A 51,410-nucleotide genomic window follows, 5' to 3' on the forward strand; every position below is an offset into this window, starting at 1 on the left:
TTCTCAGATGCCACGGGTACTTTTTGATTCGATGTCACAATGCAAGAGTGCCAGTGAGGCCAGTCCTTGAGCCAGGAAGTCCACAATCATGAAGTGTTGAACTAGAGTTGAGGGTTTCCTTACGGAATGCTCACAGAAGGTAGCCTAGAAAATCTCACACCTCAGAGGATAGCTGTAACGTTAAAAGTGAAATCTTGAAAGCTGTGGCATGCCCAGGAGAAGTGAATGATCCCTCAAGATTCTTTAAAATATAGGGGATCTCTTGGGTGCAAGTAAAAGGGAGTGTTCTGTTGAGATTTTCAGGTTTAATGTATAAGTGATTACAAAATTGGCCTTTATAGCCACTCCAGGCGCTGCTGCACAAACAACTGACCATCTCCAGGCGCTTACCCATAGAAGACCAAGACGAAGACGATTACAAAATATAGTGTTAAGTTAGAATTGCTTGCTTTGTTAACTGTTGTACGGTAAAGGTTTTTTGTTTTAAACATGATATTTTGTGGTGTAATTCTCTCAGTTAATAACTGGGAGTTCAAATTTCTTTTTTAAAAAGTTACTGGTCTCTTTATAACACAGGCTAACAGAATGATTAGGAGAGTTTGAAATAGGCTAAGTGTATCTTCCTGGCTCCATGTTAAAAATCTGATGTTTCATTCTGTGCCTTTCAATGTATTGTGATTTACTGATAATATGCATGAAATGTAGAGATCAAAAGTAGAATTGGTATAAGGGTTATGATGAAACCATTGTATGCTGCAGTCACACTGGTTTGTGGAGTATGATGTATGTAAATTCTTAGAGTGAATCAGGAACTGAATAAAGAATCATGTAATCATACTGGAATCATGTGGTACGGTTTATCACATTGGATTGCATAACATGACCGGATTATGTGGTTGTTACAACTGATGTACTCTGTTATTTTAAAGTAACTAAACAATACTGAACAGGAAAGCAACCAACATCCCCCTCACCCCACCCACCAAAAATTTATAAAATTTTTATTTTTCAAAAGTAATGTACTACCCTACAATCACAGACATTGAATTTCAACTGCCACTCTTTGTCTACCATCCCTTCAATCTTTCTTTGTCCTCAGTATTGTTTATTACACCTATTTTAGTGTCATTTACAAATTGGTATTCCACTCTCTCTAGCCCTGTATACAAATCATTATGTATACCATGAGCAGGTCTGAGACAATGCTGTTGGACACAGTTAGCCACCTCCAACCACTGAAAAACTGCTCTTAACCCCTACTCTTTCTTCTCTGCTTAACTGTTTTTAAAAATCACATTTGCTACCCTCACTAACCCTTCGATTTTCAAAGGCTTTCTGAAAGCCCATGATTACCACACCCACTACTTCCCCCAAACTGAATAACTTTCAAAGCTTGTAAAGCACACTATTTTCTGAATTCCATGCTGTCTGCTTCTAATTATTCCCTCTTTAGAAGGTAAAATGGTGACTAAATATCTAAAGAAAAAAATTCCAAAATTTTCAGGACCACAGATGTTCAACTAACTAGCTTGTAATTACCTGGGCTGATCCTAATCGTAAAATCCAAACTGGAATTTTCTTGCTAATTAATGAGAGCTAACAAACACAACAGACTGATTAATTGTAAATTAATTTTCACTAGTTGTGATATGGTAATACTTATACTGAACTATATTTTTAGCCCTGCTTGCAATGTGCCCCAATTAGAAACAGCTGAAAGGAGACATGGCGGGAAACTACGGCCTGGGTCATCATTGACCAAGTGTTTCATTGACCCCAAATGGTCAAAAAGGTAAACTTCAGCAGAAATTCAAGCAGGGTGTGAAAACAGACTGTCGGTGGGTGTGTGCGAGAACACCAAAAGATAATACCCTGCTAGAATTCCAGAGGCCCAGATAGAGGGCAGAGAAAATCCCTTCAATCAGGTTAACACCCCGCCACAGTACCAAAACAGCTCTCATCATAGACATCTATGTGACTGTGACAAAAGGTAAACTATCCCCCTGTCTTTCTCAGCCTGTTTGCAGTCTTTGACATAGCCGATAACACCATAGTCCTCCAACACCATCCAGCTGTGTGAGATGGTATTTGCCTGGTTTCATTCTTAAATACCTAATTGTAGTCTGAGAATCGCATCAATGGTTTCTCTTTCCACTCCCACACAACTACATCTGGTGTCCCCCAAAAATCTATCCTTGGCCTTCTATTATTTCTGATCTACATTCTAACCCTCGGCAACATCATCCAAAACCACATCATCCAGTTTCCACATGCACCGACGAAACCCAACTCTACCTCCCCACCGTCTCTCTCACGGTCTCCCTCCATTGTCTAAATTATCAAACTGCTTGCCCAACATCCAGTAGTGGACAAGAAGAAATTTCTTCCAAATATTGGGGCAATTGAAGCCATTGTCTTCTGGCCCGATCACAAGCTTCACTCCCTGACCACTGACTCCATTCCTCTCCCTGCCAATTATCTGAGGCCGAACCAGAAAGTTCACAACTTCGGTGTTATATTTGAACCAGAGATGAGCCAACCACCAAACATCTGCGCCATCACTAAGACTGCCTTCACCCCTGCCTAAGCTCATCTGCACTGAAATCCTCATCAGTGCTTTTGTTACCTCCAGACTCGATTAATCCAATGAATTCCTGCCTTGCCTCCCATATTCTATCCTCTGTAAACTGGAGGTCATCCAAAACACTGCTGCCCGCCCCCTGACTTGCACCAAATCCTGGTCACCCATCACCCACATGTTCGCTGAACTACACTGGTTCCCAGTTAAGCAACACCTGAATTTTAAAATTCTCTTCCTGTTTTTCAAATTCCTCGATGGCCTCACCCCTCCCCATCTCTGCAATCTCCTCCAGTCCTAAAACTCTCCAAGATATCTGCATTCCTCCAATTCTGGCCTCGAGCATCCACAATTTTAATCGCTCCACCATGAATGCCATGCCGCCTTCAGCTGCCTAGGACCCAATCTCTGGAATTCCCTCCCTAATCTCTCCGTCTTTTTACCTCTCTTTCCTCCTGTCAGACATTGCTTTAAACCTAACTCTTTGACCAAGCTTTTGGTCATCTTCCCTAATATCTCCTCATGTGGCTCGGTGTCATATTTTGTTTTATAATGACGCCATGAAGCACTTAGAATGTTTTATGACATTACAAGCACTATATAAATACAATTAGTTGTTGCCACAGAGAAAAATAGTTCCTCACATCCTAGACAAGAGAGTTGGGTACCAAGGCCACCATGTTTTACTTGCTTCGGCCAGACACTAGCATTGAAATGTCAACGTGCTGATAAGGGTCCAAGAGAGAGTAAAAAAAAAACACATGATGATGACTGGGATTATGAGACAATGACCTGGCCTGGGTAGACAAAATGGGTAGGTGACATATTTTGTAATTGGACAGTATCTATGAGCTGAAATCAGAGCAAGACAATGATTGAGTTAAGTTGGTCTCCATAGGCTTTGCTGTGCAGCAGGGTTTAAGAAAGAGCATGCTGAGCACTTAAGTATTCACTCACAAGCTTGGGACTATTCTGCAAACAAATCCACTCAGGAGGACTGGTGGATGGCAGGACCATATGTGTGTACTGCGTTGACTAACACAACAGTACCTTGGGCACAACCACTGGATGTAGTCATGTGGAGATCACACTTCTACCCAGGGCATAATGGTAATGCTGTCAAGAAAACACGATATGCCAAATAAGAAATTTTTAATTAATTGGTGGAAGACTTACATTAAACTTTTAATGGGAAAACCTTTGCAGTTAACTGGTTTTAAAAAATTGGCAGCCAAGATGGCCACTGCAATTTGTATCTGAAACACCTCTGCATATTTAAAAGACCCACCCGGAGCCAGAGGTTTGAACAGAATGGACCCAGGACAATGGCTTAATCTAAGTGATTGAATTATCCAAAATGGCTTCATTAGCATAGCAGTCAAAGCAATCTGAAAAAACTACCTTTGAAAGAGTAAACCCCCTCTGAGTGTAAATTGGCATCCTGGAGCCTGTGGAGCCAATTCCTAACCTTGAATTTCATTAGAAGGTTCCAGAAAACCTGAAGCAGCCATGTGACTGTTTATCCATCTCGGGGTAAGTGTTTTTTTTCCCCCTTGGACAAAGAGACAAGCAGTGACTCAGACTGTGCAGCAGAAAAAGGCTGCGTGCTCCCTCTCGCCCCAGATAACATAAGTTTGAAAATCATCTCCGACTGTAAATCCCTCCAAGCCTACAGATTGCAACAGACAGAGACCAGGGGAACAGGACCAACTACAAGTCTGCCTCCAAGAAAGCCTTGGGCCAAGCAGGCCAACCACAAAATGCACTGTGACCAGCCGAGGACTTCAAGAATACAGCTTCAGCAGGAAGACTACCGGATCACAGACTGTGTATGTAAGTTCCATTTATTCTGGACTTGAGAGCGAGCGCACGATTCTCATGTGACTGTGTAGCGTACTCTTATTATTTCTAAATAAGGGTTAGATTGTTAAGTATAATAATGTTACTTGTTTAAATTCAAGAAAACCTTCACAATCACAAAAAAGATACAACACTCAGAGGTCGTAAGCACAACCACTTTTTACAAGGAATAAACCCTGTTGCAATCAAATAAGGGTAAGAGGGGCAACTGTGACCCCCTCCTCACTTGGCCGTAACAATGTTGTTATGCTTTGATACTACTGTTGGACATTAATGTGCGTCAAGTCTCACTTATACTGAACAAAAAAATGTAAACACCATCAACAATAAAGGGCCTCACTTTGAATCTTTTCGGAACTTGATAGTAAAGGGGCTAAAGGGTTATTTGACTCTGACCCCCAAATTCTAACACTGCCCCACCAAAACAGGGATCAACGCTGGCAGAGACATAGCCAGACAGACATAACAGCCCTATAAGAAATCAAAACTTCTAAAGCAACCATTGAAACAAATCCTTTCACTTTGTAATACTGATGATAGTTCATTCTCATCTGAGGATTTGAATACCACACTACATGGTCAGACCGATGACTCCCTTGAAAACATTTCATGCATACATCAAATTTTTGTTCTTCAAATTCTAAGGTTGAACTAGCTAGTCACAGCTAGCAATTCAGATAACAATTCTTATTTATCAGCAAACTAAAGTATAAAGAACAAAACAGAAAATTAACATGCCAAGGATGGTCAAATTAATGGTATTTCTAATGCAGATCAACCCTCTATACATGACTAGCATTCATTTTTAATTTCAGCTGTAAACCAATCTCAAGATAAGATATGTAAAATAAAGTACCAGAATTAACTTGTCAACATGCCAGAAGCCTTAATTTCTCCACTAGGCAGATAATGCACAAAATTAGTCTACTCCACTGCATATTTTCTGCTATAAAATCATAGCCAGATTATTTCATCTCTAAATGCTACCTACTAAATAAACAATTGTTATAACTTGTAGTTTGGCTTCACCAAAATGGGGCTCCAGTCATCACAATTCATATTTGGTTTTGTATTGTTTCAATCTAAAACACCATTTGCCACACTAGCAAATCACATCACCCATCACTTTTCTTTCTTTCTTTCTTTTGGGCCTCCTTATCTCGAGAGACAATGGATACGCGCCTGGAGGTGGTCAGTGGTTTGTGAAGCAGCGCCTGGAGTGGCTATAAAAGGCCAATTCTGGAGTGACAGGCTCTTCCACAGGTGCTGCAGAGAAATTTGTTTGTCGGGGCTGTTGCACAGTTGGCTCTCCCCTTGCGCCTCTGTCTTTTTTCCTGCCAACTACTAAGACTCTTCGACTCGCCATAATTTAGCCCTGTCTTTATGGCTGCCCGCCAGCTCTGGCGAACGCTGGCAACTGACTCCCACGACTTGTGATCAATGTCACACGATTTCATGTCGCGTTTGCAGATGTCTTTATAGCGGAGACATGGACGGCCAGTGGGTCTGATACCAGTGGCGAGCTCGCTGTACACTGTGTCTTTGGGGATCCTGCCATCTTCCATGCGGCTCACATGGCCAAGCCATCTCAAGCGCCGCTGACTCAGTAGTGTGTATAAGCTGGGGGTGTTGGCCGCTTCAAGGACTTCTGTGTTGGAGATATAGTCCTGCCACCTGATGCCAAGTATTCTCCGAAGGCAGCGAAGATGGAATGAATTGAGACGTCGCTCTTGGCTGGCATACGTTGTCCAGGCCTCGCTGCCGTAGAGCAAGGTACTGAGGACACAGGCCTGATACACTCGGACTTTTGTGTTCCGTGTCAGTGCGCCATTTTCCCACACTCTCTTGGCCAGTCTGGACATAGCAGCTTATCTAGAGACAGGTTACTGGTGATAGTTGAGCCTAGGTAGGTGAACTCTTGAACCACTTCCAGAGCGTGGTCGCCAATATTGATGGATGGAGCATTTCTGACATCTTGCCCCATGATGTTCGTTTTCTTGAGGCTGATGTTTAGGCCAAACTCATTGCAGGCAGACGCAAACCTGTCGATGAGACTCTGCAGGCATTCTTCAGTGTGAGATGTTAAAGCAGCATCGTCAGCAAAGAGGAGTTCTCTGATGAGGACTTTCCGTACTTTGGACTTCGCTCTTAGACGGGCAAGGTTGAACAACCTGCCACCTGATCTTGTGTGGAGGAAAATTCCTTCTTCAGAGGATTTGAACGCATGTGAAAGCAGCAGGGAGAAGAAAATCCCAAAAAGTGTGGGTGCGAGAACACAGCCCTGTTTCACACCACTCAGGATAGGAAAAGGCTCTGAGGAGGAGCCACCATGTTGAATTGTGCCTTTCATATTGTCATGGAATGAGGTGATGATACTTAGTAGCTTTGGTGGACATCCGATCTTTTCTAGTAGTCTGAAGAGACCACGTCTGCTGACGAGGTCAAAGGCTTTGGTGAGATCAATAAAAGCAATGTAGAGGGGCATCTGTTGTTCACGGCATTTCTCCTGTATCTGACGAAGGGAGAACAGCATGTCAATGGTCGATCTCTCTGCACGAAAGCTACACTGTGCCTCAGGGTAGACGCGCTCGGCCAGCTTCTGGAGCCTGTTTAGAGCGACTCGAGCAAAGACTTTCCCCACTATGCTGAGCAGGGAGATTCCACGGTAGTTGTTGCAGTCACCGCGGTCACCTTTGTTTTTATAGAGGGTGATGATGTTGGCATCGCACATGTCCTGGGGTACTGCTCCCTCGTCCCAGCACAGGCATAGCAGTTCATGTAGTGCTGAGAGTATAGCAGGCTTGGCACTCTTGATTATTTCAGGGGTAATGCTGTCCTTCCCAGGGGCTTTTCCGCTGGCTAGGGAATCAATGGCATCACTGAGTTCCGATTTGGTTGGCTGTATATCCAGCTCATCCATGACTTGCAGAGGCTGGGCTGCATTCATCACGTCGTTGGCACCAGCTAGACCTCATTGTCACAAGGCGAGCCGCCTTAAACATTGTTCAAATCACACGCAGCTTCCACAGTGCGGACTGCGACACCGACCACTCCCTGGTGTGCAGCAAGGTTAGACTCAGACCAAAGAAGTTGCATCATTCCAAGCAGAAGGGCCACCCGCGCATCAACACGAGCAGAATTTCTCACCCACAGCTGTTACAAAAATTTCTAAATTCACTTGTAACAGCCCTTCAAAACACTCCCACAGGGGATGCTGAGACCAAGTGGGCCCACATCAGAGACGCCATCTATGAGTCAGCTTTGACCACCTACAGCAAAAGTGTGAAGAGAAATGCAGACTGGTTTCAATCTCATAATGAAGAGCTGGAACCTATCATAGCCGCTAAGCGCATTGCATTTTTGAACTACAAGAAAGCCCCCAGCGATTTAACATCCGCAGCACTTAAAGCAGCCAGAAGTACTGCACAAAGAACAGCTAGGCGTTGCGCAAACGACTACTGGCAACACCTATGCAGTCATATTCAGCTGGCCTCAGACACCGGAAACATCAGAGGAATGTATGATGGCATGAAGAGAGCTCTTGGGCCAACCATCAAGAAGATCGCCCCCTCAAATCTAAATCGGGGGACATAATCACTGACCAACGCAAACAGATGGACCGCTGGGTTGAGCACTACCTATCACCCATCACAATGTTTACTAAAACAGAAAATGAGCTCTGTTTAGTTCAACTGCAATCTGTAACCTCAAGGCGCAGCATATCCCTCACTCTGCCATTACTATCAAGCCAGAGTACCAACGCTGGTTCAATGAGGAGTGCAGGAGAGTGGCATCAGGCACATCTAAAAATGAGGTGCCAATCTTGTTACATTACAACACAGGACTACATGCATGCTAAACAATAGAAACAGCACATCATAGACAGAGTTAAGCAATCCCACAACCAACGAATCAGATTTAAGCTCTGCAGTTCTGCCACATCCAGTTGTGAATGGTGGTAGACAATTAAACAACTAACTGGAGGAGGCGGCGCCACAAACATTGCCATCCTGAATGATGGGGGAGCCCAGCACATCCAAGCAAAAGGCAAGGCTGAAGTGTTTGCAACCATCAACCAAAAATGCCGGGTGGATGATCCATCTCGGCCTCCAACGGAGGCCCTAGCATCACAGATGCCAGTCTTCATCCAGTTCAATTCATTCCACGTGATATCAAGAAACAGCTGACAACACTGGATACAGTAAAGGCTATGGGCCCTGACAACATCCCATCTGTAGTACTGAAGACTTGTGCTTCAAAATAGCCACGTCCATAGCCAAACTGTTCCAGTGCAGCTACAATATTGGCATCTACCTGACAATATGGAAAATTGCTCAGGTGTGTCCTGTCCACAAAAAAGGTCAAATCCAATCCACCCAATTACTGCCCCATTAGTCTACTCTCAATGATCAAAGTGATGGAAGGTGTCATCGACGGTGCTATAAATTGGCACTTACTCAGCAATAACCTGCTCACCAATGCACAGTTTGGATTCCGCCATTACAGCCTTGGTCTAATTGTGGACAGAAGAGCTGAATTTCAGATGAGAGTGCCTGCCCTTGACATTAAGGCAGTATTTGACTCAGTGTGGTATCAAGGAGCCCAAACAAAATTAGAGTCAATGGGAATCAGGGAGAAAACTCTCCACTAGCACAAAAGGAAGATGGTTGTGTTGTTGGAGGCTACTCATCTCAGCCCCAGGACATCGCTGCAGGAGTTCTCCGGGTAGTGTCCTAGGCCAACCATCTTCAGCTGCTTCAATGACTTTCCCCTCCATCATAAGGTCAGAAGTGGGCATGTTTACTGATGATTGCAGTATCCAGTACCATTCACAACTCCTCAGATACTGAAGCAGTTCATGCCTGTATGCAGTAAAATCCAGGCAACATTCAGGTTTGGGCTGACAAGTGGCAAGGAACATTATCACCACACAAGTGCCAAGCAATGACCATCTCCAACAAGAGAGAATCTAATCATCTCCCCTTGGCATTGACTCGACGGGCTGAATGACCTCCTTCTGTGCCATAAACGGCTCCGACTCTACCCAATGGTTACCATTGCTGAATCCCCCACCATCATCATCCTGGGGGTTATAAATTGACTAGAAACTTAAGTGGACTTAATACTGCAGCCACAAGAGCTGGTCAGAATCTGGAAATTCTGTGGTAAGCAACTCACCTGCTCACTCCCCAAAACCTGCCCACCATCGATAAGGCTCAAGTCAGGTGTGTAATGGAATACTCTCCACCGTTTTATTCTTTCATGGGATGTGGGCGTCGCTGGCAAGGCCAGCATTTAGTGCCCATTCCTAATTGCCCTCAAGGTGGTGGTGAGCCGCCGCCCTGAACAGCTGCAGTCCAACTGGTGTACATACACCCGCAGTGCTTTTAAGGGAGTTCCAGGATTCTGACCCAGCAACAGTGAAGGAACTGCACTATAGTTCCGAGTCAGGATAGTATGTGGCTGCAGGGGAACTTGCATTGCAGGTGGTGTGTTCCCATGCATCTGCTACCCTTGTCCTTCTAGGTGGTAATGGTTACAGGTTTGGAAAGTGCTGTTGAAAGAAGAGTCCTGCTTCAACTCTGAAGATGCTGGACACCATCCAGGACAAAACAACCCCTGATCAGCATCCCATCCACCACCATCGCACAGTGGCAGCAGGATGTACCATCTACAAGATGCAATGCAACTTCAATACCACGTTCCAAACCAGTGACCTCTACCACCTAGAAGAACAAGGGCAGCAGGTGTTTGGGAAGACCACCAGCTGCAAGTTCCCATCCAGGTTATATATCATCCTGACTTGGAACTATATTTGCCATTCCTTCACTGTTGCGGAGTCAGAAATACTGGAACTCCCTCCCTAACAGCACCACCTCTGGCCTTGCCAGAGATACTCATATCCCATTAACAAATTTAAAAATAAAACATATATTTAACTTTGCTACTGCTAACAGCAATTTCCATTTTTGGTAAAAAATAAGTTTACCATTGGCAAAAGCAATTGTAGATCTACTGCCAGCTGCCTCAGTGAAAGAACATTGGGTGAACATAGCAGACCTGGATCCTGGAACTTTTAAATCCAGGTATGCACAGCACAGAGAAGTATAGGGTTATTCAATGTAAATAAACTGTTACAAAGGAATCTTGTTAAGAAAAACCATGTGCAAGATTCCAATTTGTGGAATATGGGCAAAGGAATGAAACCGGACAGACCATCCAGCATCTACCTCGGCACCGGAACGACAACGGCAAACGCAGCCCTGTCAACCTTGCAAAGTTTCCCTTATTTGTGCCAAAGTTGGGAGAGCTGTCCCACAGACTAGTCAAGCAACAGCCTAACAGTGTCTTGCTAGACTCCCACCTGCCAAGAATGAGGCACATTAATTTTGTCATGAACATTGACTTTTAAACTGTTGTTGGAGCGAGGAAATGACTTGTTAAACCGATCAGCCATGGCTGGAAAAAAACAAAACATTCATATACTAACAGACATCCAAGCTGAGGAAGCGCATTCCAGGGTCTGCTAAGGAGGATACAATACACAAGGGCCAAGACTAGTTAGACCAGCTGGTCACATCACTACCTGGCTGTTCCAGGGTTTTCTTTTGAACTGACCACAAAGTTTGAACTCAGAGTGTCTGTTTGCTCCTGGACTGAGAAGATCTCTTTCCTGTCTGCTACCATCTCTCTCACAAGCCTCTGAATCCACTGAAGACACATGAACCCCAAGAGAGAAAAGTCTCCTACAGCAAACAACGTTCAAGAATACTTGATCCCAACTAAAAGCAAGATCTACCTACAATCAAGGACTCTACAGTGAGCTTGAAAAACTAACAAAAACTCTTCAGATATTACCTCAAACTTTTCCACTTTATTTCTTCTGCTCTTTTCTGTCTTTATCTGCATGTATCGCGTATGCATGCTAGCGCGGGCATGTCTTGTATCCCTAGGTATCAACCGAATTAGGTTCAAGTTCAAGTTGAATAAATTTAAACTTTTCTTTAAATGTAAGAAAACCTGTTTGTGCTGGTTTCTTTGCCTTATAATTGGAAAACAGTGAACATGGATTCACCATGGGGGAGGAAAAAACTGTTTAAAATTAAGACAAGGTGAAGGCTGAGAGGGGCCCCTAGACATCTTTCTCACCTGGTCGTAACAATAGTCATAATCATGGAATCATACCTGACAGAGAATGTCCCAGAGACCACCATCACCATCCCTGGGTACGTACTGTCCCACCCGCAGGTCAAAACCAGCAGAGGTGGCGACAGTGGTATACAGTCGGGAGGGAGTTACCCTGGGAGTCCTCAACATCGACTCTGGACCCCATGAAGTCTCCTGGCATCAGGTCAGAGAGGCAAGGAAACCTCCTGCTGATTACCACCTACCACCCCCCCGCAGCTGATGAACCAGTATTCCTCCATGTTGACCACCACTTGGAGGAAGCATTGAGGGTGGCAAGGGTGTAGAATCTACTCTGGGTGGGGAACTTCAATGTCCATCACCAAGAGTGGCTCGGTAGCACCACTACTGACCGAGCTGGTCTAGTCCTAAAAGGACATAGATGCTGGACTGGGTCTGAGGCAGGTGTTGAGGGAACTAACAAGAGGGAAAAACATAATTGATCTCGTCCTCACCAATCTGCCTGTCACAGATGCATCTGTCCATGAAAGTATCGGTAGGAGTGACCACCGCACAGTCCTTGTGCAGATGAAGTCCCGTCTTCACATTGAGGATACCCTCAATCGTGTTGTGTGGCACCACCACTGTGTTGAATGCGATAGATTTTCAACAGATCTAGCAATGCAAAACTGGGCACCAATGAGGCGCTGTGGGCCAGCAGCAGAATTGTATTCAACCACAATCTGTAATCTCAAGCCCGGCATATCCCCCATTCTACCATCAAGCCAGGACCAACCGTAGTTCAATGAAGAGTGCAGGAGGGCATGCAGGAGCAGCACCAGGCATACCTCAAAATGAGGTGTCAACCTGGTGAAGCTACAACCCAGGACTACTTGCATGCCAAACAGTGTAAGCTGCATGCGACAGACAGAGCTAAGTGGTCCCATTGTCAACGGATCAGATCTAAGCTCTGCAGTCCTGCCACATCCAGTCGTGAATGGTGGTGGACAATTAAACAACTAACTGGAGGAGGTGGCGCCACAAATATCCCCATCCTCAATGATGGGGGAGCCCAGCACATCAGTGCAAAAGATAAGGCTGAAGGATTTGCAACAATCTTCAGCCAGAAGTGCCGAGTTGATGATCCATCTCGGCCTCCTCCCGAAGTCCCCAGCTTCATAGATGTCAGACACAGCCAATTCCATTCACTCCACATGATGTCAAAAAACAACTGAAGGCACTGGATGCTGCAAAGGCTAAGGGGCCTGACAACATTCCAACAACAAGACTGAAGACCTGTGCTCCAGAACTTGCTGCGCCCTTAGCCAAGCTATTCCAGTACAGTTACAACAGTGGCATCTACCTGGCAATGTGGAAAATTGCCCAGTTATGTCCTGTACGCAAAAAGCAGGACAAATCCAACCCGGCCAATTACGGTCCCATCAGTCTACTCTCGATCAGTAAAGTGATGGAAGGCGTCATTGACAGTGCTATCAAGGGGCACTTGCTCAGCAATAACCTGTTCAGTGACGCTCAGTTTGGGTTCCACCAGGGCCACTCAGCTCCTGACCTCATTACAGCCTTGTAAGCTTATATAGACCATACACTAGAAGATAGAATGGAAAATGTTGCCACAAAAGTATGATACAGCCAGAAGGCTTATTTCAGACAGATTATATTATAGAAAAGACAATACTACACAATTAAAAGGTTTAAGCGCAATTGAACTTAATCTAAACATGGACAAAAGAGCTGAACTCAAGGAGCTGAGGTGAAAGTGACTGCCCTTGACACCAAGGCAGCATTTGACAGAGTATGGCATCAAGGAACCCTAGCAACACTGGAGTCAAAGGGAATCGGGGGAAAACTCTCCGCTGGTTGGAATCGTACCTAGTGCAAAGGAAGATGGTTGTGATTGTTGAAGGTCAATCATCTCAACTCCAGGACATCACTGCAGGAGTTCCTCAGGGTAGTGTCCCAGGCCCAACCATCTTCAGCTGCTTCATTAATGACCTTCCTTCAATCAGAAGGTCAGAGGTGGGGGTGGTCACTGATGATTGCACAATGTTCAGCACCATTCGCGACTCCTCTAATACTGAGGCAGTCCGTGTAGAAATGCAGCAAGACCGGAACAATATCCAGGCTTGGGCGGAGAAGTGGCAAGTAGCGTTCGCACCACACATGTGCCAAGCAATGACAATCTCCAAGAGAGAATCCAAACATCTCTCCTTGACATTGAATGGCATTACGATCGCTGAATCCCCCACTATCAATATCCTGGGGGTTAACATTGACCAGAAAATGAACTGGATTAGCCATATAAATACCATGGCTACAAGAGCAGGTCAAAGGCTAGGAATCCTGCAGCACGTAACTCACTTCCTGACTCCCCAAAGCCTGTCCACCATCTACAAGGCACAAGTCAAGAGTGTGATGGAATACACTCCACTTGGCTGGATGGGTGCAGCTCCAACAACACTCAAGAAGCTCAACACCATCCAGGACAAAGTAACCCACTTGATTGTTTGTGGATGGGGTGACATTCACTCCCTCCACGACTGAAGCACAGTGGCAGCAGTGTGTACCATCTACAAGATGCACTTCAGCAACGCACCAAGGCTACTCCAACAGCACCTTCCAAACCCGCGACCTCTACCACCTAGAAGAACAAGGACAGCAGATGCATGGGAACACCACCATCTGCAAAGTTCCCCTCCAAGCCACAAACCATCCTGACTTGGAACTATATTGCCGTTCCTTCACTGTCACTGGGTCAAATTTCTGGAACTCCCTTCCTAATAGCACTGTGGGTGTACCTACCCCACTTGGACTGCAGTGGTTCAGGAAGGCAGCTCACCACCACCATGGGCAATTAGGCATGGGCAATAAATACTGGCCTGGCCAGCGACACCCACATCCCATGAAACGAATAAAAAAGATATTGTAGCTGTAAAGTGCAGAAAGTATTGCTATCAAAAAATAGTTGGAAATGAAAGCTGCAAAACAATAAAAATTTGAATAGTAAAACATGAAATCCAAAATTCTACTGCAACAGCTCTGAACAAAAGTCCAATTGATGCTCAATTACTCTGCTAACAAGCTAATAAGTGATTCCAGAAAAAAAAAATGGCCTCGCTGTGTAGTACTGTATAGCATTTTTGTACGAAAGGAAGAGCAATGAATGAAACACATTGTGTGAGAGGCAGTACTTTCAAACATGGTACAAACAAAGGCCCTGATGATACTCAGTTAATCAAATATCTTGATCTGGATGAACAGCAATGAAAGAAATGGATTATTTCATATGCCACTAGATACAGCAGACGATCAACAATGCATGGTGTTCCAAGTTATGGAATACCATAAATTTCTCCACCTCTCTCCTAATTTAAGGTAGTCCTCAAAACCTCAAGCTTTTGGTCAAGTGACCCAATCTTTATTTGACTCAGGGTCCAACTTTGTTTGATAATGCTGCTGTTTTAGCATTGGGCTCCTTGGGATGTTTTATTATATTAAAGACACTAGATAAATGAAAAATGTTGTTGCAGCACTGCTCATGAAACTGCACTGCAGTACAAGTCACCACCTTAAGAACAGTAACCATCAGGTACTAGAGGTATGGTAGCATAGGGGTTGTGTTACTGGACTAGCAATTTTTTTTTTTTTTAATTATTTCATGGGATGTGGGCATTGCTAGCAAGACCAGCATTTGTTACCCATCCCTAACTGACCTTGAACAGAATGGCTTGCCAGGCCAGAGGGAAGTTAAGAGTTAGCCACATTGCTGCGGGTCTGGAGTCACATGTAGGCCAGACCAGAGAAAGAAGGCATATTTCCTTCCTTAAAAGGGCGCTGGTGAACCAGATGGGCTTTTACAACATTTGATGATAGTAATGGTGCCATGAAACTGAGACGAGCTTTCAATTCCACATTTCTATTAATTAACTGAATGTTATTATTTAATTTATATTCCACCAATTACCATGGTGAGATTTGAACCCATGTCCCCAAGGCAATGGCCTGGGCCTCTGGATTACTAGCCCAGTGACATTACCACTACACCACCGTCTCCCCATAATCCATAGGTCTGGACTAATGATCTTAAGGTAAGAGTTCAAATCCCATGACAGTAGTTGGGGAATTTAATTTATTAAATAAATCTGAAATATAAAGCTCGTATCTGTAATGGATAGCATGTAACTAACGTATTGTTGTAAAAACCCATCTGGTTCACTCATGCCCTTAAAGGGAAAGAAATCTACCATCCTTACCTGGTCTAGTCTATAAGTGACTCCAGAACCACAGCAAAGCGGTTGACTCAAATCCCCTCCGAAATGGTCTGGCAAACCACTCAGTTGTCAAGATGGCAGCTCACTACCACCTTCACAAGGGCAATTCAGAATGGACAATAAATGCTTGCCAGCAATACCCTGTAAATGAACAAAAAATAAAACTTCACACCTGAAGTTTTTTTTTAATTCTTTCATGGGATGTGGGCATCACTGGCAGGGCCAGCATTTGTTGCCCATTCCTAATTGCACTTGAGAAGGTGGCGGAGAGCCAGCTTCTTGAACCGCTACATTCCATCTGGTGCAGGTACACCCACAGTGCTGTTAGGAAGGAAGTTCCAGGATTTTGACCCAGTGACAGTGAAGGAACGACAATATAGTTACAAGTCAGGATTGTGTGGGGCTTGGAGGGGAACTTGCAGATGGTGATGTTCCCACATGTCTACTGCCCTGGTCCTTCTAGGTGGAAGAGGTTACGGGTTTGGAAGGTGCTATCAAAGGAGGCGTGGTGAGCTGCTGCAGTGCATCTTGTAGGTGGTACATACTGCTGCCACTGTGCGTCTGTGGTGGAGGGAGCGAATGTTTAAGAGGTGGATGGAGTGCCAATTAAGCGGGATGCTTTGTCCTGGATGGTGTTGAGCTTCTTGAGTGTTGTTGGAGCCACACTCATCCTGATTTGTGCCTTGTGGATGGTGGACAGGCTTTAGCAAATCAGGAGGTGGGTTACTCGCCACAGAATTCCCAGCCTCTGACCTGCTTTTGTAGCCACAGTATTTATATGGCAGGTCCAGTTCAGTTTCTGGTCAATGGTAACCTCCAGGATGTTGATAGTGGGGGAATTCAGCGAGGTAATGCCATTGAATGTTATGGGGAGATGGTTAGTTTCTCTCGCTGCAGATGGTCATTGCCTGGCACTGTGTGGCACGAATGGTTACTTGCCACTTATAAGCCCAAACTGGAACGTTGTCCAGGTCTTGCTGCATATGGACATGGACTGCTTCCGTATCTTTTTTTAAAATATTAAAAGATCCTAAAAAAGAGCAAGATAGACAGGCAAGGAGGCTTCATCACAGAATTTTGAGCATGGCAACTGAAGGGTGCGACAAATGGTGGATTGTACTGGGGGAGGGGGTAAAATGTACAATAGACCAGAGTTGGAAAAAAAGAGCTAGAGATAAAGAAAATGACAGGAGGGGTAAAGTGAAGCAATTAATGAAGAATCAAAAGGATACATGAAAAGTTATGGGTTAAAAAAAGTGCACAGAAGCTTTCAATATTTAGGCTGGGTACTGGTTTTGTGTTGAAACCCTTGCAGAGTACCTTTCATTGACAAGGCTTTCATAAAGAAAATAGTCAACTCCTTCAAAAAGCAGGGGATACTGAAAGTGAAGTATAAATAAAAAGCACCACTTACTGAATAGGCACCAATTAAAAATGCTGCATTAGCTCGTTTTCGTTGATCAAAGCTGGTGTAGTGGACAATCTTCTTTCTTGACAAAGTAAATGACTAAGGGGAAAAAATTGTTCATGTTAAATAAAATCCCATATAGTATTACAAAAACATATCTTCACAATAAATTCCTACAAAGCCTTGAACTTGGCTATTGTACTTTCCATCGCTCTGTAGACAATTACTCTACTGTATACATTTGTCTTCTGCAGAATCAAAATTAACCTTCCCAGAGAGATCCTGCATCTGATGTAACTACTTTGGCATTTTAAACCAGATACACAGCTGCATGATTTTTAGAACAAGCTCCAACCTTAGCAATTGTCCACTAGAAGATACAACAGGTAAAATATGTGTTCACCTCACTATCTTAAGTCTTGAACATAAGAAACAGGAGCAGGAGTAGGCCATTATTCGACCCTTCAAACCTGCCCTGCCATTCAATAAGATCATGGCTGATCTGCCCCAGACCTCAACCACTCTTTCGTGCCAGCTCCTCAACTCCCTGATATTTCAAAAATCTATCTACCTCCTCTTTAAATACTTTGTGATCTAGCCTCCACAACTCTCTGGGGTAGAAAATTCCAGACCCTCAGAAGAAATTCCTTCGCAGCTCAGTTTTAAATGAGTGTCCCCTTATTCTGTAACTATGTCCCCTAGTTCGAGATTCCCCCACTAGTGGGGGCATCTTCTCAACATCTACCCTGTTAAGCCCCTTCAGAATCGTGTACGTTTCAATAAGATCTCCCCTCATTTTTCTAAACTCTAATGAATAAAGGCCTAACCGGTTTAGCCGTTCTTGATAAGTCAACCCCTTCGTCCCAGAAATCAGCCTAGTGAATCTCTTTTGAACTGCCTCCAATGTCAGTATATCCTTTCTTAAATACGAGGACCAAAACTGTACACAGTACTCCAGGTGCGGCCTCGCCAACACCCTGTTGTAACAAGACGTCCCTATTTTTAAACTCCAACCCCCTAGCAATAAAAGGCCAAAATTCCATTTGCCTTCCTAGTTACTCGCTGCACTTGCATGCTAACTTGTGTTTCATGCACAGGAACACCCAGATCCCTCTGTGCTGCACTTTTTTGAAGTCTCTCTCCATTTAAATAATAGTCTTCCTTTTGATTCTTCCTACCAAAAGGTATGACCTCACACTTTCCTACATTAAACTCCATCTGCCAAGTTTTTGCCCACTAACTCAACCTATCTATATCCCCTTTCAATTTCCTTCTGTCCTCATCACAACATGCCCTCCCACCTATTTTTGTATCGTCAGCAAATATAGAAACATTAAACTCTGCCCCCTCCAAGCCATTAATATAGATAGTAAATAATTGATGCCCCAAGACTGATCCTTGTGGCACTCCACTAGTTACGTCTTTCCAACCTGAAAAAGACCCATTAATCCCGACTCTCTGTCTTCTGTGAGTTAACCGATCCTCAATCCATGCTAATACATTACCCCCAATACTGTGAGCTCCTATCTTGTGCAATAATCTTTTATGTGACACCTTATTAAATGCCTGCTGGAAATCCAAATACACTACATCTACAGGTTCCCCTTTATCAACTCTGCTGGTTATATCCTCAAAGAACTTTAGCAAAATTTGTCAAACATGATTTCCCCTTCACAAAACTATGTTGACTCTGTTTGATTTTTCTTTTCTAAATGTCCTGCTATTTCTTCCTTTTTAATGGACTCTAGCATTTTCCTAACAACCGATATTAGGCTGACTGGCCTATAGTTTCCTGCTTTTTGTCTCCCTCCCCTCTTGAACAGGGGCGTCACATTAGCGGTTTTCCAATCCGCTGGGACCCTCCCGGAATCTAGTGAGTTCTGGAATATTTCGACCAATGCCTCCACTATCTCTGCAGCCACTTCCTTTAAACCCTTGGATGTAGGCCATCAGGTCTTGGTGACTTGACTGCCTTCAATCCCATTAGTTTGTCAAATACTTTGTCCCTCGTGATAGAGACTGTTACAAGATCTTTGCCCCCATTAACTCCTTGCTTATCTGATATCTGTGGGATGTTTATAGTGTCCTCCACCATGAAGACCGATACAAAATATTGGTTTAAATTATCTGCCATTTCCCAGTTCCCCGTTAACAATTCTTCAGTCACATCCTCCAAGGGTCCCACGTTCACTTTAGCTACTCTCTTTTTATATACCCGTAGAAGCTCTTACTGTTTGTTTTTATATTTCTTGCATAATCAATTTTCTCCCCCTATTAGCTTTTCAGTCTGGTTCCTAAAAAAATTCCCAATCCTCTGGCCTACCACTAGTTTTCGCCACTTTGTATGCATTAGTTTCTGATCGGATACTCTCCTCGACTGTCTGTGTTAACCACAGGTGGTTCATCCTTCTCATTGACTGGGATAAATTTTTGCTGAGCGTTATGAAATATCTGCTTAAATGTCTGCCACTGCTCATCCACTGACCTCCCCCCATGTCTATTTTCCCAGCCTATTTTAGACAACTCTTTCTTCATATCTCTACAATTGCCCTGGTTTAAGTTGAGGACAATGGTTTGAGACCAGAGTTGCTCGCCCTCAAACGGAATTTGAAATTCTACCATGTTGTGATCGCTACCCCCTAGAGGATCCTTAACTACGATATCTCTTACTAATCCTACTTCATTACACATTACTAGATCTAAAATAGCCTGTCCCCTGGTAGGTTCTGCAACGTATTGCTCGAAGTAACAATTTGTCTTCCACATTACCTCTGCCAATCTGATTTGTCGAGTCAATATGCAGATTAAAAGCACCCAGGATAACTGTAGCACCCTTCTTGCACGCCTCCATTATTTCCCGATTTATACTTTGTCCTACAGTGAGGCAACTCTTCGCGGACCTATAGACTACTCCCGCCCATGACATCTTCCCCTTGCTAGTCCTATTTCCACACAAACTGATTCCACATCACAATCTATTGCACCTATATCACTACTCCCCACTGCACTAATCCCTTCCGTTATTAACAAAGCTACCCCACCTCCTTTTCCTTTTTGCCTATTTTTCCGGAACGAATACCCTTGAATATGGAGTACCCAGTTTTGGTCATCCTGCAACCACGTCTGACAGCTATCAAGTCATACTCATTAATTTCTATTTGTGCCAACAACTCATCTATCTTGTTACAAATGCTTCGTGCATTCAGATAAACAACCTTGAGCTTTGACGTTTTGCCATTATTATTCATTCTGGTTCTAAATTTCTTCTGCTTATATTTTCTGCCCCTTCCCGTCAGACTTGGATTACCGCTTGCCTCTTCACTATCCTGCACCTCTGCTCTCTCGTTTCTTTTTGCTTTTTTAAAAAAGTTCCCTTCAATTGAACCCTAACCCCCCCCCCCACTAATTAGTTTAAAGTCATATCTACAACCCGAGTTATACCATTCGCCAGGACACTGGTCCCAGCATGGTTCAGATGGAGCCCGTCCCAATGGAACAGCTCTCTCCTTCCCCAGTACTGGTACCAGTGCCCCATGAATCGGAACCCATTTCTCCCACACCAATCTTTGAGCCATGCGTTCACCTCTCTAATCTTATTTACCCTATGCCAATATGCACGCAGCTCAGGTAGTAATCTGGAGATCATTATAGCGACATAGTCTTCACGTAAAACAGAGTTAGGTTGGCATCAACAATGGGCTATATAAGGGCTGGCCTCGGTGAGGAACACAAAGGATCACTGACCCTTCAACAAAAAGTTGTTTTAAAAAAAAAAATCCAAGCCTTTAATTCATCTTAGTTAGCCATGTATCTAAATGGCATTTTCATAGTAAGAAATTCAGATAAACGCAGTACTTGTGTTTCCACATAAGCACAATTAAATACTTGCACACATAAATCACATGGTTGGCAGGTCACCAGCACCTTTCTTTTTAAATACAAATGACAGTAGTGCAAAAACTGCCTTGGATGCAGGAAAATTGCAAATTTGGGGGAGGAGTTATAATTATCCATGCCCAAAATTGTTGGAAGGTAATGTCAGACTGGTGCAAGAATCCCAGGTAAATGTGGAGAGGCATAATAAAATGGTGCAAGTCACTGGTGAAAGAAAGGGGGAACAAATTGTGCATTCAAGGGTCCCTACGATGCAGATGCAAAACTACAATGATGGAAATCCACAGGAAAATCTGTGCCCATGATTATTTATTTCCTCATTTTAGATTTTGAACATGGCCTTGTAAAGACTGGTTTCCTGTTTGCCAATGACTTTTCATGACCACTTTTAGCCCTCCTAACTCCTTGCTTAAATTCCTTCCTACTGTCTTTATATTCTTCAAGTGCTTCATCTGTTCCTAGCCTTCCAGCCCTTACAAATGCTTCCTTTTTCTTTTTGACTAGGCTCACAATATCCAGTGTTATCCAAGCTTCCCGAAACTTGCCAAACTTGTCTTTCTTCCTCACAGGAACATGCTGGTCCTGGATTCTAATCAACTGACGTTTGAAAGACTCCCACATGTCAGATGTTGATTTACCCTCAAACAGCCGCCCCCAATCTAAATTCTTCAGTTCCTGCCTAATATTGTTAAAATTAGCCTTCCCCCAATTTAGCACCTTCACCCGAGGACTACTCTTATCCACAAGTACCTTAAAACTTATGGAATTATGGTCACTGCTCCCGAAATGCTCCCCCACTGAAACTTCGACCACCTGGCCGGGCTCATTCCCCAACACCAGGTCCAGAATGGCCCCATCCTCAGTTGGACTATCTACATACAGTTTCAAGAAGCCCTCCTGGATGCTCCTCACAAATTCTGCCTCATCCAAGCCCCTAGCACTAAGTGAGTCCCAGTCAATATTGGGGAAGTTAAAATCACCCCTCACCACCACCCTGTTACCTTTACATCTTTCCAAAATCTGTCTACATATCTGCTCCTCTATCTCCCGCTAGCTGTTGGGAGGCCTGTAGTAAACCCCCAACATCGTGACTGCACCCTTCCTATTCCCGAGCTCCACCCATATTGCCTCACTGCATGACCCCTCTGAGGTGTCCTCCCGCAGTGCAGCTGTGGTATTCTCCGTAATCAGTAATGCAACTCCCCCACCCCTTTTACATCCCCCTCTATCCCGCCTGAAGCTTCTAAAGCCTGGAACATTTAGCTGCCAATCCTGCCCTTCCCTCCACCAAGTCTCTGTAATAGCAACAACGTACTTCCAAGTACTAATCCAAGCTCTAAGTTCATCTGCCTTACCTGTTATACTTCTTGCATTGAAACAAATGCACTTCAGACCACCAGTCCCGCTGTGCTCAGCAATATCCTCCTGCCTGCTCTTCCTCTTAGTCCTACTGGCCTTATTTACTATGTCCTCCTCATTTATTTCACTAGCTGTCCTACTGCTCTGGTTCCCTCCCCCCGCCACACTAGTTTAAACCCTCCCGAGTGACGCTAGCAAACCTTGCAGCCAGGATATTAGTGCCCCCGTCCTTCTTGTACAGGTCCCATCTGTCCCTGAAGAGAGCCCAATGATCCAGATATCTGAAACCCTCCCTTCTACACCAGCTGCTCAGCCACGTGTTTAGCTGCACTATCTTCCTTTTTCTAGCCTCACTGGCACAGGGAGTAATCCAGAGATTACAACCCCAGAGGTCCTGTTTTTCTTAAACTTACCACCTAACTCCCTAAACTCCCTCTGCAGGACCTCATCACTCTTCCTGCCTATGTCATTGGTACCGATGTGTACCACAACATCTGGCTGTTCACCCTCCCCCTTCAGAATGCCCCCTGTCCGTTCAGAGACATCCTTGACCCTGGAACCAGGGAGGCAACATACCATCCTGGAGTCTCTTTCACGTCCACAGAAGCGCTATAGAGTCCCCTATAACGATTGCTCTTCTGCGCTTTGCCCCTCCCTGCTGAACAACAGTGCCAGCCGTGGTGCCACTGCTCTGGCTGCTGCTGTTTTCCCCTGATAGGCCATCCCCCCCAACAGTATTCAAAATGGTATACTTGTTAGAGAGAGGGATAGCCACAGGGGATTCCTGCACTGACTGCCTGCCCCTTCTAGCGGTCACCCATCTATCTGCCTGCACCTTGGGTGTAACCACGTCTCTAAAACTCCTGTCTATGACGCTTTCCGCCACCTGCATGTTCCTAAGTGCATCCAGATGCCGCTCCAACCGATCCATGCGGTCTGTGAGGAGCTGCAACTGGGTACACTTCCTGCAGATGTAGTCACCCGGAACGCTGGAACCATCAAGAATGGGTATGAATAGCTTCACAAATGAATAGTCACAAAGGGTATGAATAGCTTCAACTCACAATTTGAAAACCTGCTTCACCATCAAGCAGCAGGTTATGGAAGTTTTATGATTTGTTTTGCAGTTATGCCAGCTAATGAAATGGGAGGCAGTGGCGTAGTACTATTGTTACTGGACTCGTAACAGAGACCCAGGCTATTGCTCTGGGGACATGGGTTTGAATGCCACCATGGCAGAAGTTGGAATTGGAATTCAATCAATAAATCTGGAATTAAAAGCTAGTCTAATGGTGGCCATGAAAACATTGTTATTGTCAGAAAAACCCATCTGGTTTACTACAGTTCTTTAGGGAAGGAAATCTGCTGTCCGACATGTGGCACCAGACCCACAGCAATGTGGCTGACTCTTATTTGCCCTCTGAAATGGCCAGCAAGCCACTCAGTTGTATCAAACCGCTACAAAGTCAATAAGGAATGAAACTGGACAGACCACCCGGCATCAATGGCAAACAGAGTCCTGTCGACCCTGCAAAGTCTTCCTTACTAACACCTGGGGGGCTTGTGCCTAAGTAGGAGTGCTGTCCCACGGACTAGTCAACCAACAGCCTGACACAGTCATATTCACGGAATCATACTTTACAGACAACGTCCCAGACACCACCATCGCCATCCCTGGGCATGTCCTGTCCCACTGGCAGAACAGACTCAGCAGAGGTGGCAGCACAGTGGTATACAGTCGGGAGCGAGTTGCCCTGGGAGTCCTCAACATCAAATCTGGACACCATTAAGTCTCATGGCATCAGGTAAGAGAGAGGCAAGGAAACCTCCTGTCGATTACCATCTACCAACCCTACAGCTGAAGAATCAGTACGCCTCCAAGTTGAACACCACTTGGAGGAAGCACCAAGGGTGGCAAGTGCGCAGAATGTACTCTGGGTGGAGGACTTCAATGTCCATCACCAAGAGTGGCTCGGTAGCACCATTACTGTCCGAGACCTAAAAGGACATAGCTACTAGACTGGGTCTGCGGCAGGTGGTTACAGATGCAGCTGTCCATGACAGTATTGGTGGAAGTGACCACCGCACAGTCCTTGTGCAAAGTCCCATCTTCGCATTGAGGATACCGTCCATAATTTTGTGTAGCACTACCACCGTGCTAAATGGGATAGAGCTCAAACAGATTTAGCAACTCAAGACCGGGCATCCATGAGGTGCTGTGGGCCACCAACAGAACTGTATTCAATCACAATCTGTAATCTCATGGCCCAGCACATCCCCCACTCTACCATTACTGCCAAGCCCAGGGATCAACCCTGGTTCAATGAAGAGTGCAGGAGGACATGCCAGGAGCAGCACTAGCCATACCTCAAAATGAAGAGTCAACCTGGTGAAGCTGCAACCCAAGACTACTTGCACATCAAACAGTGAAAGCAGCTTGCGATAGACAAAGCTAAGCGATCCCACAACTAACGGATCTGATCTAAACTCTGCAGTCCTGTCACATCCAGTTGTGAATGGTGGTGGACAATTAAAGCAACTAACTGGAGGAGGTGGCTTCACAAATTTCCCCATCCTCAATGATGGGGGAGCCCAGCACATCAGTGCAAAAGATAAGGCTGAAGCATTTGCAACAATCTTCAGCTAGAAGTGCTGGTTGGATGATCCATCTCAGCCTCCTCCCGAAGTCCCCAGCATCACAGATGTCAGCCATCAGCCAATTCAATTCACCCCGCGTGGTACCAAGAAACGGCTGAAGGCACTGGACACTGCAAAGGCTATGGGCCCTGACAACATTCCGGCAATAGTACTGAAGACCTGTGCTCCAAAACTTGCCGCACCCCTAGCCAAGCTGTTCCAGTACAGCTGCAACACTGGCATCTACCTGGCAATGTGGAAAATTGCCCAGGTATGTCCTGTACACAAAAAGCAGCACAAATCGAACCCGGCCAAATACCGCCCCATCAGTCTACTCTCATTCATCAGGAAAGTGATGGACGGTGTCGTCGACATAGCTGCTATTAAGCAGCACTTGCTTAGCAATAACCTGGTCAGTGATGCTCAGTTTGGGTTCCGCCAGGGCCACTCAGCTTCCGACCTCATTACAGCCTTGGTTCAAACATGGACAAAAGAGCTGAACTCAAGAGGTGAGGTGAGGTGAGGGTGACTGCGCTTGCCATCAAGGCAGCATTTGACAGAGTATGGCAACAAGGAGCACTAGCAAAACTGGAGTCAATGGGAATCGGGGGAAAACTCTCCACAGGTTGGAATCATACCTAGCGCAAAAGGAAGATGGTTGTGGTTGTTGGAGGTCAATCATCTCAGCTCCAGGACATCACTGCAGGAATTCTTCATGTAGTGTCCCAGGCCCAACCATCTTTAGCTGCTTCATCAACGACCTTCCTTCAATCAGAAGGTCGAAAATGGGGAGGTTCGCCACCGACGACTGCATAATGTTCAGCACCATTCACGACTCCTCAGATACTGAAGCAATCCATGCAGAAATGCAGCAAGACCTGAACAATATCCAGGCTTAGGCTGATAACTGGCAAGTTAACATTTGCGCCACACAAGTGCTGGGCAATGACCATCTCCAACAAGAGAGAATCTAACCATCTTCCCTTGACATTCAAATGGCATTACCAGCGCTGAATCTCGCACTAACATTCTGGGGCTTACAATTGACCAGAAACTGAAGTGGAGTGGCCACATAAATACCATGGTTACAAGAGCAGGTCAGAGGCTAGAAATCCTGTGGCGAGTAACACTTCCTGTCTCCCCAGTGCCTGTCCACTGTGTACAAGGCATGAGTCACGAGTGTGATGGAATACTCTCCACTTGCCTGGATAGCGTTGCTCCAACAACACTCAAGAAGCTCGACACCATCCAGGACAAAAGTAGCCCACTTGATTGACACCCCATCTACAAACAAACAAAACATTCACTCCCTCCACCACTGCACAGTGGCAGCAGTGTACACCAACTACAAGATACACTGCAGCAACGCACCAAGGCTCCTTAGACAGCACCTTCCAAACCCACAGCCTCTACCACCTGGAAGGACAAGGACAGCAGTTGCAAGGAAACACCACTACTTGCAAGTTCCCCTCCTAACCACACACCATCCTGACTTGGAACTATATCACCATTCCTCACAGTCACTGGGTCAAAAACTGGAATTCCCTTCCTAACAGCACTGCAGGTGTACCTACCCCACATGGACAGCAGTGGTTCAAGAAGGCAGCTCACCACCACCTTCTCAAAAGGCAATTGGGGATGGGCAATAAATGCTGTACTAGCCAGTGATGCTCAGATTCCACGAAAGAAAGAATGAAAAAAATACTTTCCATGCGACAGAATCAGATGTTGTGGGTGGTTAGTACACCTTCAGAAATCTGATTTCAGATCCGGCACAATGTGATGAGATCGCTGCATACTACCAGTCATTCATAAAGTTCGCTTGCAGCAGCCTCAATCCTGTTTGTGTGGTTGTGGGTCCATTGTACAAAACTGGCACTTTGAAATGAATGATCAGATGATGTTCATCATCTGAATAGATGGTAGTTGCTATTTTTAAAAAAAAAAAATTGCTAGAGTGCACCTCCAAGGTGAGCTTTCAAAATCAGAGTGTCCTACCACTGAAGACCTGGCAGTAGAAACATTATATATAGATTAGGGTGAAGTCTGGTTCCCAAATGCGGAAACAAATCACCCATGGTGCTATTACAGTTTGACAGTTCATACTTGGTTCCTTCTAGATGTCAAAGTATTAAAAAATGCAATCCACCTGGTTTGCCAATCCAAGTCACCAAATTAATACAAACAAGTACACATGTGGCAAATAGGATGTCTCCCATCACCAAAGAGGCTTTTGCTGCTCCCTGTCAAATGTCAAGCAAAAAACCATTACTTTGTCAAGGCTCAAGATAACTACCAATGCAATGGAAACACAAGTCACAAATTCAGGAGGAAAAAGTGTGATAAATTGGAATCAAATGGCTAAAAGTAGCATTAGCTGCCTGACCAGACTTTCCCTTGCAAGGGGCAAGACAATTACTGATAAGCAAAGAGCGAAAAATCAACCATAGCTATATGGGATACCAAGAAGGAGAAAAATTATGGTACAACACCTTCAAACGGGAACTGAAGCAACACAAATGTGCCTAACATCATTAGCCACTATAAAAAACATAATTGCAAAAATCTAGAAAAACATAAATCACCTTCACAAATCAGGATACATCTTTTAAACTTGATTATTGTATTATAAATGCTATGACTGAGGCGGGAGGAGTGCGCTGTTGGCTTGAATTGGCTGATGGCTGACTTCAGCCAAGTCAATTCAATTCACCCCGCGTGGTACCAAGAAACGGCTGAAGGCACTGGACACTGCAAAGGCTATGGGCCCTGACAACATTCCGGCAATAGTACTGAAGACCTGTGCTCCAAAACTTGCCGCACCCCTATACAGTGATAACTAAAAACAGTTTAATTAACTGGTTTTTTTTAGTTCTTAATTGAAAGTTTGGCATATTGGCCAAAGCAGGATCAACAGAATCCCACTACAGATGCATCACCATAGAAACTTTCATTTAAACAAACACAACCTACTTCCCCCACAAAATATTACATTGCAAGTTCCAAAAGGCATTCAGTACTCAAAAGGAATAATCTTTCCTGTTTCATTTCAGTGATATGTGCAAGTGGTAAAACACTTGCTTTAGGTGATTTTTTTTAAAATTACAGTATCAATTCTGTAATTTGATATACTCATTTTATTCCTTCGTGATTTCAATCACACCAGAGGCTAAACATTCTCCAGCATTTCCTGTTCTAGAGCTCACATCATTTCCACCTTTGCCCAACATCATCTTCCTTCTTTTGAACCACGTGTACATCTAATAGCGGATCTATCTCCCGACAGACGGAGCAGTTTATCCTTCAATTTAAATATGGCCGCACCATTTCCATTAACCATGAGTTATGGACTAAATATTTTACAAAGATGGGAATACTTTTAATCTTGCTAGTCAAATGTTAACTGCAGTATAATTACATCTGTAAGCCTTCACAAATATCAAAGCAGCAACATTCCTTTACATTGTAGCAACTCATCTTTGTTATAGCAAAATTCTTTATTACTTTGAAATCAAGCAAAATGTTTATGTAAAGCATGCGCTTGCTCCTTAACCCAAATCGATGTGGCATGAAGTATTATGCTTAAAATGGTATTACACAGAAAGGCAATGCAAACTTGGGTATCAAGATTAATGCTGATCTTTTGTCTAACTAGCCAAGAATCTTTTGTAATCCTGTCAAATCAAAAAAATCTTTTGTCATTTTAATATCACAACTAGCCACTCCACAGAACTATAGAAAAATTTTGGCACAGAAAGAGGCCATTCAGCCCGTCGTGTCTGTGCCAGCGGAAAAAAACTAGCCACCCAATCTAATTCCACCTTCCAGCACCTGGTCCATAGCGTTGCAGGTTACAGCACCTCAGGTGCATCTCCAGGTACCTTTTAAAAGAACTGAACCATTCCCGGCAGTGAATTCCAGACACCCACCTCTGGGTGAAAACGTATTTCCTCATGTCTCCTCCAATCCTTCTACCAATCAGCTTAAATCTGTGCCTCCTGGAAACTGACCTCTCCCCTAGGGGATACAGGTCCTTCCTGTCTCCTCTATCTAGGCCCATAATTTTGTACACCTCAATTAAGTCACCCCTCAGCCTCCTCTGTTCTAAGGAACACAACCCCAGCCTATCCAATCTTTCCACATAGCTACAACTTTCAAGCCCTGGCAACAATCTTGTACATCTCCTCTGTACTCTCTTCCGAGCAATTATGTCCTTGCTGTAATGTGGTGACCAGAACTGTACGCAATACTCCAACTGTGGCCTAACCAGCATTATATGCAGTCCCAGCATTACAGCCCTGCTTTTGAATTCTATACCTCGGCCAATAAAGGAAAGCATTCCATATGCCTGCTTCACCAATCTATCTACCTGTCCTGCCACCTTCAAGGACCGGAGGACATATACTCCAAGGTCTCTCACTTCTTCTACCCCTCACAATATCCTCCCGTTTATTGTGTATTCCCCCGCTTTATTTACCCTCCCCAAATGCATTACCTCACACTTATCTAGATTGAATTCCATTTGTTACTTTTCTGCCCACTCAACCAAACCATTGATACCTTTCTGGAGTATACGGCTATCCCCTTCATGGCCAATTTTTGTGTCATTAGCAAATTTCCCAATCATGCCTCCCACATTTAAGACCAAATCATTAATATATATCACAAACAGCAAGGGACTCAACACTGAGCCCTGTGGAATGCCACTGGAAACAGCTTTCCATTCTCAAAAACATCCGGCAACTACTACCCTTTGCTTCCTGTCCCTGAGCCAATTCTGGATCCAATCTGCCACATTCCTCTGTGTCCCATGGGCTTTCATATTACTGACCAGTCTGCCATGTGGGATCTTGTCAAATGCCTTACTAAAAGTCCATGTAGACCACATCCACTGCACTACCCTCATCAATCCTTCTTGTTACTAACTTAATTGAGTTTTTTTGAGGAAGATAGATATGACCTTCCCTTAACAAATCCATGCTGACTATCTCTAATTAATCCGTGTCTTTCTAAGTGGCAGTTTATCCTGTCCCTCAGAATAGATTCTAACAATTTACCCACTACAGAGGTCAGACTGACTGGCCTATACTTATTTGACCTACCCTTTGCACCCTTTTTAAACAATGGTACAACACTCGCAGACATCCAATCATCGGTAACTCTCCTGTATCTAGTGAGGATATGAAGTTGATCCTCAGCGCATCCACTATTTCCTCCCTGGCTTTAACAACCTGGGATGCAATCCATCCGGCCCTGGCGAATTATCCACTTTCAAGGATGTCAGACCCTCTCGTAATTCCTCTCTCATTATGCTTATCGTTTTTAACATTTCACACTCCTCCTCTTTAACTTCAAAATCTACACCAACCCTCTCCTTTGCGAAGACAGAGACAAAAAACTCATTAAGAACCCTGCCCATATCTTCTGCATCCACGCATAAGTTCCCTTGTACATCTCTGATAGGCCCTACCCTTTCCTTAGTTATCCTCTTGCTCTTAATGCACTGATAAAACATCTTTGGGTTTTCCTTGATTTTACCTGCCAATAATTTTTCACGTCCTCGCTTTGCTTTTCTAATTTCCACCCCTGCACTTTCTATACTCCTCTAGGCTTTCTAAAGATTTAAGATTTTTGTGATGGTCATAAGCTTTCTTTTTCTGCTTTAACTTACCCTGTAAGCTTCTAGATAACCAGGTGGCTCTATATTTGGCAGTACCACCCTTTATCTTAGTGGGGACATGCCTACGCTGTACCTGTAGTATCTCGCTTTTGAATGCCTCCCACTGGTTAGCCACGGATTTTCCTTCAAGTAGCTGTATCCAGTCCACTTTCACCAGGTCACCTCTCAGTTTCTTAAAATTTGCCTTCCCCCAATTTGTCCTTTTCCATGATTATGCTAAAACTTACTGTATTATGGTCACTATTCTCTAAAATAGTCACCCACTGTTACTTCCTCCACTTGCCCAGCTTCATTAACGAAGCTTAAATCTAGAATTGCACCCCCTCTCATTGGGCTTGTTATGTGCTGGCTAAAAATGTTCTCTTGAACAGTTCAAGAATTTTGTCCTCTCTGTGCCCTTCATAATGTTTGTATCCCAGTTGATATTGGGATAGTTGGAATCCCCAACTATTATTGCCCTATAGTTTTTGCACTCAGAAATTTGCCTACATATTTGTTCTTCTACCTCCCTCTCACTATTTGGGGGTCTCTGCTAAACTGTAAGTGACAACTTGAGATAATGAGATACAAAAATCTGAACATAAAACCAAACTAAATATAGCAGTATATCTGAACAACACACACTTGATGCTTTCATAGCTCCTCTGCTCAAGTCACTGACATTTATTTGTGCCATTTCACAGAAATGTCTTGTTTCCTTGGCACAAAATCAATTTAAAAGACAACAGAATTTTTTTTTTTTATATAATACACAGCTCATAAAAGTTAAAATGATCCAGTGACAATGTTGCTAAAGGAGGTCAATAGATGACCCAAATAATTACATTGACAATAAATGAGAGATACTCAGATCTGGGTCAGCGATAGGAGAATACTGGTTTTCACACAGCAGAAAGAATCTGTAAAGATACAAGCTCATACTAGTTATTACATTTTGTTTCCTGGGCATTTCTCAGGACATTCCCCGCACACTCCCCCCCCCCCAAAAAAGGTTTCCCTTCTTGCTACTATCTCTTTGCTTCCTTATCATTCTCATTTTTATATTCTGTGTCTGCATCTCTCAAGTCTCAAAACAACTGTCACCATTATCTACGTAATTTTCAGCATACTTTGGGAGTCAAATTTACAAATGTATGTTTTAGGTGACAGCTATCACTTTTCTATTGTTTTCCTTTAGGCTATAATAGAATTCTGATATATGGGGTTAAATTAGCCAAGTTACTTTCCTTTTAAAATAAGTGTACTATATTTCCTGAGCCTTTTGTTTACAAGGTTGCAAACAGTCATCTACCACCATTTCAGTCTCTATGTTAATCATACAGTCTCAATGTATGTCAGTGGCACATATTGCAATTAGTTCTGAAAGTCAGTACAACAATTGAAAATATTGTTCAGTGTGGAGCCCAGAAGTACTGAGGACAAGTGTAAATAAAGTCCAGCAAAGATGACCTGCAGTGAGCAGAGCTGGAGGTATAATTCAAGAGCCTTTGATAGGGACATCATCAAGAAAGATGGTTTGGTCTGGGATGGACAAAGTTTGAGATTACACTTTTATAAAATTATTTATGGGCATATAGTAGGGTGGGTGAGGAAACAGCATGCCAGCCAAATGACAGAAAAATGTTCTTATAAATTTAGTCAATTATGTTACTGAGCATTATTACTGCAATTGGTAATGATGAAGTTCAGCAACCTGATTAGATGCTATTGCCCTTTCAGCCAAAATCTGACTGAAATCTCAAACTCATTCACCAGTACCCAGTCTTTGAAACTGCGAGCCACAAGGCCATCTGAGTTGAAGTCCCATGAGACTTAAACTACAATTCACTGTACCAACTCATCTTCAACCTCTTCACTGCCTTTAACACTATTGTCATCCCACTTCTCAAATTTCAGCTAAATGTAAGCCTAAATCGAATCTCCTACTTACATGCCATCTGCACCCCATCACACTGGCTCACAAAATCACCAGGTCAGAAGACTTCAAATCCCTCATCATTTGGATAATATCCTTTAAATATACATTACAGCCACAACCACCATTCCTCCAACTGCAGATGAATGTCCAGCCTCCACTCCACAACAGGCACCTGATCTTTCAAATATGCCCCTCTCCTTCAGAATTCTTTCCCAAAAAAAAACACTTCATACCTTCAACATTTATGCCATCACCTCATTCCTACACCCCAAATTATTTTACTCTGTCCACTTCTTCCACTCAGAAATTGAGAAGTTTCTCTTAAATTAAGCAATGTTTAAAAACTAGCATTTTTATAAATTGCTGAGATGATCACCAAAGGTTCTCATACAACAGACAAAATTACTGCTCGAGTACTTGCAGCATTATGGTTTCTCAACAGTTTTTCCCCATACCTTTGTCATAGATTAAATATTAACAAAGACTTCACCTTAATTCCATAGAATAGACTGATTTCTCCATAGTACTTACTTTCAATTTCTTGTTAAGTTTGCAGCAATATCGATACAGTTGGGCCAGGTTTAATGGACCAAAATCTGCATAGAAACTGAAAAGGTACGCAATTAATTGACCTATAGGTGAATGAGAGGTAGAGATTCAATATTGTTTCTCATCAAATGTAGTGTTTCGATTGGAGAAGCCGAGAATCTGTCACAATACCCCGGCCAGTATAAATAAAATCACACACACACACTATCGTTCTTGGAGAATCAAACGCAACATATCTCAGGATGCTATTAATATGCTGATTTATTGCCCTTGTACCCCTATAAGCCCATTAACAAGCCTGCGCTCCCATGTTGTGCACAGTGCAGCTGAAGAGCTCCTTCACAACCTTGCAGAAACTTTCTGAACTCCAGCCGTTATCACCAGAAACTTACTTTTCGTACACCAGCTCCTCGTCAGTGCAGAAGTAATGTGTATTGACGGTACTTTTCGGCTTGTTTCTCAGAGTTGCGAAATACAAACGATCTAAATTCAAAAAAGAAATTTGCGGAAGATTTAAAAAAATTAAATCAATGTCAGCAGCAAAGCACATCCCACAGATCCAATCTTCCCCATAGCAGCAGCATGCACAGAGACACGGGTTGGTACTCACTCGAGTCCACGTCTCCAACTCACCTTTGCTGAACTCCGAGGCGCTGATCAACTCTTGTTCCTCGGCCATTTTAAGGATGGGAGGGGGCGGAGATGGTGCGCGTGCACCGGGTTGGTGGGGTCAAGTAAATGACGCGCGCGCCGGGGGGTGGGGGTGAAACAGCGCACGCCCGCGACGGTTCGAATTTCAAATCCTCTGAAGCGACAACCGCAGTCCCACCGAGACAGCAGTGCCCCGGCACTTCTTCCAAACCAGAGAAAAGTAGTCCACGTGCGCTGCCCAGCGGCCTGTCCTTGGCACCCAGCCCGCCTTCCTCCGCGGCTCCTTGCCGTCACCTCAAGCCACTCCGCGCTTCGCGGTCCCCACAACAGTCAACAGCAAGTCACATGCCAGTTGCCTATCGTTACCATGACAATCGCTCAGCCAATCACCGGATCAGAAAACTTTTTTTAAAAAAGGGCGGGGCAACGAACGCTGGCGCTGGTTCACCTGCAGGGGGCGCCCCGTGAGAGCGCTCACCCAGGAGCAGCTTACTGTGCTGCTCTCTGAATTTAGGATGAGTCGTGTTGGATGAGAACCAGGGTCACTCCAACCCAGATTCAGACAGCAGCCCAAAACAAGTGTAGTATCTGTTCTTATCAGTGCTTATTTGATTGAGAAGAGACCATGATCATTGCCTTTTGATCCTGGGGAAGCTTTGAGTAAAACGGCTATAACCAATTTTCGAGCTTCGGGCCAGGGAGTGCGCAACACCGTTCGGGTGGTCGTGAAGGACAAGGAAGGAGATGCACCGGTCGATCGCACCTTCTTCATCAAGAAAATTCTCTTCGATTGCTGCGGATTTCAAGCGACGGACGTCTTCTGCCTGCAGGATTTCCCCAGCAGTGGATACTTCGACGTGACGTTCCAGAACGTGGTGGGATGCATCAAGTTCCTGAAGGCGTTCAAGGAGAAAGGGGACCGGGCGCCACTGTCGATCCTCACAGCGGAGCCGCTCTTCACGCTTCCGTCACAACGGGACCGGGTGGTGACGATTCACCTCTACAACCCCCATGTTCCGGTGGTGGATGTACTCACCTTTCTCGCCAGGTACGTCGAGGTGGCCGGCAGCAGCACTGATGTCAAGGACCCCTTTGGGATCTGGACCAGCAAGCGGCAGGTCAAGGTGACCTTGAAGGTAGATCCCAGTGGAGCCATCATCCACCCTCCCTCCAGCTTCGCTATCGGGGGAAGTCGAGGCTTCTTGGTCTACGCTGGGCAGCCCAGAGTTTGCCGCACCTGTGGCAAATCTGGTCACATGGCAGCCAACTGCAGCACGGTTGTTTGCAAGAACTGCAAGGAGGAAGGCCATCAGACCAAGGACTGTAAGCAGACTAAGTATTGCAACTTGTGCGGTGCGGCAGGCCATCTCTACAAGACCTGCCCCAAACGTTGCCTCAGCTATGCTCAGGCGGCAAGGTCCAAGGAAAGGCCGGGAGAAGGTTCGACGAAGGCGTCCGCTGTTCGAAAGGAGATCAGCAACCTTCTCCGCAGCGAGGAACTTCAACCTGAGAAGGAAGGGGAGGCAGCTGAAACCAACGACCCAGCACCTACCCAGCGCCCGGAAACCCCTCCTCCACAGACAGAATCAATGGAGGAGGAGGCAGCAGATGGACAAACAGGTCAGTGGCAAGTGGTCCAGAGGAAAACCACAAAGAAAAAACATCCCAAAGCCACCACCCAAACCAGTGGCAAGAGGAGGCTCTCTTCTGAATCAGACTGCAACAATTCCTCTTCACTGGACGGGGAAATGCTGGAACGACAGCCCCTTCAAAAGAGGCGGCAGAACTCCGAGATGGATGATAAGGCATCCCAGCCCCCGGGCACTGGAAGCTGTGATGGGCCCGGCGTGCCCCAACCCCAATGCCCCACACGTAACGACGTGGCCAACGCATCTCAGCTCCGGGACAGCGGGAGCAAAGACACGTCTGGCGCACCTGAGCTCTGGGAGACCGGGAGCTGTGATGTTTTCGAGGAGGAACAGATGGAAGCAGCTGAGGACAACCCAATGCTCTCTGCCTACAAGACCCCCCCGATGTCACCCGAGCGGCACAACCCCTGCATGAAAAATCAGGAGGGGTTTCTGAGCCCAACCAACGTGAAACTGCTTGCGCACACGATGGGTATGCAGGAACATCCCGAAGGACTGGGACTAGCGAGGACAAATGGTATGGGAAGCAACAACTAATTTTTAGTTAAAAATGGGTGTAAGAATTGCTTCCATTAATGTGCGTAGCATTAAATCTAGTACGCGATGTGTTTCAACCTTGGATTACCTCGCCAAGGTCAAAGCTGACCTACTGTTTCTGCAGGAGTGTGGAATACCACACCTCAGCACCTACAGGCAGTGGTCGCGATGGTGGTCCCACGGGCCATCGATCTGGTCGGGGGGTAATGACTGCCGCTCCTCCGGCCTGGGTATTCTGCTGCGGGGAGGTAACTTCACCATCTCCGAAGTTAAGGAGGTGGTGGGCGGCCGCCTCCTCATAGCAGACGTGATGTACAACAACGCTCCGCTCCGGTTGATCAACGTGTACGCCTCGGTACAACGCAGCGAGCGGCTGACTGTCTTCCAGCAGCTTCCACTGCTGCTGGCGACGTCCAGGCCGGTCATCCTAGACGGTGACTTCAACTGCATCATCGATGCGGCTGGACGATCTGGCAGTGACAACAGCAAACTGGACGCTACGTCCAGATTCCTAATAGAAACAGTTAAGGATGCCAAAGTGCACGACGTCTTCAGCAAACCTGCAGACGGAGCGCAGCGCAGATACACATGGTCAAGATCGGACGGGTCTGCCCGTTCCAGGATTGACTTCCTGTTTGTGTCCCGTGCTGTCACGGTCGGATCCACCGACGTCAAGCCGGTGTTCTTCTCCGACCACTGCCTCTTACTGGCCGACTGTCACTTACAGGACGACCAGCGGGTTGGCAGAGGGACGTGGAAGCTCAATGCGACACTGCTGACCCCAGAGAACGTTGAGGAACTCAAAAGGGATTACAATGGTTGGAGGACTGTGAAACCCCTCTTTGAGTCTCCAGTTCACTGGTGGGAAGCGATTAAGGAGAACATCAAGAGGTTCTTCATCCACAAAGGTGTTCAGAAGGCGAGAGAGAGACAGAGGGAACTGTCCCGACTCCAGAAAATTATGCAAAATCTACTCCGGTTGCAGTCAATGGGGGTCGAGGTCAAGGAGGACCTCCAAGAGGTGAAGAGCCAGCAGGCCTCGCTCTTTGCCAAGGAGGCCTCCAAGATCATCTTCCGGTCCAGAGTCCGCTCCATCGAGCAGGATGAGACGTGCTCGCGTTACTTCTTCCAAAAGGTACACAGAGAGAGCTCTGTTATCAGCAGCCTGAAGGAAGAAGATGGCTCGGTAACGTCTTCGCAGTCCGACATACTAAGGATCAGCAAATCCTTTTATGCTGGGCTGTATGACGCGAAGCCCACAGACAGCAGAGCCTCCCAGTCCTTCCTGTCATCTATCACAGAGGTCCTAGATGACAGCAGGAGGGAGAGACTGGACAAGCCGCTAACTCTGGACGAGCTGACAAAGGCCGTCGAGTCTTTCGAGACGAGTAAAACCCCCGGGAGCGACGGCTTACCGGTCGAGTTGTACTCGGCCCTGTGGGACTGGGTCGGCCCGGACCTGCTGGAAGTATACGAGAGTATGCTCCTGGCCGGCAGCATGTCAGAGACCATGAGAAAAGGCATCATCACCCTCATTTACAAGCAGAAGGGGGAGAGGGCAGAAATCAGAAATTGGCGGCCCATCTCACTGCTTAATGTTGATTACAAGATTCTGTCCAAAGTCATAGCCAGTCGAGTCAAGTCTGCTCTGGAGTTGGTGATTCACCCCGATCAGACCTGTACTGTACCCGGCAGGAAGATCTCTGATAGTCTCGCGCTACTCAGGGATACGATCGCCTACGTACGGGACAGGAGGGTGGACACCTGCCTCATCAGCCTGGACCAGGAGAAGGCTTTTGACAGGATATCGCACACCTACATGATGGACGTGCTTTCCAAAATGGGGTTTGGGGAGGGAATCTGCAATTGGATCCAACTGCTCTACACAAACATCAGTAGCGCAGTGTCAATCAACGGGTGGGAATCTGAAAGTTTCCCGATCAAATCTGGAGTCAGACAGGGCTGTCCTCTGTCCCCGGTCTTGTTTGTTTGCTGTATTGAACCCTTTGCTGAGTCTATTAGGAAGGATGCGAGCATAAGAGGGGTGACAATCCTAGGCAGCGGAGGCACTCAGGTCAAAACCTCCCTGTACATGGATGACGTCGCCGTCTTCTGCTCGGATCCGCTGTCCGTGCGCAGACTGATGAGCATCTGCGACCAGTTCGAACTGGCCTCGGGAGCCAAAGTTAACCACGGCAAGAGCGAGGCCATGTTCTTTGGGAACTGGGCTGACCGATCCTTTGTCCCCTTCACCGTCAGGTCAGATTACCTGAAGGTGCTGGGGATATGGTTCGGAAGGGCCGGGGCGTGCACCAAAACATGGGAGGAGCGAGTAGCCAAGGTACGACAAAAGTTGGGCATGTGGGGGCAGCGATCTCTCTCCACTGTGGGTAAGAACCTGGTCATCAGGTGCGAGGCACTCACGTTGTTGCTCTACGTGGCGCAGGTCTGGCCCATACCCCACTCCTGCGCCGTGGCAGTCACCCGAGCCATTTTCCGCTTCGTCTGGGGATCTAAAATGGACCGGGTCCGGAGGGACACGATGTTCAAATCTCTGGACATGGGCGGGAAAAATGTACCCAACGTGGCCCTCATCCTGATGACCACCTTCGTGTGCGGCTGCATCAAGCTATGTGTAGATCCCCAGTACGCAAACTCCAAGTGTCACTACGTGCTGAGGTTCTATCTGTCCCCGGTGTTGCGAAGGATGGGCCTGGTCACATTGCCGCGGAACGCACCATGCAGTTGGGCGGCGCCGTACCACCTATCCTTCGTGGAGCAGTTTCTGCGGAAAAACACCTTTGACCACCAGTCCATCAGGCAGTGGTCTGCACGGAATGTCCTCAAGGCCCTACGGGAAAAGGAAACGGTGGATCCTGTCGGATGGTTCCCCGAGCAGACCGTCAAAGTCATTTGGCGGAATGCCTCATCACCAGAACTTTCAAACAAGCACCAAGACGTAGCTTGGCTGGTGGTGAGAAGGGCCCTCCCCGTCAGATCCTTCATGCACACCCGAAGTCTCGCCCCCTCCGCACAGTGCCCCCGCGTTGGCTGTGGTGGGGAAGAGACGGTCGCCCACCTCCTCCTGGAATGTGCCTTTGCAAAGCAGGTGTGGAAAGAGATGCAGTGGTTTTTGTCAAGGTTCATCCCAAGCAGCTCTGTAACACAGGAGTCTGTGCTCTACGGGCTGTTCCCAGGGACGCACACCGAGACAAACATCAACTGCTGCTGGAGGACTATCAATTCGGTGAAAGACGCCCTTTGGTCTGCCCGAAACTTGCTGGTCTTCCAGCGCAAAGAGTTGTCCACCACCGAATGTTGCAGACTGGCACATTCCAAGGTCCAGGACTACGTGCTGAGGGACGCACTAAAGCTTGGGGCAGCCGCAGCAAAGGCTCAATGGGGAAAGACCACAGTGCAAGGTTCCCCCACCAAGCTGGACTGAGGGGCTGGATCCATGGGAAACCCCTCGAACTGTATCGTTAATATTCTGAATTGCTGTAAATGTAAAACTGTAATTGACATGACAATTGTGAAACGGAAGGGTTGGGAAGAAACTCATGACAGTATTGAAGGAAACTGATCTCCCTTGCAATGTTTGTATTTTTTGGTGCTGTTTGGAAACTGTTTGGCAATGTAATTTTTACAGATTTTTATGAATAAAGTATATTTTGGAAATAAAAAAAAAACCAGTAAAAATCTAACCAACTCCTGAACCTGAGGCAACTGCCCATGACTAGTTACTTAGCTAGAACATCTTTGCTGAAAGATCGAGACATGTAAAGGCTGAGGTGGTAATATAAAAAGCCATCATGAATTTTGAAAGGAAACACCTTTAAATAACATTATTAAATACTTTGAAGAAATAATTGAAAGGGTAAACAAGGGAAATGCCATAGTTGCGATATACATGGACTTTCAGAAAAGCTGTCATATAAAGAAACTCATGACAAAGATCAGGGTGTGTTGCCAGCTAGCAAAATAGATGGAAAGGTGGTTACAAAAAATGAAATTAAGGGAAGTTTCTCAGCCAGGCAAAAAATGGGACATGTCTCCCATAGGAAGCCATGTTGGGACCAATGTTGTTCATCTTATACATAAATAGTTGGGACTCAGAAGTTTTTCGTATGGTATTTAAATTCACAGGAGATACCAAATTGGAGGGTATAGCTTATAATGCAGAGGATTGCACAAAAGTACAGGAAAGTAGAGTGGGAAGATGAATGGCAAATGAAATTCTACATAGCGAAGTGGCGGTTCATTTTGGTAGGATGAATAAGGAGACCACTTATTCAATGGAAACCAAGAAACTAAATGGGGTAGATGAGCAAAGAGATCTGCAGATTCTGTGTATATTGCAGTAGCCTAATAATAAAACCTGCAATTCATCCTACTATGGATACTGGCCCAAAGTAGAATTAAAAAGAAAGCAGAAAGACTGCAAAGACAAGTTAGATTGCTTTCTGAAACAAAAACAAGAAATGCTGCATCAGCAGGTCAGACCCACCAGAGGTGAGGGCATAGTGGTATACGGTCAGGAGGGAGTGGCCCTGTGTGTCCTCAACATTGACTCTGGACCCCATGAAGTCTCATGTCATTAGGTCAAACATGTGCAAGGAAACCTCCTGCTGATTACCTGCTGATGAATCAGTGTTGCTCATGTTGAACCCCACTTGGAAGAAGCTCTGAGAGTAGCGAGGGCACAGAATGTACTCTGTGAGCGACTTCAATGTCCATCAAGAGTGGCTTGGTAGCAGCACCACTGGCCAAGCTGAGTGAGTACAGAAGGTTATAACTCCTAGACTGGGCCTGCAGCAGGTGGTGGAACGTATAAGAGGGAAAAATCTACTTGACCCCGTCCTCACCAATCTACCTGTCACAGAGGTGTTTGTCCACGACAGTATTGGGAGGAGTGACCACCACACAGTTCTTGTGGAGATGAAGTGCCATCTTCACACTGAGGACACCCTCCATCGTGTTGTATGGTACTACCACCATGCTAAATGGGATGGATTCAGAGCAGATCTCACAACTCAAAACTGGGCATCCATGAGGTGCTGTAGCCCATCAACAGCAGCAGAATTGTAACTAACCACAATCTGTAATCTTATGACCCGGCATATCCCTTACTCTACCATTGCTATTAAGCCAAGGAACCAAAGGATCAGATCAAAGCTCTTCAATTCTGCTACATACAGTCGTGAATGGTGTAGATAATTAAACAACTAACTGGAGGAGACGGCGCCAAAAATATCCCCATCCTGAAAGATGGGGAGCGCAGCACATCTGTACAAAAGACAAGGATGAAGCGTTTATGACTAGCTTCAGCCAGAAGTGCCGAGTGGAATATCCATCTCGGCCTCCACCTAAAGTCCACAACATCGCAGATGCTTGTCTTCAGCCAATTCGATCCACTCTATGTGATATCAGAAATGACCAAAGGCACTGGGTATAGCAAAGGCTATGGGGCCCAACAACATCCAAGCTGTAGTACTGAAGACTTGTGCTCTAGAGCTAGCTGTGTCCCTAGCCAAGCTGTTCCTGGACAACTATAACACTGGCATCTACCCGACAAAGTGGAAAATCACCCACGTATCTCCTGTCCACAAAAAGCAGAACAAATCCAATCCAGCCAATTAACACCCCATCAGTCCACTCCCAATCATCAGCAAAGTGTTAGAAGGTGTATCCAGTTCTGAAGAAGGGCCACTGACCCGAAACGTTAACTCTGCTTCTCTTTCCACAGATGCTGCCAGATCTGCTGAGTGGTTCCAGCATTTCTTGTTTTTATTTCAGATTTCCAGCATCCGCAGTATTTTGCTTTTATGTTAGAAGGTGTCGTTGACAGTGCTATCAAGTGGCACTTACTCCGCAATAGCCTGCTCACTGATGCTCAGTTTTGGTTCCGCCAGGGCCACTTGGTTCCAGACCTCATTACAGCCTTGGTCCAATCATGGACAAAAGAGCTGACTTCCAGAAGTGAGGTAGGAGTGACTGCCCTTGACGCTGAGGCAGCATTTGACTAAGTGTGGCATCAAGGAACCCTAGAAAAATTGAGTCAATTGAAATCAGGGGGAAAACTCTCCACTGGTTGGAGTCACACCTAACACAAAGGAAAATTTGCTTGTTGGAGGCCAATCATCCTGGCTGCAGGAATTCCTCAGGGTAGTGTCCTAGACCCAACCATCTTCAACTGCTTCATCAATGACCTTCCCTCTAGCACAAGGTCAGAAGTGGGAACTTCACTGATGATTGCAGTGTCCAGTATATCTGCACCTCCTCAGATACTGAAGCAGTCCATGCCTGCATGCAGCAAGATCTGGACAACATTCAGACTTGGGCAAATAAGCAGAAAGTAATATTCATGCCACACAAGTGCCAGACAGTGACCATCTCCAGCAAGAGAGAATCTAACCATCTCCTCTTAACATTCAACAGCATTACCATGGCAGAAATTGTTGTATGTTTGGTTGGTATGTTGCCACCTTAATATACTTAGTTAGTCTAGCTTAGAGAGATTCCTCAGTCTTGAGTACTTAGACCATTAACCTTTTATTACATTATAACTATGTACGGCTTCACACCAGTCTGTGTGACTCCTCTGAAGCCATTCAGCATCTCTCTCGCAGTCTCTCTCACATGTGATCTCTTACAACATCATAGTAGGAAGTATTCTTTACACTTTCTCAACATTAACCCTTTCAGACCCTTATACTACATCTCCGCCCCCCACAAGTCTTTATCCAAATATATATGTTTATACATTCACATATTTATTTTTACATACTACCCCATTTCCTCCCAAGTCTCTGACATCACAGATTCAAACCATCAGGAAGCTTCACAACTCTGTGTGTGGAGTTTGCAAGTTCTCCCTGTGTCTGCGTGGGTTTCCTCCGGGTGCTCCGGTTTCCTCCCACAGCCAAAAGACTTGCAGGTTGATAGGTAAATTGGCCATTATAAATTGCCCCTAGTATAGGTAAGTGGTAGGGGAATATAGGGACAGGTGCGGATGTAGTAGGAATATGGGATTAGTGTAGGATTAGTATAAATGGGTGCTTAATGGTCGGCACAGACTCGGTGGGCTGAAGGGCCTGTTTCAGTGCTGTATCTCTAAATCAAAAAAAAATCTCCCTGATCTTCTTGTAGTCAGACATGGAAAATTGGTTCAAAGCTTGTCTACCCGACCTGAACCCGACTAGACCCGACGAGATGTGTCAGGTTCGGGTCGGGTCTCTCTTCCAAGTCCAACATTCAGGTTCGGGTCATGTCGGGCTAGACAGTGCTGCCTTGGGGAAGTTATCTTCAATTCAACATTAAGGTCAAGGCGGGAAATGTGCAGGCCAGACTCCGCACTCTGCAGTGAGCAAGTAAGCATCTCTGTGACGTCATCGCACTCATGCTGTAGCTTCCATGTATCCAAAGGTGATTCTACACTAGAGTACACTATGGATGTAAAACAAATGCTGTCTGTTAGAGAATGTTTAGCAGTGGAAAGTCCTGTAGCTGGAAAAGGTAAATCTTCTGTTTGGAAACATTTCAATGCTGTTGTTTTCTGCAATAGTAAAAGTTCAAGTGGATTTGTACAATGCAAATCTCGCAAACTTCTACTAAAATATGACAGCAAAAAGACGTGAAATTCATCTTTGCAATGGCACACTGAAAAAGGTTGCACTTGACCCGCAGCAGGGCCAAGTTAGTAGTACCTAACTTAGTTTGTACAGACAAGCGTAAAAACATACCCGCTCACAAGAAATCAGAAATTACAGACAAATGCATGAGTCTCTGTTACAACCTTTCCAAACTGTCTCTGGTGAAGAGTTTGTTGAGCTAGCACAAGAGCTTATCAATGTGGGTGCTACATACGGTCGAGTATCAGCATCAAGTGTGTTACCAAATCCAACTACAATTTCAAGAAGGTGTCGTGATGTGGCTCAAGAAAAGAGAAAACAACTAATTTCTCAGATTACTGACATATTAAAGGATGTGAATGTGGGAATGACAATTGACATGTGGACGGACGACTACCATAAAATCCATTATATGTCGATAACTTGTCATTACATCACAGTAGATTTTAAACTTAATGCCAAAGTTTTAACAACAGCAATGTTTCCACTGGAGGACGCCAAAACTGGCAAAAAGATCAGGTGTGAGATTTTAAAGCTGCTAGTGAATACTTTTAGATTCGACCCAGCAAATTTAAATAAATTAGTCTAGGTGACAGATCAAGGCGCTAACATAGTGCTTGCTCTTAGTCCATATCGACGTCTGGGTTGTCAAGACCACGTATATAACACGGTCCTTCGATATTCACTTAATCCAAAGGAATTAGCTTCCGAAGCTCCGAATGTTGTAGAAACAATACATCATGCCAAAGCCTTGGTGACATATGTTAAACAGTCTGATCTTGCTGCACAGTTGTCTAAAACTTTAAATCCAATGGGAGAAACAAGGTACAGTACTGTGTATCTGACACTGAATTCAATTCAGGATATTTGTCATGAGCTGCACGAAAAACTGGAACAGCATGGGGAAAACTACAGGCTGGAAAATATTGCCTCCGATGTCTTGCAGTTTTTGGTTGATTTCCTCCAACCATTTTATGAAGCTTAGAGGGAACTGGAGGGAAACCAGTATCCTAGATTGAACCTGGTAATTCCGTGGTTTGAGAAACTTGCACGACTCTTTATGCCACTTTGTTCAGATACTCCAATGCAAACAGTTGTCAGGCAACGGCAGAGAGTGGCTTCTGAAGAAAGTTGAAGTAAATAACGTGCACAAGATAGCAACATTTCTCTGGCCTAAATTTAATCAGCTGCGAATGTTGTCCAGCCATGATAGGGAAGAAGTTTGTTCTGAAGTGTGCAGACTTATCAACAACTTTAAAACAGAAGACCCTGTGAAGGAAACAAAAGTGGTTGACGATGAACCTACAGCTGCCAAAAAAGCAGTGACCAAATTTGCTGAATGGGAGAATGATCATGAAGAAGTGGACACAAATGATGAAGTGCAGCAATATGCAGCACAGAGGCCTGCTGTGTTGGCAATGGCAAACGAGCGTGATCTATTGGGTTGGTGGAAGGAACACAGTGTTGCATACCCTAAATTGGCCAGGCTGGCTAGAAGTATACTTTGCATTCCGGCGAGCAGTAGCAGCAGTGAGAGGAACTTCAGCGTAGCTGGAAGGACAATCGACCAGCGGAGGACTGCCCTTACACCCTCCACTGTTGACTCTATTCTTTTTTTACATGACAATTTATAACACCCCTTGTTCGTTTTTTTTTTGCTATGTCTGTAACGGAGACTACTAAATCCAATGTTCACCTAACTGCCTATTGGGTGCTTTGTTGGAGTAGGCTATTTGTTTCCTTTTTAATCTACGGTTTGACGTGATTTTTTTCTGTTTTATCTGGTTATTATCACAGTGCTGTTTGTGGGAGCTTGCTGTGGGCAATGGCTGCTGCATTTCCTACTTTACAACAGCGACTACAATTCACAAAGACCTTCATTGGGTGGAAAGTGGTTTGGGACGTTCTGAGGTTGTGAAAGGTGCTAGAGAAGAGCAAGTCTTTCTTTGTAGAGAGAAAATGGATAATCTCATGAGAAGACTGTTTAAAAATTATGAGGGAGTCAAGACGTTGTTTGAAAGTCTCAGAAGAGACAGGCTGATATTTCTGACAGAAAAGAGAAATACTGTGTGTGTTTGAAAGTTTTCTACAAAAACGTAGTTCGGCTCCTAGAGTTGGAATCTATAATTTTATGTACTCAAGGAATTGGAAGAAAGATGTTCAATAAATATGTAACTGTATTTTATCACTGTTAGATTATTTGTTTTTCATTTTAATACTTCAAATCATGGCTTCTGGGGTGCTTTATCTCTTCTAAGACTGAGCTGTAATCTTATAGAGGAACAAGACAGTCCAGTGTGTAAAAGCAATTAACAAGCAACACTTGCTGATTGTTTATCTGGCAGTGCTACAAAAACATACAAAGATCTCAAAGGATAGATGGACACCCTGAAAGCTTTGGAGGGTTGAGATTCACTCATGACATCAAATAATCTAGGATAAGAATATATATTTTTAAAGTGATACAAACCTTTATGTAAAATTGTATTAAAAGTCAATGCTAGAAATTGTTCAACATACTTTGTCAACATTAACATATCTATTTTTGTTTGCTTTGTAGGCTATTCGAGTTGCTGGCCATTATGTGTATGCTGATCAGCCAGAAGTCTTCAATCAAACAGTACTGCAGATCAAAATGGCAGATCAGATAGTAAGCTTTCCCAATGCTGTTTGATCGTTAAGGTACAGTACTGCAGATTCCTGCTGCTGTCTGATTATTAGTCTACAGTACTGCAGATCTGCAGTACTGTACCTTAACGATCAAACAGCATTGGGAAAGCCTACTATCTGATCTGCCATTTTTCCAATCAATCAATCTGTCCTTTCACTGAAATTTTGCTTCCAGTCCAATCTCTTTGAATTGAATTTTTACTGAGCTTAGGAACAGCAGTAAGAAAATGATAATTGGCCTCTGTGTTGCTCATGTTCAAATCTTCATGGCCTTGCACACCTACCCCCAACGCCCCCCCCCACCACTCCAAATCTCGACAGCCCTACAACCCTCCGAAAACTGTGTTGACTAAAAAAGGGACTGGGTAAGGAAATCACTAGGTTTTTACCCCTGATCACTATCCAATTAACTTGGCCACAAAGTGCTCATGTGTAACAAAAACAAGAAATGCTGGATTCACTCAGCAGGTCTGGCAGCATCTGTGAGTGCTCATGTGTGATAGTTTTGGAGGTGGGGGGTGTCGTAGGGGGGTGGGGGGGGCGTTGGTTCCTGGTGATGGGATCAGGCTCGGATTCCCCACAACTCCAACTGCAGGAATAGCCTGCTGCCGGAACAGATGAGCTGGATCACAACATTTGGACAAGGTAGAGCACAATAACCTGTTTGATATCATTAACTTTATTACGATAGTCGGGCCGGGTTGGGTTCAGGTTGGATGTGGTTGGGTCAGGCCCAGGTCGGGTTTCAACTTTATACCTGAGCAGGCCTTTAGATTGGTTGTCTTTCTCTGGAGTCTTGTTTCTTGACTTGGATGGCCTTCCTTGAGTTTAGTGGTATCTGGTGTTTTCTGAATTTCAGGTTCAACATCTGGTTCATCCAAATGTATGGCTGAGTGATATCTTTGATGAATAGTGTTACGGTCGAGTGAGGAGGTGTCAAAGGGCTTTTTCGATCTCCTTGATTGACCACAACAGGTTTAATTCTTTCTTAAAGTGGATGTACTCAGTTCAGTAGGTGTTTGATTACTTATTTGCTATGATCATATCAAGAACCAATAGATCAGGTTTTCTTGAGTTTAACAAAAAAAGTGGTTAACTTTATTGTACCTAAACCAAATAATAAACTACATGCCAAGTTTCACTCACACACACACTAGAGGTTTACACACACACAAATAGGTTACAGAGTAGGGAAAGATAGATTGGTTGAGTTAGAGTCCATAGAAAAAAGGGGTATACAGTCTGTGGTGTTTGGTGATTTGGCTGGCTTCAAGCTGAATTCGATGGTCCTGAGGCCTTTAGTTTGAAGAGGTAGATGACTGGTTCTGTGGGTCTCTTGGAGACAGCGATGCGAATGATTTTCTCCGACTGGTTTTTTAATTATACCCAGTGTATGCAAAGGTGGTCAGTCAACAAGCAGAGTTCGAGGCTTGTAAGCTGAAATAGCAAGAGAGGGGGACCCCTACTTGGGTCTGCATGTGGTCAGAGTCCAGAAGCTTCTCCTTGCTGCTGCAGAGAAACACAAGCTTAAAAACCACAGATGGGGAGGGGCTTGTCACATTACAGTCACCCAGTGATTCAAACATGGTAGCAGTGTTTCTCTTCTTGCTAAAAAGAACAGGTAGTTCCCTTAAACTTCCTGGGTCTTGGTTCTTGCTGGGATGAGCAGCCACTTTATCTCCACGTCACAGGCCTTGCAATGTAGGATATAGTGTTGCAAACTAAATGGCCATCCTAGGCTGACAGCAAAGTCATCCTTCATCTGTTCTCTCTTAAATTTCTTCAGACAATATAAATTCAAATTTCCAGTCAGTGGATTAAAGAAAATTATCATTCAACAAAGCAAATTGGCATAACAATAGGAATAAGATTCCTCCTGTTTCTTCTTAAAGTATCTTCTGAAGTATGTATTAAATAAGATCGCTGTTGATTCTCTTTGGACAATTACCCCTTCTCTGCTTTGGTCTCGTACCCATACCTTTTGTCCTTCTGTCAACTTAGGTCTCTTCCTGGTACGGTATTTCCTATTATAATTATTGGCTTGTTGCTTTCTGTAAGACTTTTCTCTGACTTGAACTCTCTGATAATCCTGGATTTGTAACCTTGGAAGTAACTTTTTGGGTAGGATTGGAAGTTGTGTTCTAAGCTTCCTTTCCATCAACAGTTCTGATGGTGCTAATCTGCATAGCAATGGAGTAGTTCTGTAGTTCAGGAATGCCGTTTGAAAATCTTGATATTTCTTTAACAGTGCTTTGATAGTTCTGACTCCTCGTTCAGCTTCTCTGTTAGATTGCGAATATCTAGGGGAACTTGTAAGATGTACAAATCCACAGCTTTCCACAAAGTGCGTGAAGTAGTCATTTGCAAATTGTGATCCATTATCGGTCAGGTATACCATGTGTTGCAAAGATTTCTTGTAACATTGGAATGATTGCTTCAGTTGCCATTGTGTACAAACATTTGACCTCGATCCACCTTGAAGAGTAGTCGATGACAATCAGGGAGGATTTTCCATTAAATATGAATAGATTCATCGCCAGATGTTCCCACGATTGGGGTCGAGATAAGGGGTTCCCTTTGATCCTGTCTGTGCACTGCACATACCTGCCAATTTGAAATCATTTCTTCTATATCTTTCAATATTCCCGGCCACCACACGGACACCTGGGCCCATTCTCAACATTTAGTTATGCCCATATGACCCTGGTATATTTTCTTCAGGATTTCTACCCTGAGTGACTCTGAAATCACCAGTCTCTCATCATATGAGAGATACCAGCAAATCATCCACTATAGTTAAAGTGTCTTCTGTGTTCGAAGAAGATTTTTATCCTCTTACCACTGGGACGCTGCTGCGGCAAGCCTTGCTTACAATATTGGCAGATATAGATGCATTCTTCATCTTGCATCTGAGCATGACGAATTTCTTGGAGCTTTTTTGAATTTGCAAGCCATTGTGATGCAGTAAACTGAGAATATGACTCAATTTTATTCATAAAGTTAACATCCCATTGTGTAGGATGGTCGACAGTAGCTGGACAATGCATTTGCTACTGTTTGTTGCGGGTCCTGCACATGAACCTCATTAGCCTCAACCGGATTCTCTGGATTCACGGAGGCATCCTAGCAAGTTCCTTTTCATCAAGTAAGGAAACTCTGGGTATGTGGTCTGTCTCACAAGCCCACGTGACTGCGAGAGCTTCTTTCTCTATTATGGCGTACCTCATCTCAGTGTCAGACAATGCTCGTGATGCAAAATAAACCGGCCTTCGACTTCCATCTGGCTGTTCTTGGAAAAAGACTCCCCCTAACCCTGTAGATGAGGTGCTTGCTGCAATTGTGGTTGGAAGTGAAGGACTATAATGCGCTAAGATATCTGGCAAAATCAGCATTCTTTGATCCTTTGAAATGCTTGTTCCTGATGTGCATTTCAGCACCATGCTTGAGCTTTCCTTAATAGTTGTTGCAAAGGCTCAGTGACTTCCACTAGATTGGGTAAAAATTTTGCCAACTGATTGACCTTGCCAAGAAAGCATTGAAAATCTTGGGCAGAAGTAGGAAGTGGGAATTCACTAATGGCTCTCTTCTTTTACGGGTCTGCCATTATGCCTTGCTACCGACATTATGCCCTAAAAACGAATAGACATTTTCGAAAACTCACACTATGATTCTACCACATGAACTGCAGTAGTTCAAGAAGGTGGCTCACCACCACCTTCTCAAGAGCAATTGGGGGTGTACAATAAATACTGGCCTTGCCAGTGATGCTGACAAACCGTGAATGAATAAAAAAAGTTTGAAAGACTTCTTAACGCCTGTAATATAATCCATATTTAGCAGCTTATTTTTACTGAGTATCTGGCTGGATAGGACAGTCTATCACTTTGAAAATCCAGCAGTAAAGATAAAATATTTGCTTTGTAGCTCTTTATAGGTTTTAATTCCTTGCTTGGATACAGTTTTATAGATACCTAAACCAAGTGACATTATTCAGATGTCATCCTCACCAGGATATTCAATTATGTGGTACATTAGAGTTGAAACTGATCTTGTCTTCAACTTATACTTGTGCATTTTGAGCATGTGGGAACATTGCATGATAATCAAGGTGCATATCCATGACATACTTTCCCCTCCCAATCTCACGATGTTTAGGCTAACTGTGCCCCTATCTCTGCCCCACTTAGAAAAACAAAACACAACTGTCAACTGCTTAAAGGATTTGACAAAAAAATCCCTCAAGCATTAACTTCAGCAGCCTTTAACTGATCTCTTATTTTGCATCCAGATCATACAGTGTCTGGAATACTAATCCCCATTGCAAGAAAATTTCTCAATCAGAATATAAATGTTATTGAACAGTTGTATATTTTAAAATATTTAACTTGAGTTTTTAAGGGTATGTTGCTGTTACAAATGTTAGCTCTGCATTAGATATTCTGTCAGGTTCAGTAGTGCTGGTCACTCCTGTAGGTGGACCTCGCATCCCTTGCATTCTGGAGTTAGTTTTACTGACCAGCATAGCATATATCAGCACAGCAGTATAATCCAGGTATATAACAATGAGGTCCCTAGTAACACAAATTCAAATTATGATTCACACACATGTGCTTCTCTATTTCTCTGAAAGCTGGAACTGATGAATACTTGTGATCAGATGAGGTCAATGTAAAGTCAAGAATCTGATTTATTTTGTAGGATACATATGCCACAACAAAGCAGTAATTTCAGACCTCTCTAGAATTTTGGAAGCTCATCTTGGGGTCAAAAATGACACGAAGGTTGCGAACAGTCTGTTTCAGCATCAGACAGTTGCCAGGGAGTCTGTAACTAGGGAACAGAGTTTGTATCGGGGGCCAAAGACAATGGCTTTGGTCTTCCCAATATTTAGTTGGAGAAAATTTCTGCTCATCCAGTACTGGATGTTGGATAAGCAGTCTGATAACTTCGCAACTGTGGAGGAGTCGAGAGAGGT

The 51,410-nt window shown here is 44.7% G+C and overlaps 1 protein-coding gene across 1 annotated transcript; it reads right to left on the reverse strand.

Moving 5' to 3' along the window:
* Positions 1–15,921: 15,921 nt before the first annotated feature.
* LOC137373224 (dual specificity protein phosphatase CDC14AB-like) lies at positions 15,922–34,264 on the reverse strand. Its single transcript, XM_068038077.1, has 5 exons — positions 33,931–34,264; positions 33,690–33,780; positions 33,280–33,355; positions 17,267–17,359; positions 15,922–15,993 (listed from the first exon to the last, which is right to left on the reverse strand). The coding sequence occupies exons 1-5, from the start codon at positions 33,974–33,976 to the stop codon at positions 15,922–15,924; spliced, it is 378 nt and encodes a 125-aa protein (XP_067894178.1). The 5' UTR covers positions 33,977–34,264.
* Positions 34,265–51,410: the final 17,146 nt, after the last annotated feature.

This window comes from Heterodontus francisci, chromosome 8 (assembly GCF_036365525.1).
Source record: "Heterodontus francisci isolate sHetFra1 chromosome 8, sHetFra1.hap1, whole genome shotgun sequence".
Lineage (NCBI taxonomy): Eukaryota > Metazoa > Chordata > Chondrichthyes > Heterodontiformes > Heterodontidae > Heterodontus > Heterodontus francisci.

What these genes read in the sequence shown, in the direction of transcription:
- LOC137373224 (XM_068038077.1), bottom strand. Translation starts at nt 33,976, where the DNA reads ATGGCCGAGGAACAAGAGTTGATCAGCGCCTCGGAGTTCAGCAAAG. An exon ending in AACTTAACAAGAAATTGAAA is followed by an intron (nt 17,360 to 33,279) that starts GTAAGTACTATG and finishes TTTTCCCCTTAG; the next exon opens with TCATTTACTTTGTCAAGAAA. An exon ending in TTTTAATTGGTGCCTATTCA is followed by an intron (nt 15,994 to 17,266) that starts GTAAGTGGTGCT and finishes GTTCATTTACAG; the next exon opens with GGTATTGCTGGCAAGCATTT.